The sequence below is a fragment of the Sciurus carolinensis genome, chromosome 1 (assembly GCF_902686445.1).
Source record: "Sciurus carolinensis chromosome 1, mSciCar1.2, whole genome shotgun sequence".
NCBI classification, from domain to species: domain Eukaryota; kingdom Metazoa; phylum Chordata; class Mammalia; order Rodentia; family Sciuridae; genus Sciurus; species Sciurus carolinensis.
This window is the reverse complement of record NC_062213.1, coordinates 44,111,757-44,183,845: the sequence shown is the minus strand read 5'-3', so window position 1 is coordinate 44,183,845 and position 72,089 is coordinate 44,111,757. Positions and strand designations below refer to the sequence as shown.

The 72,089-nt window shown below is 40.7% G+C and overlaps 1 protein-coding gene, 1 long non-coding RNA gene and 1 other non-coding gene across 5 annotated transcripts; 1 reads left to right on the top strand and 2 right to left on the bottom strand.

Moving 5' to 3' along the window:
- Positions 1 to 28,294: 28,294 nt before the first annotated feature.
- Positions 28,295 to 45,561, bottom strand: LOC124986943 (uncharacterized). The gene is made up of 3 exons (XR_007109120.1): positions 44,406 to 45,561; positions 30,188 to 30,295; positions 28,295 to 28,742 (listed from the first exon to the last, which is right to left on the bottom strand). It is a non-coding gene; the product is annotated as an uncharacterized LOC124986943 (long non-coding RNA).
- Pdp1 (pyruvate dehydrogenase phosphatase catalytic subunit 1) lies at positions 44,882 to 53,372 on the top strand. Of its 3 annotated transcripts, XM_047555765.1 has the most exons (4): positions 44,893 to 45,039; positions 45,476 to 45,612; positions 45,853 to 45,887; positions 49,347 to 53,372. In XM_047555765.1, the coding sequence occupies exons 2-4, from the start codon at positions 45,536 to 45,538 to the stop codon at positions 51,002 to 51,004; spliced, it is 1,770 nt and encodes a 589-aa protein (XP_047411721.1). In that variant the 5' UTR covers positions 44,893 to 45,039; positions 45,476 to 45,535; the 3' UTR covers positions 51,005 to 53,372. The 3 variants fall into 3 exon arrangements, with proteins under 3 accessions (XP_047411740.1, XP_047411731.1, XP_047411721.1); XM_047555775.1 differs by lacking the exon at positions 45,476 to 45,612 and having other exon boundaries at positions 44,892 to 45,039; XM_047555784.1 differs by lacking the exons at positions 45,476 to 45,612; positions 45,853 to 45,887 and having other exon boundaries at positions 44,882 to 45,039.
- A 15,336-nt stretch (positions 53,373 to 68,708) lies between these two features.
- Positions 68,709 to 68,815, bottom strand: LOC124969040 (U6 spliceosomal RNA). Its single transcript, XR_007105914.1, has one exon. It is a non-coding gene; the product is annotated as a U6 spliceosomal RNA (small nuclear RNA).
- Positions 68,816 to 72,089: the final 3,274 nt, after the last annotated feature.

The following is a 72,089-nucleotide window of genomic DNA, read 5'->3' as shown; positions in this document are numbered from 1 at the left end:
GCAAGTCAAGTTCCTTGGATCTGTCCCTCTCAGGAAATTATGTTTTCTCATGAAATTGCAGATTTTTATAGCTGCAAGAATCTTTGACATCATCCCAACTGCAAGATGACACATTTATAGATAAAAGTACTGGGTTTGGGGCTTTGCTGTAGCAGCAGACAAAGGCTAATGTTGGTAATTCTAATGATAAAGAAGCTTTCTGATTTGTGGCCCAGATTTTACTGAGAATCCTGACAACAAATGTCAGGGAGGGATCACAAAGAGGACGGATTCCTCCCCTGGGATGCCATTCTCACCAGCTAACAAAGAAGTCAGTGCCTTCAAAGGCCACTCAAAGCCTTCCCTCCCAATCACTCTGACCTCCAAGGACCCTTCTGCCCCTGGACTCCTAGCACGTTCAGTTGGAACCACTTTTTAATGTTGTAATATTCTGTATTTCAGTTTCCTGGGCACTCCTTCTCTGTCTCCTGAATTGAACTCTGGGCTCTTTGAGAACAGAAAACACATTAATATTTGTTGCATAATTCTCACAGTGTACAACACAGCTCTTGACACAGGATAACTGCTCAGTAAATACTTGTGGATTGATTATCATGGGGAGAGGAAAACTCCACACAGCACTACTTTGTGATGGCGCTGTCCTCACATCCTCATAAAGGACAAAATTGTAATAATGGTGTACAGAAAATGATCTGCATTCAATGTCAAACGATCTGAGGAGAAGCCTGTCAACAACTTACTCCATTAGCATTTTATTCTCCAAGTAGTCACATAATATTCTTTGTTATGTTAAAAATAATAGCATTTTAAAATTTAGATGAAAAATCATTTATTGAATGTCTCCAATATGTAAAGCAAAGTTTTAGATAATTTGAAGATACAACAAATATACAAAATAACTCCTACCCTTAAAGAATTTTCCAGAAGAAACAAACACATACATAAGTTGGTCTTATTAAAGGCAGATTGAGACAAGGTCTGTGAGAGGAGTTGACTAAACTACATTAGAATCATAGAAGAATCATGAAAATGCAGAACTCAGGGTTGAAGAAAGGTCTTTAAAAGTGATCCAGTCAAATTCCCCAAAGGTTACTCAAATCTGCCCTACAATGTAATCAATAACCATCTAGTTCATGTTCAAACAACTCTAGTGAGAAAAACTCATTGTCTCTAAAGACTTCTAGTCCAGTGGGTTCTTTTCTGCTATCATTGGGTACATGTGAGATCACATGTCTGATCACTGGGCAAGTCCACTGCTCTGCCCAGTGTAGTACTGGACACTTTTCTTGATGCTCTGTTGCATGTTAATATGCAGGTGTATTTGTATGAAAGTCTACAGTTCTATATAGGTACTATTAGAATATGTACAAGACAATTAAAAGACAATGAGATAAAGATAAAATATATACTACTTTTGAAATGATCTTACAGTTTATTTTACTAACATTATCCTCCCCCTTTGCTCTCATTACAATTATAATATTATTAATAATGTTCCAAATGTTTAGTTTTCAATATCTTTATGCTCATGATGGCTTCATAAGCTGTCATAATATGTGATATCTGATATGTGATATTATATTATATCCCAAAGTATACTATTCTCTTATAACTTATTGATTGTTAATGGTAGTAGGTATAAATTTATATTTCAAATTGTCTTTTGGATAATTTCAACTGTGTTTGGCCAACTTCTCAGCAAATTTGATTTTTACCTCATATTGTTGAGGTTAACAAAAAGCTCATCCTGGCTCTGGAGAAGTGCCAGCCCTGCCTTTTCCTTGGTATTCTCTTGTGCTTATATGTGCTTTTTATAATAATCATTTGAGGCCCCTTATCCACTTTGTTGGAACTAGTTTAGTAAATCAGTAAAATATCCTCACTGGTACATCTAACCTACTATATATTATTATAACTCTGAAAAGTCACCAAAGAGGCAGTCTGTCTTGCCAGCCCTGCAGGTGATGGAATTCTTCTCTTTCCTGAGGACACCTTATGTATGTTAGGGACTCATATCTATTTGCTTCCAGTACCCCCGTGGGTCCCCTATGTGCCCTGGCTCCTGGTTTTCCAAAGGTTCTGAGGATGAGAAAATTCTTCCTTCTGTTGAGTTACAACCAAGCCGTGGGATAGACAGCCAGTCTGCTTGCTCTCACTTGACCCCCAGGGCCTCAGGTTCTTTCTGCCTTACCTGATTTCCCCAGATAGTTTCTTGTGGGTCTGACACAGAGTGTCAGCCTAATGCCTGTAGCCCTCTCTGCTCCTTAGCCCTTTTTCTGCTAGACATACGTGCCTTATAGGATCTCTAGTCCTGTCAGTCCTGATGCCACTGATTCTGATATTTCAACCTGTCTAAGGAAAAAGTTCTAGATAGATAAACAGACAGCAGATGATAAATATAGTTCCTGTTCCCATGGAGAACATTTGAAACACGGAGAATAACAAAACAAACATTAAAAGCATCCATAATTCCACATCTCAGAACATTGATGCAATTTGATGTATGGTGTCTGCCTTTCCAGATTTTTTTCTGTGCAAATAAACTTACATAATTGTAGATTTCATCCTAGTATTTTTAAAAGTCATTAGGCCTTTCAAATGCAGCAAATGCATCTATCTAACTGACACCGGATAAAACAAGAAACTAAAAGTGGCTTGGTTAATGTGAAGAAGCTGAAATGACAAAGTGATACAGAATTTTCTAACCTAGACCTTCCTCTTATCCATGGAGTGTTTTTTGAGTCTGCATGCACCTGTGTTAAGTCTTAATGGAAATACTATCTTTGTTTTGAAAAGAATGTTGCAGGTCATATCATACCACTCCACTGGTAATTAGAATCCCCCCCATCCCCATCTTCTCCTGATAGGTATTTGGCTCTCTTGACACCTAATGAGAATGGGTGGAGCCCATTCCATGTTCCTCCACCCTTGCATTAGGTGGTCTGAACTAAAACTGAAAGGCACCACTTCACCTGAGGCCCCGTAAAGATAGGGAAAGTCAAATAGAGAAAGTAGAATTAAAAATGGATTTTGAAGCAAAATAAAAGTTGATTTTTACAAAGTAAGGCTGAAGACCTTGAAGATCTAGCTATATTGTGGGAAGCCAAGAAATGAGGTCTGATGAAGGGCCTGTGCCATTGGGTTTCAAGTAAATTGCAAGACATTAAATGGCATCTCAGTGAATGGTCTGCCAAGTTTTAATATTGTTTAGTCCTCCGAATTTTCGAGTATTGCCTGATTGTTTTCCTAATCACATCAGGCATGGCCCATAAATTCTCCTTTGTATGTCAATATGGCTTCAAAAACCAAAAGCTGAATTTTTTAAAAATGTAGTTCATTTAAGGTGAATAAAGAGTACATGAGTTTCATTGTTTCAAAGAATATAATTAGAAGTGGAGCCTTGGATAAGAGCACTCGTTTAGTATAAACCCAGACTAATATTCCTATCTAAGTTGGGGCTTGGATGGAGAAAGAAATCTGAGAACCTCAGAGAAACTTAGAGGCCATTTCATTCTATGTTTTCAGTTTACTTCTGTGGCCACCATTGACTCAGTGTTTCCTTTAAGAATACGGACTGGTTATGGGCATTGGCAGTGGACATTTCAGATCACAGCAGTTATAGCCACCAGGTAGATGTGTATTCTGTGGTAGTATAGTACAGAATCATAACCCAAGGATTGACTCATTTTGAAAAAGAAAGTGAGGATAGAAAGGAAAGATGGAGGAAAGGGAAAAGAAGGGAAGTGAGGGGAAACTAGGAAAGAGTTCAATATCAACATTTTGGTATGGAAGGAAAAAATAATAAAAAATGAACACTAAAAAAGGTCAAATACAAAACTAGTATTTGCTAAATGAATGACAAAGGAAAAATGACCACTATATATTTTAAAAGTTCCGAAAATGATTTAAAATGAACTCACTAAAAATGTAGGGACCCACTCTCCTTCAGGAACTAGGAGATTTTCTTGAAGATTTCCTTTCAAAGGAACCAGGCCCTAGTTCTTGAGAAAGACATTCCTGTGTTGAAAGGCTGGCAAGAAGCTTATTTTGCTTTTTAAAAGGTTTCCATACATCTCAGAAAAGGAAAGAAAGAAAGCAGTTTGCCCCAATTACCAGAGTTAGCGATGAACTGTACGTGGCAAATGGTTCTGTCAAGTCCTCTAACCGAGCACTTAGGAACACATATCTACTTGCCTGTAAAAGGGTGAGATTCCCTTCTGTCTTTGCAATCTCTGCAGCAGTTTGCCTGTGATGTGCATTGAATTCTGCTTGAATTCCTATTCAATAATAAACAGTTTCCTTTCCTTCCGCTCGTGAAGAGATTTTTCTGGGTTGTAGGAGGTTCGTTCCTAATTTTGTCTCACCAACACAAGACATCCTCCACCAGTAGAAGTGCTCCCATTGCCTGGCACCCACATTCTCTCCATAAAGGAGAGTTTTCAGGGAAGTCAAATTATCTCTAGAAGATTTCCTGGCAAATGTTATATGTTGAGTTGTGTCCCCAGCCCCCCAAAACAACAACAACAATCACAACAACAACAACTACACTGGAGTCCTAACCCCCAGCACCTCAGACTAGGAACTTATTTGAAGAGAGCCTACAGGGTGATCAAGTTAAATGAGGTCTTCAGGGTGGCTCCTACTCCAGTATGACTGATATTCTTATAAAAAGGGGAAATTTGGACACAGAGAAGAAAGATGACCCAAAGAGACACAAAGAAAAGGCAGACATCTGCAAGATAAGGAGAAAGACCTGGAACGTACTCTTCCTCCATAACCCTCAGAAGGGGCCAACCCTGATAACTGATACCTGAATTTGGGTTTCTAACCCCATCTAGAACTTTGACATGATAACTTTCTGTACTTTAAGCTACTCATCTTGGGGCACTTTATTGTGAGGTATGCCATCATTGAATCTTTTAATTATCCCTAAAGTGCTGGAGACACAGCAACCATCTTGGCCTTACGGGGTCCTTTACTAACTCTGTGAAGACCACCCTCAGGTTACTGCTCAATTACATGCAGGCCTAAACTTTATTAAAAGTTCATAAGAATACAAGCAACAATAGGTGTTGGAGAGGATGTGGGGAAAAAGGTACACTCATACATTGCTGGTGGGGCTGCAAATTAGTGCAGCCACTCTGGAAAGCAGTGTGGAGATTCCTTAGAATACTTGAAATGGACCTTCCATTTGACCCAGCTATCCCACTCCTTGGCCTATACCCAAAGGACTTAAAATCAGCATACTACAGAGATACAGCCACATCAATGTTCATAGCTGCTCAATTCACAATAGCCAGACTGTGGAACCAACCTAGATGCCCTTCAATTGATGAATGGATAAAGAAACTGTGGTATATATATACAATGGAATATTACTCAGCTATAAAGAATAATAAAATGATGGCATTTGCAGGCAAATGGATGAAATTGGAGAATATCATGTTAAGTGAGATAAGCCAATCTCAAAAACCCAAATGATCTCACTGATAAGCAGATGATGACACATAATGGGGGGTGGGAAGGGGGCAAGAATGGAGGAAGGAGGGACTGTATAGAGGGAAAAGAGAGGTGGGAGGGGTGAGGGGGAAGGAAAAAAATAACGGAATGAATCAAACATCATTACCCTATGTAAATGTATGATTATGCAAATGGTATGCTGTTACTCCATGTACAAACAGAAACAACATGTATCCCATTTGTTTACAATAAAAATAAATTTAAAAAAAAGAATTTCAAAAAAAAAAAAAAAAAAGAAAGTTCATAACTACCCCAAATAAATAGCACTTTGACAAAGAGTTTGGATATGTACTTAGAGATGGCAAGAAACTATTCTAAGATCTCTCTGTTCCCAAACAAGATAACTTGGTTGGATGGTCTTCAAATAAGTTAAAAAATTATAAAAATAAAGAACTATAAAACATTTGAATGCATTTGACAAATGAATGATAGTTGTCTGATTTATGAATTAATTTTGCAAGTGACTTATCTTAATAGGATTGACATTCTCAAAGGCATCATCTTTATTTCTTCACACTTATTGAGTATCTGCTTTAAGAGGGTCTCTGTACTAGATGTAAAGAAAAGGTTAAAGAAGAAGAGATCCCTGATGTAGGGGCATCTATAGTCTAGCTTTGGAAGAAGAAATAAATTTTGAACTGTAAACTACAGTAAATACCATCGTACTTGTGGAGAAGTCTTATGGGGACTGTTCTGAAAGCAATTAATTCTGCAGGGAAGAATCCAAAAAGTTTCAGGGAAGTCAAACTATTTCTTCTGAATCTGGAAAGACATGTAGATTTTCCCGAGGGGACTAGGTAAAAACAATGCAAAGCAAGAGCCCAACAAAGAGTTTGGTGGCTAGAACACAAGGTAAATGTAGGCGAGTGACCTGAAGTTAACCTGGAAAGTGGCTAAGAGCCAGGTTTTGTCACTGCTGATGACAGGTCACCATCGGAAGCCTGCAATCAGTGGAGGCACAAGTCCAAAGGTGTGTTTTTAAAATAATAATGCTCTAAAGGCTGGGGGCAAAATCCTAGAAACAAAGTAGAATGATGGTACTGGAGACTGGAGGATGGGCAGATTGGGGAGATGTTAGTCAAAGGACACAGAATTTCAGTTAGGAGGAATAAATTCAAGAGGTCTACCATACATTATGGGGGCTGTAGTTAATAACAACAATATACTGTATAGTTGAAAATTGCCAAGAGAGATTTTAGGTGTTCCCATCACAAAAAAATGTTAAGTATGTTGCAGGAATACATACATTAATGGGTTTGATTTAGCCATTCCACAATGTATACATATATCAAAACCTCATGTCATATTCCATGAATTTATACAATTTGTAGTTGTCAATTTAAAAATAAAATAGCAATACTGATGATAGCATGATCCTTGAATCAGGCTCCAGAATTGTCTTATTCATTTCCATACTCCTCAGGATGTCTTAAGTATCACTAGATAATCCCTCATTCAGAGGGAAGATTTTTTAAATGTTTATGAAAATGAATGAATATATAAAATAAGTTACATAATAGTTTGCTAGGGCTGCCATAACAAAATACTTCAGAGTGATGGCTTAAATAACAGACATTTATTGTTCATAGTTCTGGAGGCTGGAAGTCTAAAATCAAGGTGTTGGCAAGGTAGGGCCCATGCTGAGGTCTATTTTCTTGGCTCAAAGTGGCTGCCATCTTGCTGTGTGTTCATGTGATCTCTTCTGAATAAACAGGGAAGATTCCTGGTGTCCCTTATCAACAATCCTATCAAACTAGGGCCCCACTCTTATGACCTAATTTAACCTTAATTACCTAATGAAAGGCTTTATCTCCACATATATTTACATTGAGGTTTACGGTTTCAAAATGTGAATTGGGGGAGAATGAAGAAATAATTCAGTCCATAACACTATCATAATGCATAATATGAAAACAATTCAGATAGCATGGGATCTTTCAGAGCATGCTTTTCAAAATGGAAAGTACTACTAGGTGTTGGTGGTGCAGGCCTATAATCCTAACAATTCCAGAGCTGAGGCAGGAAGATTCCAAGTTCCAGGTCAGCCTCAGCAAGTTAGTGAGGCCCTAAGCAACTTAGGGAGACCCTGTCTCAAAATGAAAAACGAAAGGTCTGGGGATGTGAATCAGTGGTTAAGCACCCCTGGGTTCAATCCCTGGTTTAAAAAAAAAAAAAATAGAAAGATATGTACATAAACGACAAACACATGGATATAAAATGATCAAACAACTCCAAACAGGCGAGACTATTACAGACAACAGGAATTGGTCCTCAAGGACGCCACATTTCTTCCCAACGTGGGCCAGGACCGGGGTGAGGTGGGTGAGTAGTTTCCTCCTTTATAAGGAGGCAGTCACTGTCGGGGTCATGTGAATGCAGCGTGGGCACTGCCTGGAGCTGAGGTTGGGCACCTCTTAAGAGCTGCCCCAGGGCTGCCCTACTCCCCTTTTTTAGTCCCAACCTGTTTCCAGGTTTCCGCCACAAAGTCCAAAACCATGGTTCTCCTAGAAGCTGACTTCCAGGTAGATTTTGAGTACAAGTGGTTTAATTTGGAGATGAGGGGCCAATGGAGGGGAGTAGAAAGTGAAGGGGAAGGAAAGACTGCCAATGACATGTGGGTTCTTAAACCAGCTACCCGGGTGGAGACCTGCACCCCTGGGGAATCCAGGGGATGAAACCTACCCCACAGAATCATCCCCTCGAGGCACAAAGGAGCCAGAGTATTTATACACCATTTCCAAACAGTTTGTTGAGATGTAGACACTGAAACTTTAAGGTTCGAGGGATCCTGGGTATGGCATGGGGTGAGGGCAACCACATGGGCTGTTACAGAAACAGAGCTTAGATATTACTGGAAGCTTGTCTCCCTCCCCTGAAGGCTGGGCTGTCAGCCTGACCTAGGTTATTGAACAGAACTTCAGTTGCCCTTGGTTGTTGAGTGTGGTGCCAAAAGGGCAGGCATATTCAACCATACTCTGCTGGGAAGTAGTTAAATGAAAGCCAGAGAGAAAGAAGAATGGGAGTAATGTCAACAAGACTGAGGCTGGGGCGTTCCAGATAAGAGAGGGTTTGAAACGGAGGGAGGGTAGGAAATGAAGCCTGGAGCAAGTCCCGTACCAAAGCAGGGGGAGCACAGCCACAGTGGCTGTGTGCAGGGCTCTGCGCACTCCTGGTCCCTGGGCAGGGGCAGGGAGGGAGCATAATGAGGACAAGGATCCAAGGAGTGCCTGTGGGGCAGCGGAGGCTCTGGGAGTTCTTCCACCAGGCAACATTAGGGCCCTGAGGATTTGAGAAGATGAATGCCTACATCTCCAAAGTTACTGAAGCCCTGGCTTTTGCTCCAGCTTTCAGGTGAGCAAGCTCACTGTGCCCTTCCTAGTCCTTCTCAGGACCCTCCTGTGCCAGCAGGGAGATGGTAGGAGGCCTACAATGGAGAAGGGAGAGGGACGTGCAGAGCCAGCCAGCCCTCCTCTCTGAGACCTCCTGAATGCTGGCGTGGGGGCCTTGGGTGGTGGGCAGTCACAGACAAATCTGACCTTGTTGAATTTTCCTGGCTGGGGCGGTATTTTTCAGGAGGCCTCAGAATGTATTTGGGGAAGTACTTGCCCTCATCTAGGCCCTGAGTCTGAGTCTTAAGGATGCAGATACAGAATCTTAACAGCAAATGCATTCCTGTTGCAGTTCCCAGAAAGAACATGGAAGTTTTTCTACTTTAAGTTGCACCAACTAAATCTATGACTGCTAAACTCATTTTCAGTCAATCAAATATCCTTTTCCACGTGTCTGGATGGAATGAATGGAACTGACCTGGATAATTGTTATCTTGATGCAGGTGAATGCGTGTGCACAAGTACATTTGTTTATTGGGTCCATCTCATGTGGAATTACTCCATGGACATCTTTTGAACAACTATTATGGTACAGACACCATGTGGGGTGCTTGACACACACTATCTTTTATTATTGCAAGACTTTCAAGGTAATTTGACAAGCTAAGTTGCTCTTGGTTCTACCTGACTTGACATTGGTATGCAGTTCATTATGGCAAACAACTAAAGGTGACTTTGGTGAATCCTGGTCTAGGAATCTGGAGACTCTGGGCTCAGGCACAACTTTGCTGCCACTCAGTAGTTGTGGTCCTAGGTCACACTCTCGTCCTCTCTCTGCTCCAGTTTCCTCCTTTGCACTATGAGGGCTTCAGGCCATCCCTTCTCTTGTTTTCTTGATGTCCTCATGTCCTGTGGCCAGCCCAGTCTCATTACTTAGCACATTTCAGGTGTGATCTTTACAAAGCAGCTACAAAGGTGGACAAAATGGGCTGATTAGATTAATGGATTTTACTTTACTTATGAAACCATCAACAAATATGTATTACACAAATTCTAAGTGGTATGCTCAAGGAGATACATCCTTTGAGAAATATGACAAAGTGAAAGTTTGAATTTAGAATGTGCATAAGATCTTCAAGAGCTGGCTTCCATTATCCAGGCTCCATACTTGATCCTGTCTCCTTATGTGAACTCTGGGAACCTACTCTGTCACAAGATCCCTTTATTTTCTGTATCTTCACTCTTTCCATTTTCATTGACTCCTTTAATTCAATATAGAAATGTGATTAAGACCTCTCCATCTACACACACACAGTCACTTCGATTTTGTATATTTCTCCAGCTATTGCCATATTGAATCTTTTTCTTTCTTCCTTTCAACCTGCCCAAGATTTATGGAATACTCTGCAATCACCCTACCCACTTCCTCTTCTCTCTTTCACCCCTTTTCTCTACCACTCATTTTTTAATTTGCATTTGTTCATAATCTCTTTTTTCTATATGTCAGGCATTGAACTAGGTGCTATGGATACAAAGATGAGGAGCATTCCGTTCTGAAAGTGCACATAATCTGGGGTGGGGGAAGAAACTGAATATTGTATAGCACAGGGGTTAAGAGCACAGGTATAGGAGTCCAATTGCCTGGCTGTGAATCCTAGTTCTACTACTTATTAATTGTGGCGTTGGGCAAGTTATGTTACCTCTCCTCTCTGAACTACAGTTTTCTCATGGTATGATGGGGTTCCACACAGTGCCTACCACCGCGTTTGTTACAAGGGTTATAGGAGGTCATGCATATTAAGCATTTGCTACAGTGCTTGGCTGATAGTGGTGAACACAGAGGGACAAAAGCCCAGTATGGAGGTGCACGAGGATTCTTTTCAACACATGAGCATGGTTCTTGACCTAGACCAGAGAAGAAAATGATGTCGTGGTATTCTAGAACAGAAGAAAGGCCTAAAATGAATCTTAAAGAGTAACTAGGAGTTCCCTGGAAGAGAGCAAAGAGAGAGGAAGGCAAGGCTAACGTTGTTCTATTAGAGGTTGCCGCCAATGAACAGGCACAGAGAGGAGCGAGCCAACAGCACCTTCCAGAGCCAACCATGCAGTGTGAGGTGGAAACGCACCTGCTGAAACCAGAAAAGCAGGATCCTCAGCAGTAAGTGTGTGCACCTACCAAAGAGCTGACCTTATGTCCCAGAGCAGCGGGACTTCATGCAGGAAGTCACAGACCCAGACTGGCTTCTGGAGAACATCTCTCTGGAAGCAGGTAGAGGAAACCAGTGAGTTCAGGTTTGGTGACTGGGGATGGCTAATCTTGTGTCATATTTCCTGGGTCATGGGTTGCTCAGATACTTAGACACCATTCCGGTATGTCCCTGAGAGTGCTTCTGGTCAAGATTAACATTCGAGTCGGTAGGTTAAGTAAAGCAGGCTGCCTTTCCCAATGTGGGTAGGCAGCCTCCAATCAGTTGAAGACTTGAATAAAACAGAGGGGCTAAGTAAGAAAGCATCCTCTCTCTGCCTGCCAGTCTTTAAGTTGGGATATAAGTCTTCTCCTGCCTTTAGACTCACCTCAGGTTGGGATTTATACCCTTGGCTCTCCTGGTTCTCAGGTCTTTGGCTATGTTGGGTCTGTATTAGGACTTCTTAGACTTCATAATCATGTAAACTGCTTTCTCTTTTGCTTTCTCTCTCTTTTGTGCTCTCTCTCTGTCTGTCTCTGTACACATACATACTGTGGGTTCTGTTTTTCTGGAAACCCCTAATATACGGGGACAACTCTATAATTCCCATTAGTCTCTGCTTCCAGCTTTCCCTATTTTCCACTTGCCCTTAATATTCCTAGTCAAGTTATCTTTCCATCATGTATCTGAGCAGGCCAGACCCTCCCTTCCTACTTTTCCTAGTTACCAGTTCCCTATGTTCCCTAATTCCTACCTTAGAGCCCAAGGTTCTTCTAAATCTGGCCTCAGCCTGTGGTCTAGCCTTCTTTTCTCTCTTTTCCTCTCATCAACCACATTCTAAACTCACCTGATCTTTTATAACTTTGTGGTTTTGCCGTCCCCATTTTTTGGCATGTCCCTTCCCCCTTTTTCCCCTGGTTGGCTGCCTGCTAGTTAGCCTTTAAAGTTCATCTTAGGCCTTGAGCAGTGGCACACACCTATAGTTCCATCAGTATGGGAGGCTGAGGCAGGAGGAGCACACGTTCAAAACCAGCCTCAGCAATCTGGGGAGGCCCTAAGCAACTCAGTGAGACCCTGTCTCTAAATAAAATATTTTAAAAAGCAGGAGATGTGGCTCAGTGGTTAAGCACCCAGGTTCAATTCCCTGTACCAAAAATAAATAAATAAATAAATATACAAATAAAGTCCAGCTGAGGTGTCACTTCCTCAGTAAATCCATCCAAGAGTCCCTAAAGTTATATAACCTGAGCTCCACTTCATTCTACATTATGGCAAGAATGTCTTATTGTTGTGACCCAAGTAATGTTTCTTTCCACCAGTAGACAGAGGGCCCCTCACACAAACTATTGCAGTTTTGGCTTTGGATCCCAAGGGCCTAGCATGGGATAGAGACTCAAGTCCTAATTTCCAAAATACTGAGCATGGACAGATACATGAAAGCTTAGACAGAAGGCTGAGAGAGACAAAGCAATGAGGAGAGAAGGTGCTTGCTTTTTAAATGTCCCATTGAATAAGCATCATGGTCCTCTTTCTGAGGAACACTACATACTGCACTCCACTAACAACCAATAATCAAATACAAACTTGTTTTCATAATTTTTTTTTGTTGTTGTTGTTCTGTTTTGTTTTACTCTGGTCCATTCATCAAATTTCTATTTAGGCTTGAAGCATCTTGGCTGGTATCAGAGACTGCTGTCCTCTCACTAATTTTGCACTGGGGAGGTTTCAGGAAATGATTCTGGTGCTTTTGGGACATTTGTTCATAACATTGTTTAATGTTAAGTTAACATTTTAAGGATGATAGAATTTCTGAAAAACGTTCTTTGATCTTTTGAATTATAATTAAATGCATGTTCAGAGTTTTAAAATTCATGCTCTATAACTTGTTCAAGAGTGTGGAAAGACTTTATAGAGGAGTTATGCTTTTTAATGGAAATTGGCAAAATATGATGTAGAGATTAAAGAGTAGGCAAGTTTATTTTGGCAGCTGACGATCCTAGGCCTAGTGAGTTTCTCATCCTAACTCCCGCTAAGCAAGAGGAGAAAAGGCCTGCGTGTAGAATATTTAGAATGAAACTCCAGCAGAGCAGCAAAGGTTAGTTTCATTATGTTAAAAGCAACACTAAGACCAAAAAAAAAAAAAAAAAAAAAAAAATGCTTTTAATATTCCTACTACATAAAAGTACTTGGTCTCAATGTTGTGCTGCTGAGCAGTTGGTGAAATGAGTATTTCTATTGTGGTCAAAAGCCTGCAGATTTCTCTTCTGACTCACATGGAATTCTGAAATCTTGGTATGCGGAAGGGCACGTAGGAGCCTGCCTTCCTCATTTCAGTTAACCCACTCAACGCCAAGTCAGGCTGTACTGGGATGAGTGTTGTGCAACAGCCCAATTCAAAGTGTGTTTTCCAAGACCCTCTGATATTGGTAAAGAGTAATCTTTCATCTCTAAATTTAAAAAAAATGCAGAAACTGTTTTGTATGTAAACAATAGCAACAGCTGCAAGACACGCACTCCTCCACGTTCTCTATTTTGTGGGGCTGATAGGAAGATCAGTACCCGACCTTGGGAAGCAATTACAATTTCTGAGTTCATTGTCTTCATCCGTGAAATGGAAATAACATCTGCCCAAATGGTTTATGCAGAAATTAAATGAGTGAGTATAGGTGACTAGAACAACAGACACATACCCATTGTTCAGTAAATGGTAGCTGTTGCTGGAGATGTGGATGTTGTTAGTGTTAAAATAATGTAAGGGGAAGAAAGTTGACCAAGAAATCAGAAAGTCTCAGTTTGCAAAAGTAACTCATGAACCTATGCTGTTATCTTACTTTTTTTGTTTGTTTGTTTGTTTTTTGTTTTTGGTACTAGGGATTGAACCCAGAAGCGCTTAAACACTGAGCCACATCCCCAACCCTTTTTAAATATTTTATTTAGAGACAGGGTCTCGCTGAGTTGCCTAGGGCCTCCTTATATTGCTGAGACTGGCTTTGAACTTGTGATCCTCCTGCCTTAGCCTCCCCAGCCACTGGGATTACAGTTGTATGCCACACTGTGCTCAACTACTTACCTATCTTGAAGCCATAATTTTTTCATCTTATCATGAGAGGTTCGGCTTACATAACTTTCTAACTTTAATATCTATGTTCCCGTTAATAAACTGGTCAATATGGCAAAGTCTCTCAACTGCATTCCCTCAACAACTTTCCTGAAATCTTCTTCACCCACAAGCAAATCCTATGTCTGTGTCCTGCAAAGAGATCTTGAGCTTCACGTTCCAAGTGGGTGCAGAATAGCTCTGCAGAAATGTGCAGAGAAAAGACATTTGGGGGCAACAATTTCCAAATCCAAGGACAAGATATCTAGAAATATCTTTTGGTACTAGTGGGTACACAGAGAAATTTCAGACTGGTCTCCCAGAGATACTGTTTCCTTTTGAGAGAGAACGATTGATGGTTTCAATCCCGTAGCCCTTGACACAATTTAACCATTTCAACTTGGAAAAAGAAACATTTTTCACCTGGGGAAATAAAATTCTCCAGACTAGCTTCAGTTAAGGACAGGCAGCCACTACAGCCTAATTACCCCTTGCATCTATATAGCTTGCAGCCTCTCCAAAACTCTGTCAGACATGATGTCATTTCATCCCCATATAGGATGGGTAGCTGGGAAATATCACCACAGCTTAAAGAAGGAAGTCTATCTTCAGAGAGGTTGTGTAACTTGCCTGGGTCACACAGCTTCTCAGGTTCTGTGCTACTCGAGATGCCAGGCTTAAGGGCGATGTGGTGTACCCCACACCTCCCAACACTGAGTCTGAGCAGCTGCAGCTCTGCCTTATCCAGTAGCCTCCTTGGAAACCGGCAAAACATTCAGCATCTCCATCTGACAAAACTAAGCCAAAAGTTTTAAAAGGAGGGGATATGAGGGCAACTTCAGGGCTGTTGGGTAAAAGCAAGGGTTAAGGAGAGGGGAGGCCACCCTCATTCTCTGTCAAGAGGTTCCATTGTGATTCTTATCAATAAACACTTTTAAAGGGGCTGTTACTCTATCGACATTCCAATATGCAGGGAAGTCATTTATAAAGGGTTGCATTCAACTCAGTCTTTTAGAATAGTTTATGGAGAAATTTATTGGCTTATAAAGGAAAAACACAGTATGGAAGCATTTTATTGATTGAATCAAATGCTGCAAGAATAGATTCAGGTTCATGAATCAGGAGAAATATCCTTCTTGGCATGCTTATAATTTTGCTTAGTCAGTTCTGCAGATAGAAGATAATGGCATACAATCTTCTCTCTCCAATATTCCTTGCTTGGATTTGGAAAGAAAGGTTCCTCTTGTGGCTTTTCCCTCACACACTCCTGGACGTACCCTGTTCACCTAGGGCTTTGTACTGGGAGGGATCTGACTGAGGGGTCTTGGGATGTCGAGTAATGTCACCTATCACTTAACTCTGACAAACACGCAAGCAACGCTAGTCTTGAGCCTTCGAGATGCTGCACTAGGTGATGCAGAGGGCTTCCTGCTGGGATGCCAGAGATGTCCTTTCCTTCTCCCAGGAAGTAGTCAATGAGAGTGCTCAAAACCACCCTGTTTCCAGAAGGCTATTATGGTTTAGATATGATACGTCCCCCAAAAGATCATGGGTGATAAAATACAAGAAAGCTTAGAAACGATTGGGTTATGGGAGCCTTAACCTAATCCGTGCATTAATCCACTTATGTGGATTAACCGGGTGATCACTGTGGGAAGGTAAGGTGTGATTGAAGAGATAGGTCCCTGGGGGCGTGCCTTTGAGGTTTATATTTTGTCCCTAGTGTGGGTCTCTCTCTGCTTCCTGGTGCCATGTCCTGAGCTGCTTTTCTCCACCACACCCTTCTGCCAAGATATCCTGCCTTACTGTGGGCGCAGGGCTCTGGAATCTGCTGTTTATGGACTGAGGCCTCTGATACCATGAACCAAAATGAACTTTTCCTCCTCTAATGTGGGGGAAAAGGTACACTCATACGTTGCTGGTGGGACTGAAAATTGGTGCAACCACTCTGGAAAGCTGTATGTAGACTCCTCAGAAAACTTGGAATGAAACTGTCTTTTGATCCAGTTATCCCACTCTTCAGCATACACCCAAAGGACTCAAAAGCAGTATACTATAGTGGATACATTAATGTTCACAGCAGCTCAAATCATGATAACTGAGCTATGGAACCAACCTAGGTGTCTTTCAATAGATGGATAAAGTAAATGTGGTAGGTATACACAATGGAATATTACTCAGACATAAAGAAGAATGAAATTATGGCATTTGCTGGTAAATGGATGGAACTGGAGACTATCGTGCTAAGTGAAATAAGCCAATCCCCCCAAAACCAAAAGCTGAATGTTCTCCCTGATATGCAGATGCTGACTCACAATGGGGGGGGGGGTTGGGAAGGAGTGGAGGTTCACCATATTGGACAAAGAGTATGGGGGGAGGAAGTAGGGATGGGAATGGGAAAGACAGTGGAATGGATGGGACATCACTTTCCTATGTTCATCTATGAACACACGACCAGTGTAACCACATCATGTACAACCACGAGAATGGGAAGTTATACTCCATGTATGAATGATACGTCAAAATACATTCTACTGTCACATATAACTAGAAAGAACAAATTAAAAGAATACCATGTTTAAAAAGAAATGAAAACTTTCCTCCTCTAATTGTTCTTGTCAGGTTTTCTGGTCCCAGTGACAAAAAAAAAAAAGTGTTATGCATAAGTCCCCACAAAACTGGTGGAGAACTGTATAGAGGGAAAAGAGGGATGGGAGGGGTGGGGGAAGGGGAAAAAATAACAGAATGAATCAACCAACATTACCCTATGTAAATTTATGATTACACAAATGGTATGCCTTGACTCCATGTACAGACAGAGAAACAACATGTATCCCATTTGTTTACAATAAAAATAAATAAATTAATTTTAAAAAAATCAGCATACTACAGAGATACAGCCACATCAATGTTCATAGCTGCTCAATTCACAATAACCAGACTGTGGAACCAACCTAGATGTCCTTCAATAGATGAATGGATAAAGAAACTGTGGTATATATACACAATGGAATATTATTCAGCCATAAAGAAGAATAATATTATGGCATTTGCAGGCAAATGGATGAAATTGGAGAATATCATGCTAAGTGAGATAAGCCAATCTCAAAAATCCAAAAGACAAATGATCTCACTGATAAGCCGATGATGACACATGACAGGGGGTGGGAGGGGGGCAAGAATGGAGGAAGGAGGGACTGTATAGAGGGAAAAGAGAGGTGGGAGGGGTGGGGGGGAAGGAAAAAATAACAATGAATCAAACATCATTATCCTATGTAAATGTATGATTACGCAAATGGTATGCTGTTACTCCATGTACAAACAGAAACAACATGTATCCCATTTGTTTACAATAAAAATAAATTTAAAAAAAGTAAAAAAAAAAAAAAAAACTGGTGGAGAAAGATGAATCCCACAGAGGCCCTCCTTTCTTTGTCGGTGTGCTGGAAGAGAGTGAGACATAACGTTTGAACAGTGCTACCGAGCCTTAGGAGGCCTGGTGGGAAGTGAGGTTTGGGAATGGCAGGCTTGCAGTGGTACCTATGTGTGAGGACCCTCCTGATGGCCCCAGAGGTTGACAGAAATGTGGCTCTAAAGCCTGGTGTATCTCTAACCCCATTTATCCAGCTTCCCAGAGATTGGGGTCACTTTGTTCTAGTTCTAGAAGAAAGGCCTCAGACTGGCTTTTCTTATCTTTTTTTTCCACTAGGATTACAGTCTATCAATCTTTCAATCTGTACAATGTCTGCTTAATCAAAATCCAAAGCCATCTGAATAAGAGACCCACCAACAGATAGCCATGCCCTCCCATAAGCCCCTGGACAGATGGAAAGGAAATAATGCTCTTCACTTGCCAAGGACCCACTCTGCCAAAAGCAGTTCTTCTGCATTTCATCTTCTCTACAACCCCACGAGGCAATGTTATTACTATCCCCACTTTACAGTTGAGGAATAACCTCAGATATGTAGGATAATTAAGTTTATGTCAGAAGAAAAAGGGGGAGCCATATATAAATCTCATTTCCTGCCTTTAAGCAATATTGCCTCCAGATGAGCTACAAGGAACAGAGCTTTGAACTGAAGAGAGATCTGGAACCTGGGATCAGCTCATTGTTGTGTTCAAGTACCATGTTTTATGGTTTCTTACTTACTGCCCACCCATCTACCCTGATCTATAAATGCAATCAGCACATCGTTTCCTTACGGACATCAGGAAACATACAGTTTTACCAAAACAGACTGACTTTTCTTTTTTTTTCCACTAGCATTTCAGTCCGTCATTCTATCAATCTGGTAAAACATGTAAGTTTTACCAAAACTTAGGAAGAAAGTTAGAAAGACTTGTGGATGTTTCACTGGGCTCAGTTTCAAAGTAGGACTGTGTGTACGTGCATGTGGGTGCATCTCTCTCTCTCTCACCCCCCACTGCACGCACACACACCGTGCCTCTTCCATGGTCTCACCTCTGTGACAAAGAAGAAGACAGCAGGACCTCTCAGCATGTCAACAGCTCCCGCGAATGCTGCCCAGAATAGCCTTGGCTGCCCATGCCTCATCACATTACAGAGCAGCGCTCAGTCCCTGTCCATCATCTGCCTAGCTGCTTCTGAGTCTCCAGTTCTCCTCTTTCTCTCCTGATCTCTCTCTTCATGTGGATTAGCTCCCTGTGGCTAGCTTGGTTTGTACTTCCCCAAACCACACTCCATTTCCTCTTTCCTGCTCTGCGCCAGTCCTTTTGGATGTCTGCTTTGGTTTCCTCCTCTGGTCTTCGCAGTCCCCGCTGTGCCTGCTATCTTCCAGGTTATTAGGAACCGGTGTCAAATAAGGACAGCTGAGACAAGAAGAGTAGCCACCAGCGCTTTCCTGAGATGGGCATAGAAATGCCAATGCTTAGCATCCAAGGCTTGCTCTGAGAGCCAGCTCTGCTATCTGGGCCACTTCCTCATTTCCTGAGTCTTGGTTCTCTTATTTGTTAGGATTAGGGTTTTTGTTTGGGTTTGGTTTTGTTTTTTGCAGTGCTGGGAATTGAACACAGGACCTTATGAATGCTGGGCAAACACTCTACCATGGAGCTACAGCCCCAGCTCTAGTCCTGTTATTTGTATGATAGGTACAATAATCCCTTCCTCAAAGTGATGGAGAAGTTAATGAGATAATGGTATAAAACACTTAGCCAGTGACAGCTATGGAAAACAGTTCTAGTTATTTTCACTATTATCATTATTATGTGACTTATTTCTCACACTCATGTGACAGAAATCTTCCTTCATATCCTCCCTCATCCCACTTACAATCTTTTTTTTAATAAAAGTATACTTCAATAACTTTTACAAATAGGGTTTGTTACCTCAACTTGTTAGAAACGAGACATTAACAAATGGGTCATGTAACTTTCCCAAGGTCATATCATTTGGAAGGAAAGCAACTGGGATTAATTAACTCACATCTGAGTCCTTTGGAAAACAGTTACAAAGTACTTCCTGTGCCATGAAATTTGCTGAAGTCAGCAGACTGTGATGAACTGACATGGGCCTGAAGATGGGCATAGCCGAACGAGAAACAGCAAGGTAAGCTACAGATAAACAGCAAGTAACTACTCAACAGTGGGATAAAGATATTCAGATAGTCACTTAGGGTCTTGGGGGACATCCCCAAGTGGCAGGAGTCCAGAACTCATGATTTTTCCACCCTGTTTATCTCATATTATGATAAACGTAATATAAGCTATGCCCTACCAGCTCCCTGGTGCTATGGGACACATTGGAGGAAACAGTGGTTCTGATTCAGGAGACAGAGGGGCAATCAAGGAGACCATGTAAGAGTAGATAACTTATTAGAATGAGTGTCCTAATAAGGAGGAAAAAGATATTCTAGGTGGTAGCACTAGCATGTGCAAAGGCACTGGGGCTGAAGCCAAAGGATTGATGGTGGGCAAGAGCATCAGTAAATGTGGGCCAGATCATGAGAAGTTTGAAATGTCCTGCTGAGGAGCTTGGACTTTATTCTGAAGTCAGAAGGAAGCCACCCAAGGGGTAGGTCAAGATTGAAGCTGTTTGGGTAGCAGCATGGATGTGGGGGCTGGATAGGAGAAAGGCAAGTTTTAGGAAAACTGAGAGGTTTATCATTAACCTCTGGATCCCTGCATGACCACACTACATTGACAGTTCTGCTCCTCTGCTGCCTCCCCTGGTGAAACAGGCTCGTCCCAGACGTCCAAACTGAAAGTGGGGGGCATGTCCCCCTGTGCCTTTCCCCCCTTTAATCCAGTGGGGTCCTAGTCCTCACTGTCCTCTTTATCTTCTTCCAAGAAATCCAAATAGTCACACTGTTTCAAATTCCTTGGCTCTCGCTGCTGCTTGTGTGTTTATGTATTATGTAAGTTGGAAGAGAACAATTATTCTGTTTTGCCTTTTCCCCATCTTCCAGCTATGGTGAGCTGGAAGAGAGGTACATAAACCTCTCTCTCTCTCTCTCACTCTTGTTCTCTCTCGCTCTCTAGCTCTCTCGTTCTCTCGCTCTCATTTTAATACTGGGGACTGAATCCAGGGGTGCTCTACCACTGTGCTACATCTCCAGCCCCTTTTATTTTTTCTTTGAGACAAGGTCTCACTAGATTGCTGAGACTGATCTTGAACTTGGGCTCTTCCTGCCTGGCATCCAGAGTGGCTGGGATTACAGGTGTATACCACAGTGCCCAGTCAAGTGTTCTCTTAAGGCCTCCTCCAAACTAGAAGAAATAAATAGAATCCAATACAGACGGTCTTGACTTTGGGCTTCCACTCAGTGAGTTCAGCCTGATCTAGGGCTCCCAGTTCCCCTCTTCTAACACATTTTATCAGCAACACTGAGTTCACTTATGTGCTGGCTGAAGATAGAATCTATGCTTTATACTTGAGTATGTTCTACCACCTGAATCAAGATGAATCAATTTTGGAATATTATTCAGCCATAAAGAAGAATAAATTTATGGCATTTGCAGGTAAATGAGTGGAGTTGGAGAATATTAGGCTAAGTGAAATAAGTCAACCCCCAAAAAACCAAAGGCCGAATGTTTTCTCTGATAATTGTGTGATGAAACATAAGGGGGCGAGGGGGAAGGGTGGTAAGAGTAGAATGGAGGAATTTTGGATTGTGTAGAGGGAAATGAGGCGGGGAGGGGTGGGGGAAGGAAAGATAGTGGAATGAGACAAACATCATTACCCTATGTACTTGTATGATTACAAGAGCGGTGTGAATCTACATCATGTGCAATCATAGAAACAAAAAGTTGTACACCGTTTGTGTACAATGGATCAAAATGCAGTCTGTTATGTTATGGGGTGCAACTTAAGAACAGACTGATCACCACTGAGAAGTCCAAATTTGAGAGTCTTTATTAAGCCGGCCAGCTGACTGTCTCACACAATACCCCCAAAAATGGCTATTGGGAGAACAGCCCGACCACAGGGTTGTAGGGGTTCTTATACCAAAAATTACATTAATCATAAGTGTCTGTTGCTACGATTCGAAATTACAAACTAACATCATGAGATCATCAACAAAGGGAGAAGTGGGTCAAAATGATCCTTACCTAGGTACAAACTAAAGAATGGTTACTAACATCCACACAATCACTGTTCACATGGTACATTATTTATAAGCAATTGGAATCAAAAGAGAGCAATTTTTCTTTATATAAGAATTATCATTCTGTATTGTTAAACTTGTCACACTAAATAACTGATGATGGGCACAGAGGCGGGGTGTTCCCATAGGAGAAACTTATTTCCTACATAACTTGGAGTCTCAGAGCAAAATGAAGTCTGTCTAGTTATTTCCCTTAGAGTCTGGCCTATAACATTCTCATGGAGTCAAATCTGTCAGCCCATCACATAAAAATTACATAACTTTTTTTTAAAAAAATGAATCAATTGACTTCGATCTTATTGATTTGCACTTTTATTTATAATTCTGGAACAACAACGCAAATATTTCCAGCTCACGGTAGGGGTTGCAGGGAGACTGGTCATATAAGGAAACAGAATCTTTTGTTATGGTAAATAAAATATTGAGGTGATAAGGACAAGAAAGAGAAAATAGAATCTATGTGGAAGGTTAAGACACAATGAAACCAAACTACAATGAGAGTTTTGCGTGGAGCCAAGTTAAAAAGCAGGAATCATCCATAGGAAACTCTAATCCCTTCTCCTCAAGTCATAACAGCCAGAAACTAAAATGGGGTCAAGATAACGGTTATTAGCAAAACATTTCTCTGTAAAACTTCGGTTCCCTCCGTTTCCTCCACTTCACTCTGGGAGGCTTAGGAGATGTCTGCTGTACACCTCAGAATGAGTCCTCTCTCCTAACTTGACCTTCTGGGGCTGGGAGTTCTTCCTATTATCCCATCAAATGCCTGCCCAGACCCATTTCTTCTCCCAGGTCCCCTCTGGTTCAGAAGTAGGCTCAGCCCATGTCCCCGCTCAGTTCCTCGGCCCCTTCTGAGCTCTAAGATGAAGCCCAAAAGGAGTGACCCTTTCACTCTCTAAATTCCCAAATCTTCCCTGGAAACTCTATGTTGCTGTCCCTTCCACAGAGAAATGGAGTCTTACCCCTCAACTCCTTGCATGTGAGCTTGGCCATGTGATTTACTTTGATCAATGACACATTAACAAATGGGACCCAATTGCATTGGCAGTTGCCCTCTTTAGCCACTTGTGGAACCCAGTGGCTGGTGAAAAGCCTGAGGCAGCCTGCTGGGAGCTGCAGACCTCTGCTCCACAGGTGTGAGCGGGGTCATCCATGATCACCAGCTTCTGACTGTCCCACACGAGCGAGCCCAGTGGGACCAACAGAAGACCCATCTTGCTGAGCTCAGTGCAAATTGCTGATGCCCAGAATCCTAAACTGCTCAGTGTCTGTGGTTTCAAGTCACTCGATTTTGGGTTGATTTGTTATATAGTAATAGATAACTGATACGTTGTGGGAAGGGCAGAAGAGGCAATACGAAATTGACGGAATCAGCACTTGAAGGGAGTGTGGGATTGATGGAATAAGCATCCATAAGATATAAGGTCCTGCTGGGCGTGGTGGCACAAGCCTGTAATCCCAGCAGCTCGGGAGACAGAGGCAGGAGGATCACAAGTTCAACTCAGCAAAAGTGAGGTGCTAAGCAACTCCGTGAGACCCTGTCCCTAAATAAAATGCAAAATAGGGCTGGGGATGTGGCTCAGTGGTTGAGTGTCCCTGAGTTCAATCTGGGTACCACCCACCCCCCAAAAAACAGAAGATACAAGGTCCTCTTCCAATACTGAAACGCTCTGATTTGATGAGAAGATTCCAGTGATTACAAGTATAATACATATAATTTAAATTCTTAACTCGGGACCATGTCTTCTCCTCCCCTCTCTTTCACACTGTAAATCCCAGTGACACCCCATGTTTGAGCGTAAAGAACCGCTGCCACTTATCACATGCGCTTGTCTCATCATTCCTGGTCATGCCAGGCGCCGTTGCCATTGTCACGACCTCTCTCTTGAGCTGGGTGCTGTTCGTCAACCCTTACTTCTCATGGTTCCTCTCCCAGTCTTGAATAAGAGCTATATGCACTGAAGAAAAAGTTCAGGCCTATGTATGAATTAATTTTTAATAAGAAAGATATTGAAATCACTTGCAAAGTCACACACCATCATAAAAAAAAAATGCAGTTTCTCTCACACTAAAGGAAATTACCTCTCGGCATCCATCCAGTGCAATACAATTTTCAGTGACTAAGACAGAGGCCTTGAGAATAAGAGGCAATAATGGAAATTCAGACAAACCCATAACTCCCACTGCTGAAGGAATGGCAGAGAAAGACCAGAATAATAATGACCCAGTGTGACTTCCCAGTGCTTTTACCTAATGTTGGCAGCAAGTGACAGAAGAGGCTTTCCTAAGGACAACACAATACAGTTATAAACTGTTTATGTAATTTCTGAGAGTCGGGGGAAACAGCACTATTCCATTTAGGATCAGATTCCATTTCTCTGTGATTTTTGCTTCCTGTTCCCAAGTCAGAGATTTCCCAGGTGAGACAGGACCCTGTCCTGGGTTACACATTGGTGTCCACCTGAGGTTACATGCTGGAAAATGCAGGAGGAGGGGGCAGAGGCGTCTTGTCCACGTGTCATCGTAGGACCCGGAGTCCTTTTTTGACTCTCCCCTTCCCTGGTGTTGACACAGTTTTCTCTTTGAAGCAGAGGGACGTCAGGAAAAGTGTGAACAGATCCTTATCTCCACTTAGGCCCCACCTCCTCTGCTTGCAAGTCCCCAGAGCACCTCAAAGTCTCTCCTCCTTCAGATACTCAGAGCAGACCCAGCAGGAGAGGCGGCATAGTTTGAAGGTACAACTGGCTTTATTCATTACAGAGTGTCCTCTCTTCTTATCTGGCCTTTTTTTAGTCTGAAGGACAGAGACAGAAGGAGGAGTCTTGATTTCCCTTATTAATCTGCTCCAGCTGGCCGCCTGTTCCTCATCTGAAATCATTTGTGATGTAACAATTAGGTGTGTGTGTGTATGTGGTTTTTTTTTAAAATGTTAATTCGTGTTCTACAGTTTTATAGTTTTATGGGGTAACAGGATGGCAATTCAGCTTAGGAAATGTTTTGACCAACTATCGTTCAGATAAATAGAAATAAGGACAAAGAGGATGACTTTGCCAAGCAAGACAAAACAGCCCAGGATGCCAAGAATTTACATGAGTTATGAATTATGCTTGCCAAAGACCATACTGCTTATGTGTTTCATAATGACTGAAAGTCCCCCTCACCCAGTCTCTCCTGGGTTTGACTCCCCGAAGCTGACTAATGTGTGAAAGTGGAAGGTGAATACAAAGAACTTCAGACTCTGCTGAAGGGACCTCGGAGTTCATTTTGTTTCAGTAGCTCCCTTGCCTACCCTGTGTGTTTGGGAGTTGGAGAAACAAAGATAGAGATTATTATGAGTCTGTGTCTCCCCCAAAAGATATATTTAACCCTTAGTACCCTACATGTTATGGTTTGGGTCTGGAATGTCTCTCAGACGCCATGTGCTACAGGCTTGGTCAGCTTAACCACTGAACAACATCCCCAGCCTTTTTAATATTTTATTTAGAGTCAGGGTCTTCCTAAGCTGCTGAGGCTGGCTTTGAATTTGTGATCCTCCAGCCTCAGTCTCCCAAGCTGTTGGGATTACAGGCGTGCACCACCATGCCCAGTTCCAGGAGGTGGTATCTTTGAAAGGTGTATTGTGTTACCCCTAACCCCCTCATCTTTCCTGGCCATCAGGATGTGAGCAGTTTTCCTCTACCGCACACTTCCTGCTATGATGTTTGCCTTACCTCCCACCCAAAGTAAGTGACTATGAACTGAAACCTCGAAAAACATGAGCTGAAATAAACCTTTCCTCCTTTTTATTTCAGGTATTTTGTTACAGTGACAGAAAGCTGACTAATACACCATACCTGCAAATGTGACCTTATTTGAAAATTAGGTCTCTGCAAATGTAAAAAAAACTTAAGATGAGGTCATTAGGGTGGGCTTAATCCAATGTGACTGGTGTCCTTAACAGAAACACCGAGACAGACACACATGAAGAAAGAACACCATGTAAAGACAGAGGCAAAGACTGAAGTCCTACAGCTACAAGCCAAGGAGTGCCAAGGACTGCTGGCAACCACCAAAAGTCAGCCAGAGGCAAGGAAGGATGCTTCCCTACGGGTGTCAGAGAGAATGTGACCATTTGGCACTTTGGTTTGGGATTTTTGGCCTCCAGAACCGTGAGACAATAAATTCCTGCTTTAAGTCAACCCAGTTTGTGGCATGTTATTATGACGGTATCGGGCCATGGTCACAGAGCTGGTGACAGCAGAGAAGACAGGAGACCGTGAGGCTACATGTAAGTTGTTCCTATTTTCTAATGTCTTGTTTTTGATCCAGATTTCTATAATTGCCTTCAAGTAGACTTTTGTTAGTTTCTTCTACCATTGTGAAAAATGGGAGACCTTTGGGTGTGGGGAGCCATCCTCATCCAGCAGAATCAGTCCCCTGTCTGGTTCCCCTGAGAGAATGGCTCCCCTAACTCCGCCCTATCCTGCCCATCACAGAAGAAGCTCCTCCGGGTCTTGGCCTCCTTTACCTGTGTGTTATAAATAGAAGAGAGTTGGGCTACTCCATGCTGTTAGAGGTCAGAGCTGGTATGGCCGGACCCATCACGCCCCCTCTCATTTAAAAAGGGTGTTGGCTCTTGTGTGTTTATTGAGTAGATAAGTTTTTTGGGTAATTGATTGATAAACAGCCAACATCCTCCTCTGGCAGTTGACCCTTTTCTCCTCCACGTGGGTCCTGGCAGAGAACCTCCCCCTGCCGCACTTCGGGTAAGTTTTAAGAATGATTCCATGAGCACAGGTCCTCCCTTCGTCTTGACCGAGCAAACGCCTGCCACCTGGCTTGTCCCTCGGTCCTCCTCTCCATTCACATCCACTTTCCTCTTGAACCATCTGAACGTTGCATTTCACATCTAAAATATTTCAGCTTCATCTCCTAAGGATGAAGGCATTCATGTACCCTTTATAACAAACAGATACAAGAAATTTAATACTAATACAAAAGTATTACCTAAAAAAATGACTATCTTCAAATTTTTCAATTGACCCCCGAATCCCCTTTGCAGACATTTTCTTCCTTCCTCCATCCCTCCGCCTCAAATTTCCATTCCTTCATTTTTGAATCCAGCATCTAGTCATACAACCATATTTGTTTTTTTTTATTATCATGTGTTTTTTGTGGGGAGGGGTACCAGTGATTGAACTCAGGGGTACTCAACCACTGAGCCACACCCCCAGCCCTATTTTGTATTTTGAGACAGGGTCTCACTGAGTTGCTTAGCACATTGATTTTGCTGACTTTGAACTTGTGATCCTCCTGCCTCAGCCTCCCAAGCTGCTGGAATTACATGTGTGTGCCACTATGCCTGGCATTATTATGTATTTATTGTGTTTTACTTTCACAACAATGGCATTTTTGAAGAGTCCAAGCTTTACATTACAATCTGAATTTGTCTGCTTGTATCCTTATAATCAGATTGAAGTTAGACATTCTTTGGCAATAAGTTCACCTAGTCTATGCTGTGCATTTCCCATTGCATCTCACCAGGAAAAGTGCCAGCCAATCATCACCATTATTGATGATGTTAGACATCAGTTATAGTGACATCTGCCAGATTTTCCCATTGTGAACATACCTTTTTCCTATCATAATTAATGAATAATCTGTGGGTGATATTTAATAGTTGTTCCAAACTGCTTAATACAATATATCCATAGTTAAAAACAAGCTGGGTGAGGGGGCACACACCTATAATCCCAGTGATGTCGGAGGTTGAGGCAGGAGGATTCCAAGTTCAAAGCCAGCCTCAGAAACTTAGTGAGGCCCTAAGAACTTAGCAAGACACTGTTTCCTCACAAAAAAATTAAAAATAAAATTTTAAAAAGGGGACTGGGCATGTGACTTAGTTGTTAAGTGACCCTGGGTCAATCCCTGGTAAAAAAAAAAAAAAAAAAAAAAAATTCCAGTTAATAAGTTGATTTGATTCGTCATTCTACAGCTGAAATGCTATATTTAACATGCTGTGCTTTACTTAACACTTCTTTTTAAAACAAGAGGTAAAGTTGGGGTTAAGGTTAAAACCAACCCTCCTCCTTTACAAGCCACCAGCCTACAGAAATCTGAAGGTTGTTTTCATGGCTTTATTAGCATATGCAATATTATCCGGGTTTTCGTCTCATCCAAGCTTGCTAAACGTCATTAAAATTGGCATTGAAACTTAAGAAAGTATAGTGAGAGCCAAGTGTATTAGGGCAAAACCCTAGGTAGGTTAAGCACAAAGCGACATTAGACAAATCAAAAGTTTGCTTCACAGCAAGGCAAAGTGGGAGTACCACAGATAACATAGAGCTTATTCTATTACAGCGGTATTTTCCTTGCTGACTACCACAAAGAACAAGAACTTGAGAAAGCAAGACAAAAATAGACCTCCACAGCCACAACAATCAGTTCTCAAAGGTCAAAAATACTCTTTAATGGAAAGTCAGTGTTTGGTAATCAGTGTAACAAAACTACAAACACACACCAAAGTCTCAGAGAATTTCCTTTTTCTTTATTTTTGAGGTACCGGGAATTGAATCCAGGGGGCTTCGACCACTGAGTTACATCCCAGTCCCTTTTCGTTTTTGAGGCAGGGTCTCGCAAAGTTGCCAAGGCTAGCCTCAAGCTTGCACTCGTCTTCCTTCTGCCCAGCCTCCTGAGTAGCTGGGAGTGCAGTCTTGTGCCGTCAAACCTGGATAATCTCAGCAACTACTAAACACAGTGCTCAGGGCCAACCCTCAGGGCGTCCCTTACCACAAAGGGCAAGGTCACTGTGGGACTCCAAAGGAATTCATTCTGAATAATTTTCTCCACCAGGCAACACGTTCCATGAGAACAGGGTCTTACCCTGTTTTATCTACTGTCCTGGGCAATGTCTGGCACAGGTCAGGTGTCCAGTGATTATTGATTCAATGAATTAATAACTCAAAGCAGTGTTCTTCCAGGTTACGCCAATTCGACTTTTCCAGACTTTAAAAAAATTTAAATTTGTTCTAGTTAGTTATACATGACAGAATGCATTTTGACATATCATACATAAATGGAGTATAACTTCTCTTTCTTTTGGTTGTACATGTTATAAAATAACACTGGTTGTGTAATCAGATATGTACATAGTATATAATGTAAGACTCATTCTACTTTCTTTCCTCCGCTCATACCCTCTCCCCTCCCTTCACTCCCCTCTGCCTAACCCAAAGTGCCTCAATTTTTCCCTAGCCACCCCCACCATTGTGATTAGCATCCACATATCAAAGAAAACATTCAGCCTTTGGTTCTTTGGGACTGGCTTATTTCACTTGGTATGATAGTCTCCAGTTCCATCTATTTATCTGCAAATGCCATAATTTCATGATCCCTTAATGCTGAAAAATATTCCATTGTGTATGAATAGCACATTTTCTTTATCCATTCATCTGTTGAAGGGCATCTAGGCTGGTTCCATAGTTTGGCTATTGTGAATTGAGCTACTATAAACATTGATGTGGCTGTGTCACTGTAGTATGATGATTTTAAGTTCCTTGTGTGTAAGCTGAGGAGTGGATTAGCTGGGTCAAATGGTGGTTCCATTTCAACTCTTCTGAGGAATCTCCATACTGCTTTCCATAATGGTTGCACCAATTTGCAGTCCCAACAGCAATGTATGATAGTACCTTTTTCCCAACGTCCTATCCAATAGAATTTCTAAACAAAAAAACAAAAAAATGTAACCTCCGGACTCCTCCACCTCTTTTTAATTTAGTTACAAAATAGCTTCTTGGGAGTGTATGAAAGGAATAAAAGGGGCCTTCTTAGTTTTTCTCTCTACCCAGCAACTCAGCTGGTCACTTCAGGGCAGACAGCCTTCAACACATTCCTCTGCGTGCCAGATCAGGTTATGATTGTACCCCTGGGGACCACTTTTCTCATTTTTTGCTTTTTGCAAATAAGAAAGTAGGTAAAGACTCCCTCATTCATCATCACCGGTGAGTTCACCCACTTCCAAAATTTCCATTGCTGACTTGCTAAAGGTCATGGGGAGATGGAGGTCTGAGGATTATTGAGAGAATGTATAATTTGTATAAATATTTAACATTATTTCTCTACATGACTTGGCTAGAAATAGTATACTAGGTTTTGATTAATTTGCTTATATATATGAGCTAATCAAAATAAATGATCTGCCCTGTAAACATTAGCTTTAGTTTCAAGGAATCTTGAAGAACCAGCAGTCCACACAAATCCAAACCTTCCAGACTCAAAGATGGGAGACAGTAAACAACAGAAAAGAGAGGGGACAGGAGAAAGGCACTCCTTTCAAAAGGAAACAATAACAGAAATAAAAAGTATAAGAATAGTAGTTTGTGTTTACTGCATGTGCCCTACAAAGTAAGAACCATTGTCACTATTGTAGAGAGCAGGAATCTGAGGCTTACCAAGGCTGGGACCACACAGTTGTAAGAGGAGGAAGAGGTGGGACAAGGATTCAAATGGAGTAGTCTGACCTCAGAGTCCTCCTGCTTGGTCCTCCACCATGATTGCATCTAAGTGCACAGTAGAGATGAAACCTGTTATTTACAATTGTTATCTGGCAAGTTTTCAAGGAAATCTTTGCTCTTTTCTGAAAGTACTTATGCTGGGAGAACTCAAGACAGATTAAGTTCCAATAAGGTCACCGCCCCTGAGGTCAGGTAGAGGGATCCCTATAATTTTCTTACACATCCCTTTGATACTACTCAATCTTTTAATAGTCTTTGTGTAGGACTGCAAATTGGTGTACAACTCTGGAAAGCAGTATGGAGATTCTTCAGAAAACTTGGAATGGAACCACCATTTGACCCAGTTATCCCACTCCTCAGTTTATACCAAAGGACTTAAAATCAGCATACTACAGTGACGCAGCCACATCAATGTTTATAGCAGCTTAATTTACAATAGCTAAACTATGGAACCAGCCTAGGTGTCCTTCAACAGATAAAGAAAGAAAATGTGCTGTATATACACAATGGACTCAGCCATAAAGAGAAATGAAATTATGGCATTGCCAGTAAATGGATGAAACTGGAGACTATCATGCTAAGTAAAATAAGGCAATTCCAAAAAAAACAAAAAACCAAAGGCCAAATGTTTTCTCTGATATGCAGATGCTAACTCACAATGGGGGGCTGGCAGGGTTAACGGAGAATAGAAGTACTTTGGATTAGACAAAGGGGAATGAAGGGAGGGAAGGGAGGGGGAATGGGAATAGGGAAGAGAAGAATAAATCGGACATTACTTTCCTATGTGCATATATGATTACACAACTGGTATGATTCTACATCATGTATGACCAGAAGAATGACAAGTTATACTCCGTATGTGTACGACAGGTCAAAATACATTCTACTGTCATGTATAACTAATAAGAACAAGTAAAAAATAAATTTAGAGGCATAAAACTGGCAAAAAAAAAAGTCTTTGTGGTTCTCTCCTTGAAACCTTCTTCAGAGATGACACATACCTTACAATTATGAATATAGTTCAATTCTAGAGAGGGATCCACATGCGAATGGATGAGAAGCTTTGCTACTGTAGGTGAGTTGAATGAGGACACTGGACAGAGCCAGCCTTCAGTGTGGCCCAGTTAAAGATTCTATTACTGCCGATTTGCTAAGACACACAGATCCAATAGCTCACTCTTCCTCCCTTCCCCTTGCAAAAACTTGTTCTAAATACAAAGGTTCTTTTTATGTTTTAACCTAACACATAGAAATATGTGGAAGGTTTATATTCATCAAGCCTAACTTTATTTAAACTGTATAAAATTTTATGGGGGAATGTTCTCCCCAAACCAGTTTCCACTCTGGTAACAGTGCTTCCCATATACAGTTCACACTCCCTACCACTGTGGGTACAGACTTTCTCTCTTGCTTCTCACCTTCCCCAACTCTCTCCCAGATGTGTACAAGAAAAACATTCAAAATCAGTTGTAAAAAGGAATCATATATTTTTTCCTTTCTTGCAAATTAATTTCCCCTTAATAGAGATGTGGTTGAGCAGCCGGCAGGAGCTCCTTTCTGCAGGCGTGTGTCTTTTTCAACCCCAGCTCACAAGTAGTCATTCATAACAAGACTCTTAATCTTTTGAACTTGAAGGACCATAGAATGAATGAATTCACAAAAATGTGGACTGACAAGAGGCTGCCAATTTTCATTCTGCAATTAAGAAAACACTATAATACACATTATTATTATGACTTCATAAAGTAACATAATTTCAGGTTAATTTTTAAATCAAAAAGTTAGCTTATGGGATTTAGTCTATTTTTTTAATCATTGCCTCCTTTTCCCCCCTTCATTCTGCCAAAATCAGTGAAAATTCTATTATCATCTTGGGACCCACATTTGGGGACCACTGTCTAAGTGAAAGTCTTTCCTGACATCTGTCCCCTCCACTACCTTGCAGAAATAATCCCTTTCTCTTTGTTTCTCAAGCATTTTGTGAATACTACTGTTATTTCACACAGTGTCGTCATTATTCTGGTTAATGTTCATCTAGCAGCTATAACACAAGTTTTTAAAGGCACAGAGACTGAATATTACTTTTCTCTGTTTGCATATCATAAAAAGCTTAATGTACTTATCAAATTAATTTGCATATAAGTCAGTCAAATGTAAGGACAAGGTTCTCTCCCTAGACAGAACTGATCACCTTATTTCAAAACTGGCATACCACAGCAAGGCCTGGAAGGAAGTCCTAGAGGCATAAAGAAAATTATAACATTCAAAAGCCACAGGCAAACAGCAGTGGCCTGTGAATTTAAACTGAAGTTGTAATAATTAGTAAACACCACTGTTCAAAAAAAATTCTCAGCCAAGAAACTGATTTGGGGTTGGGTTTAAACATTGATGGTGACATCGATTTATACTTATTTCAAATGAAAATACAATAAAAATCATAAAAAGGTCGGGTGATAGCCAGGAGCAAATGAGATCCTGTGTTCTTTTATCCAGGTTCTTTATTGGTGAGTCATGATTTGTGGTCTGAAAAACAAACAGAGTCCAGCAGTTTCCTGAAACCAAGAAACATCATTCTCTAATCTATTTCCCTGATGAAAACTGGCTACAGTTCAGCAGTGCAGTAAAAATATGTTCCATAAAAAAATATCTTTATGGGTTTTCTCATTACATTGACAATTTCCTCTTAGGAAGTGTGGAATCATCAAAAACTTTTATCCTTTATACACATACATTTTCCATAAACTTAAATAGTACAAGGAAGTAAAATTATAATCAATTGTTTCTTGTACTACAACATTCAAAGAAATGTGAACATATATAGTATATATATATATATATATAGCTATATATAGTATATAGCTGTTATTTTGACTCCTTAGAGCTATGCAAAAGTTAAATTGCTTAGTGTTGACTTAAAGTTCAAAAAATTAAAAAGACTTGCCTTGAGTTGTCATTAAATAAAATCGTGAGGTTGCCAGAGGCTGTATGGATGAAATTGCGGTGGCACTGGAAACCGTAAGCAGGATCAGAGGAAGAAAACTAGAATCACAGAACATTACACTTGCTGACATTCATTTCCCTAGTCTTCGAGAGGAAAGAAACTGAAACATCTCTGGGCGCCAAAACCGAGCCAGTTTAAATCCAATGCCTTTGTCAAGGCAGCATCACATGGGTGTAGTTACATTATTTATTCGTGGTGGCAGCCTCCAAGAAGGCCCCCAGTGGTCCCTGCGGCTGGAGTTCACACCCTTGTGGAATTTCCTCCCACATTTTACCAGGGTTGGTATGTGTGACTAATAGAACACAGAAGTGATTGTGTGCCACTTTCAAGATTGTATGTGCACATGACTGCTTCTGTCTGGGTCTCTCTCTGGGTCACTCACGCTGGGGAAAGCCAGCTGCCATGTTGTCAGCAAAACTACAGAGGGGCCCAGGTGGCAGGGAGTGCAGATGTCCTGCCAACAGCCACGTGAGTGAGCTGGAAGCATATTCTCCAACCCCAGTCGAGCCTTCGGACGACTGCAGTCTTGGTTGACACCTTGACAGCAACCTCATGCGATCCTGAGATACAGTCATTAATTTGCTCCCAAATTCCTAATTCTCAGAAACTGAAATACATTTTTGTTGTTCTAAGTTAATTTGGGAGGTGGTCAATTTGTTATCCTACAGTAGATTATACCTATTGTGCTTTATTTATTTGTTTTTGGTACTAGGGATTAAACCCATAGGTACTTTACCACTGAGTCACATGCCCAGCCCTTTTTATTTTTTATTCTGAGACATGGTCTTGCTAAGTTGTCTATGACCCACTGAGTTGCTGAGGCTGGTCTCAAATTTGTAAACCTCCTGCCTCAGTCTCCTGAGTCACTGGGATTACAGGTGTGTGCCACTGTGCCCAGGTACCTATTATGATTTTGGTGTTAGATCAATTAACTGAGCCTTTGATCCTTTCTATGTAAAGTCGAGATTAATACCAATAGAAATATATGTATACTTATTCTCCCCTTTGTTCCAAAGTGAATTTATGGCTACTTTCAAGTTTGTGTAAAATTCCAGACAGTATAAATTAAAAAAGAAGGGAGGACAGGAATACAAGGATGGAGGTATAAAACAGAAACAGGAAAAGACATTAAAAATATATTACAAACATTCTTTAACTGGGACATAATTTCAGCTCTGAAAGCTAAAGTAGCCCCTCCTAACTCCTCCTCTACCCCTTCACACACACACACACACACACACACACACACAAAAAAAAAAAAAAAAAACCCACAGGTATTTATTCAGTTCAGAGTCCAAAAATTAAAAAAAGAAAATCCAGTTACTTCAGAAACATATTATTGTTCTTAGTGCAAACATGGATGGGAAGTTTCCTTGGGCGCTACCCTAAAGCAGACACAGCATGGTGTGCATGCTAATGCTTCATACTCGGGTAATTTAATGAAAGGTGATGATACATCTGCGCAGTCTCATCTGCAGGCCCCCGATGGCTGTCATGCAACAGTGCCTATTGTATGTAGCTCTGCTGCTCAGGATGAGGCTTTGCCAGTACTACAGCTCATTCTCTAAAACGTGTTGCCCTTCACAGACTAATACTCTTGACTTTCCATGTTCATAGATATTAAAAACAGTCCATTTTCCACCAACTTAATGTAAACAGATTTGGGAATCATGGTATTCTGAATGTTTTTCTATGTTACTCCCATCTAAATGTCCATACTCATGGCCACCCATGAACAGAGGTGGCCTCTATAATACCCTCTTCTCCTTTTCACCCTTATTTATCTCACCACCATGTCCTGACTTTTTACTCATGCCTCTTTCCAGCTGTTCCCTTGTTTTAGTCAGCTTTTTTGCTGCTGTGACTAGAAGACCTGACAAGAACAGTGTTAGGGGAGGAAAAGTTTATTTAGGGGCTCCCAGTTTCAGAGGTCTCAATCCATAGATGGCAGGCTCCATTCCTCAGGGCTCAAGGTGAGGCAGAACATCATGGCAGAAGGAAGCAGCTCACATGATCAGATGAGAGAGAGAGAGAGAGAGAGAGAGAGAGAGAGAGAGAGAGAGAGAGAGAGAGAGAGACTCCACTCTCCAGATACCAAATACATACCCCCATAGCCACGCTCCCAATGAACCACTGCTTCCAGCCACACCCCACCAGTTACCACTCAGTTAATCCCATCAGGGATTAATTCACTGATTAGGTTAAGGCTATGACCCAATCATTTCTTTTCCAAAACTTCTTGCATTGTCTCACAGGTGAGCTCTCGGGAGATACCACATCTACACCATAACATCCCTCCTTTACATTCTTGCTGCCATTGCCTAGATCTATATTTTAACTCTTTATTCCCATATTTAGGCAATAGCCTCCAGCCATCATGGAGCCATGATCTATGTCATTGTCAGAGCACTTTTCTTTCATCACAAATCAATCATGTAATTAGCATCCTGATTACAAAAATAAGGAATCCAATATCCCTGAAATTAAAGACCTTCAAGTATCAAGATTCAGCCATATGCCCCAATTCTAGCATCTGAGCTAGAATTCTCTATTCAGATTTGTTCCTGCTCCTCTCTGGGCCTTTCTGCACTGTAGTTCACACTCAGAATGCTTCACTATCACCTCCTTTCTGGATCCCAATCCTATTCTCTAATAATAGCTCAGATCCTAGCTCAGAAAATTAAGTCTCAGCATAGGAGAGACTCCAACGGTCCCACTGTCCTACCCTCAACCTTATCCATAAATCCTCCATTCATCCAGTCAACGTTTACTGGGCACTTCCTCAGCCAAGCTAAAAATGAGTATGAGAGGTTCAGCACAGAAGAGGTCATAATTGATAGAGAGGTTGGCAAGGAAATGATCACAATGTAAGTACAATGGTCAATACACGAACAAAGGGCTTTGTGAGCACATTCTTTGTCATTTGTTGTCTAGATTCTACGTGAATGGCTATACTAACAGGACACCCATTATCTCAAGGAGTAGCTAATTTCATTTCCTGAAAACATAACCCCACGAAGTTACCATAATGAGCTTAAAACTAACTCCCACACATTTATTCTAGTTTTTTCAAACTTCAGACTTTCCAAAGATAAATCTTCCTTTTTGTATGACTGTCATCAAAGTATTTGAAGACCCTGTCATGAATATCCCTAAATTTCTCATATATTTTTTATTTTAGACTTTTCACCCTGCTGGCAGCACTCCTTTGGCTACACTGCAGATTTTTTATTATGGGCACCGTGGCTCATGACCTGTAATCCCAGCTGCTTATGACGCTGAGGCAGGAGGATCTCAAGTTCAAAGCCAACCTCAGCAATTTAGCAAGACCCTGTCTCAAAATAAAACATTAAAAAGGCTGGGGATGTGGTTCAGTGGTTAAGTGCTCCTGGATTCAATTCCTGGTACAAAAAACAAAACAAACAAACAAACAAACAAACAAAAAACAACAACAACAACAAACACAAACAGATTTTTATGTTATTCAAAAATTGGCAGGGATTCAGCAAGACAGAATAGAAGTAGACTATCACCTTCTTGGTCTTACCTTAACGCAACTTAAATCCACATCTACCTTTTGGGGAGGGAAGTGGGAGCCCCTCATTACATTGTTAATAACAGAAAATCCAAAATTCTGGAGAATTCTTTTTTTTCTTTCATATACCCAAGTGATCTCTCATTAAAAACAAAATTTGAATGTCTCAGACTGGGGCTCACTTCCTTGTATTGTTAATAAAAAATTTTTTTTTTCTTATCATATATAAGCTCTCTGCCTAAATAGTTTTCTTAAGGGTAAAGGTATTTTCGTTATTCTTATTTTCCTTTACAAATGAATGAATGAATGAACATCGAAAGGAGAAAAGTACTTTGTATGTAGAATAGTCCCTAAAAAAGATGCCTACATCATCCCCAGGACCTGTGAATATCTGGGTTACATGACAATGGAGGAATTAAGGATGCACATGGAATTAAGAATGCTAACCAGCTGATTTTACAAGAGATCATACTGGGTTATCACAGTGAGCCCTAAGTAATCACAAGGGTTTGCTAAAAAGGCAGGCAGAAGAAGTCAGAGTCCAGGGTGATGTGAAGACTCTACCAGCTGTAGAATAGAGAAAGGATCCAGGAGAGGAGTGATGGCAAAAGCTGTAGGGGGTGGGGGTTGTGGGGGAGGGAGAGCCTCCCTAGCACCTCGGACACGTCCCTTCAGCCCAGAGACCCAGGTCAGACTTCTGATCTGCAGAACTGAAAGCTAATGTGTGTGTTGTCTCAAGCCTGATTTGTAGTAATTTGTTACAGCAGCAATAGGGAACTAATTAAAGAACTAATAACATTTAGTGTTATTTGCCAGCCATCACTTGGCATTTCCACTTACATTATCCCTAATCCTTACAAGGAGGAGGAGGAGAAGATAGGATCTGAACTCAGGTCTCTGTGATGCCAACTCCTACTCATTTCACAAAACCATGATGCCTTATAAGAAGGGATAAAATCATAATTCAAATATTGTACCTGAGTAACTCTCCAAATCATTCCAATTGGAGTCTCATAACCCATTATTTCTAGAAGAAACTGGACACATAATAGCTATTATTAACTTTCCTCTTTAATTCATTGTCTTCCTTTTCTCTCCTTGAACTTTTCTCTCCAGTTCATACTGCTTAAAAATAAAAGTACTCCTTCTGAGGCAGGAGGATCAGAAGTTAGGGGCCAGCCTGGGCAATTTAGCAAAACTCTGTGTCAAAATAAAATAAAAAGAGCTAGGATATAGCTCAGTGGTACAGTGCTTGCATAGCAAGTGTGAGGCCCTAGGTTTAATTCCCAGTGCCACAAAATTAATGATTTAAATTAACTGAACACTAACATTGCTTTTGGTAGATCAAATTATTATTAAATCAACTATAATTTTATCAGTAGGATGCTTTTATGGTTTAGACGTGTGGTATCTCCCAAAAGTTCACCTATGAGACAATGCAAGGTATGGAGGAGATTTGACTGTGTTATATCCTTAACCTAATCAGTGAATTAAACCTTGATGGGATTAACTGGGTGGTAACTGGAAGCAGGTGGAGTGTGGCTGGAGGAAGTGGTTCACTGCGGGTGTGGCTTTGGGGTATATATTTGTATCTGGTGAGTGGAGTTTCTTTCTCTGTTTCCTGATCATCATGTGAGCTGCTTCCTTCTGCCACACACTTCTGCCATGATGTTCAGAGCCCCGAGGAGTGGTGCTGGACTTCCATGGACTGAGATCTCTGAAATTGTGAGCCCTCAAATAAACTTTTCCTCCCCTAAAATTGTTCTGGCCAGATCTTTTAGTCACAGCAGCAAAAAAGTTGACAAAAACAGATGCAGATGGAATACATTAGGCATTCATCTACAAATATTTATAACATGTAGTATACAAGAAAAATGAACTTTTACAAGTCACAACTAGTTCTCCTGGAAAACCATAACAACACCCGACAGTGCTCTGACAAGAGTGGTCAGGGATACACTTAGCCACGTACTACAAAATGTACTGCTGGTTACAGACACAATAAGCATTGTGGAAATCCTGCAATTTTACAGAGATAGTTTGCTTCAAACCCATAAGGAAATGTGAAACTGTCTATAGTTCTCACAAAGCTATAATTAACTGAATCCTAATTCTGACATAACCCCTTTTAAAAGAAAACCTAATAGAACAAAATAAAAGTTGACATATTCATTCATTCACGGCATATTCTAAAAACATTCAGCTGTTAGAGTATGCCACTTTTTCTTCATTTAAAATGAGTTCATTTACTCATTATTGAGCACCAATTGTGTGTAGTGGTCACATGCACTTTACTTCCCTGCAGTAAAGGTTCTAGGGTCTTAAGATGGCTCCACCACTTCCTACTTATATGATCCTGGGGCAAATTACCCTCGTTAAGATTCAGTCTCCCCTCCTGTGAAATTCATAGGATTAAACCCTACCTTTACTGAGACAACACACTTAGAACAGGGAGTGCTATAAAGGAAGCATCCACAACTGGATGGTTCTCACTACATGCTAGCCTATGGGTCTATATTGGTAAATAAGAGAGACATGGCCCAAGTAGCTTATGCTTTAGTAGTTAGAAAGATAGTCTTTAAGAAGTTTGCAAATCATAGTTTTTTTTTTGTTTTTGTTTTTTTTGCGGGGCGGGGGTACCAGGGATTTGAACTCAGGGGCATTCAACCACTGAGCCATATCCCCAGTACATCAGGGTCTCACTGAGTTGCTTAGCATCTCGCTCTTGCTGAGGCTGGCTTTGAACTTGTGATCCTCCTGCCTCAGCCTCCCAGCCACTGGGATTACAGGCATGCACCACCATGTCCAGCACAGTTACTATTTTTGAAGTCATCACTTAAGGACTCCTGATGAAGTTTGCAGACTGGCAGGTCTGCTTCACAGGCATCCATGACCTAGCACCTATTGTAAATACATCCCCATATTTCAGTTCCCTTAAAGCCCTTCCTTCACCTTAAACCCTCTGTATTCTGGGGAATCCATCTACAAAATTATACTGAATGAAAAATCTTGCCAGATTGTCTAATGACCAGACAATAACACCAATTTCCCCTTTACCCCTCCCCTCTCGCTCATGCATGTTATCCTTAATATCTTAAAATACTTCACTGCCGGGCATGGTGGCATATGCCTGTAATCCCAGTGATTTGGGAGAATGAGGAAGGAGGATTGAAAGTTTGACGCCGACCTCAGCAACTTAGTGAGACACTACCATAAAATAAAAAATTAAAAAAAAAAAAAAAGAACTGGGGATGTAGCTCAGTGGTAGAGCACCCTGGGTTTAATCTCCAGCACCCAAAACAAAACAAAAAAACCTAACAGGAATCTTGTGAGGTATCCACGAGTCCCTGATTTGCAATTTCATAACTTTATGATGGTGTGACAGTGATACACATAGAGTAGAAATTGTACTTCAAGTTTTGAATTTTGATCTTTTCCTGGGTTGGAGATATGTTGTATGATACTCTCTTGAAGCTGAGAAGTGGTGGTGAGCCACAGGTCCTAGTCAGCCACATGATCATTAGAGGAAACAACTGACACTCTGCAGTGTGTGGTGTTGGGAGGCTCCGATATTCAGTAGGTTAGATGTATTCAAAACATTTTTGAATTCTGATGGGTTTATTGAGGGCATGCTGCCTTTATAAATAAATGTAAATCTGTATGTGCCACTGTCAGGCCCAGGGACACACAGTACTCTTGCTAAAACCCCTGAACCTCTATAATTAAGCAACCTCAGTTGCCTACTTTTCACATTCAGTGAATGCAGAGACATTCTGCCTGCTCACCAGGAGACTTCTGTCCCTACTTGTTTTTTTGGGGGGGCGGGGGATGTGTGGAGATGTTGTACTGGGGATTGAACCCAAGTACATTTTACCACGGAGTTACATCCCTTGTCCTTTTTATTTTTTGAGACAGGCTTTCACTAAATTGCTCAGGCTGGCCTTGAATTTGCAATCCTCCTGCCTCAGTGTCCCAAATTGCTGGGATTACAGGTGTGCATCACCCCCCCCCCAGCTTGTCCCTAATTTTACAAGAAAATGAAGCTTTACATGTTTATTTTTCCCACTAATCACTAACTCTTGAAATCTGAGGAAAATCAGGTTCTTTTCAAATACAAAATAAGACAAGTGTGAAAGCTCCTAGAACAGAATCTGGTCTGAAGGAGATGAGCCACAATACAAGTTGTTTCCTGAGTGCAGGTGATTTGTCAATATCACTGCATAGCTATAAGTAAGTTAATTACAAAAAAGCAACTCAACATTGATATGGTAAGAAGGCAGGTATCCACTGTTCAGGTACTGGGTAATTATTTGCTAATTTCCTAATAAAGACCTGTAAGGGAAATAGGAGATAACCAGTCTCTCCTCCTGGTAGCTGATTTTGGCCGAGTCCACAAGTCAGCAACTACTAGGCTGACGGCATCTCAGACCCACATGCAGGTCTATTTTAAGTTTCTGGGCTGGCACCACTGAGGATACTGGACCATCTCCATGCTGTCAAAGCTAACTTCCAATACCCCCAAGGGTCATTTCATCTGCCCACAAGAACTCAGGCCAATCTGGTCAAGCATTTGCTCATTTCTAAGTTTACTATAGGTCAATAAAACAACTAAATCTTAGGGGTCGCATTCAAAAACTTTAATATTTTTAATATCAGAGAGCATTTGTGTAGACATAACAGGTATTTTTGCATAGTGCTTTTCTTTGTTCCATGCTATTTTTGAAGCCCCTTCCTCTCTCCTTGCCAGTCCCTTTCTCTACAAAAATCTTGGGTTGTTTCTGTGCCACTTTTCAACACCTTCAAACAGCTGTTCTAGTGGCTAAAACAATATGTAAGGTCAAAGCACCAAATGCAAGAGCCTAGGCCCTGGCCCTGGCAAGATGGCCACGTGATAACAAACAGTACTTTTGAAGTAAGCCCATTGGGTGGCCAATTGAAGCTCCATCTAGAAACAGGACAAGGTTAGGCCAGAGATGAATCAAGGCTGGGATATTAAAGAACCTCCTTTAGTGTACCAGCAGTTGATACCTCTGTAGAAGGACTGGCACTTTATAATATACCTGCCACTGAATCATAGAACTTTGCAACTTGAAAATAGAACTTACACCTCTAAATGAGAGTGTTTCAAAGCTATCATTTTGGGAGGTTCTATTCTGACTCCAGAAATACCTTGGCATTCAATCCTGGTGATAAATTCTTTGACTATATTTAGTGGGGGCAAATATCAGGGTTTTTTTCTGGTACTAGGAATTGAACCCATGTGACCTGTACATGCTACGCAAGTGGCTCTACCACTGAACTACATTCCACCCCTTTTAAAATTTTATTTGGTCTTGCTAAATTTCCCAAGGTGACCTTGAACTTCAATCCTTTTGACTCAGCCTCCCCAGTACCTGGGATTACAGGCATGTGCCACTATGCCCCACCAAATGCCACTTTTTTAAGTGTGGGTATTATCTTCAGAAATAGCCAGGGCATGCAGAACTAGTAATAAGATGGGGAAATCAATACTATTCTCGTAAAAAACCAAAGAGCTGTCTACAGTAAAACAAGTTAGGAGTTGCCTGTGCAGATATGAAAACTATTTGAACAGGGAATTTAAAAAGTGCTCTGAATAATGGCAATGTCAGTATGGAATAAGGGGATATGCTACCAAGGTCACAACTTTGAGGAGTTCATTTGCTATGGACATATCAATTCTGGAGACTCATTAATCTATACATAACCATTAGGAAAAAGTTTACAGACAGTCTAGAATTCTAATATAAACATTTCTGGGTCCTCAGGCAGAAACTCTTAATTCACTCTTAGATTCAGTGATCTGATCTCCATACTTACAAAACAGGGACTGACGGTACTGGCACTTGTCATATAAATTAACCTGATATACTAAAGTTCTAAGACTCGATTTATTAATAACAATACCATCTCACCATAGAATATATTGCATTTGAGGATCTGGGTCTCCTGCTCTCCTGGTTTATCTACAACACTGACCTGATACATCTTTAATAATAACAGCTAATGCACTTACCACCTTTCTTAGCAAGTTATACACAGCAACTCAATACAGCCCTGTGAGTTACAACTACTTTACTCTTAAGTTTTCCACGATAGAACTGAGGCACAGTAGAGGTTGCCCAAGATCATAAACTGCAAAGGGGGATTGGAACTCAGGCAGTCTCTCCAGCTATGTTTATAATCACAATGCTACACCATACTATGATACCTTCATGAGACCAGCGAAAAGCAGATACACAAATGAGATACTTAACACAAAATGAAAGAAAATGAAGGGTACTTGTAAAATTATAGGAAGCTCATTTGAAATGCAAAAAAGGAGAGGAAGTGAGGCAGATGGACCTATGTAAACTGGGATGAAGGTCAGAAGATCAGCCACAGAGTTCCCTGTGGATGATCAAAAAGACTCTCCTCTAATTTATTTAGAGAATACCAGAGGAGGTTTGAAAGATCCAGGTGTTAAGAAGAACTAGTTTGGGGCCAGGCCTGATAGCACAGGCCTGTATTCCCTGCAAGTGGGGAGGATGAAGCAGGATTACAAGTTCAAAGTCAGCTTCAGCAATTTAGTGAGGCCCTGAACAACTTGGGGGACCCTGTCTCAAAATAAAAAATAAAATGGGCTGTGGCTCAGTAGTTGAGAGCCCCTGGGTTTAATTCTTCATAACAAAAAACAAAAACAAAACAAAACAAACAAACAAACAAAAAAAAATACCCATCTAGTTAGGGTATATTTTTTTCCCTTTATTACATAAAAATCTGGCAATTCAGGATTAAAAAAATCCACAGTATTAACATGATAGTTTTTATAGCCATTTTAAATCGCTTAGTGAACTTTATTGGCTTGTCAGCAGATATACGTAATAAATCAAGGTGGACTCGTTGTCTAACGATAGTCAGGATAAGTGCAATGATCTGCCTGATACCATCTCCAAGGAAGCTTTTAGAAGCCATTATCCCATAAAGATGGGATCTATGTGGATGGAGCTAAGTGAGGAAACTTTTGGAAGCTACTGTCCCATAAAGAGTGGATATGGGTGAAAGCACGTCAATGAAGGGCCCTCAATGTCTTCTGTTTGGCCATATTCAAAGACAACGCCATCCTAATCCTAACTTCTCACAGATGCTGAAACTGAGTCTTATGTTAGGAAAATGGCTCTCATTACTGGCAATGAATCAAAGGGGTTTTCTGACTCTTAAGTTCAGTTCTCTTCACATTGTTGCAGGCTGCAATCTACCCACCCCCCCCTTTTTTTTCTTGTAACCAGTCAGGGTGAACGAAGCAATACTGATTTCAGAGTACTTCTGCGAAGGTGAACACACACCTATTCGAGAAGGGAAATAATTCTTTCGTCAAAATTCCTCCTGTTGCTTTTTGGACCAGCTTCCTCTCCCTGGGACCTGACGGATGTCCAGGAAAACGACAGAAAACATTATCTGGTCCTAAAATCTGCAACTCTATTCTGAATGATAGCAACAGCTGCACTAGAGATTCTATGCCATGCCTTACATCCCAGTCTGGGGTAAACTTCAAGGAGTTTATAGTCTCCAGCTGGACCGGGAGCTGCTCCAGCAGTCTATCCTGGGAAACCTGCACATACCGGCGATTCGAGGCGCAGGGGAGGCTTGGAGATCAGGCCGGCCTTATGCACCACGCGGTCCCCGCCGGGGTACTTGGCATTCGCGGAAGCCCTCCGGGCGGGACAGCAGCCCGTGCCCCGGGCCCCACGCGCCCAAATGATGCTGGGGCCCGCCCAGAAGACGACTCCTTCCTGGGCCAGCCTCCAACAATCACCTCCACCCAGCCCAGCGTACAGCTGCCGGGAGCACAACTCAGTCCCGCCTTCCACCAGCTATAGGGCGAGATCACGTGAGCTGGCCCAGGCAACCAATGGGCGACCCGCGCCGAATGGAAGGGATTGTCTGACCCCCGTGACGTCACAAAACTAGCGGGGAACGCGCTCCTCTTCCGCCCCCGCCCTCCCGGCCACTGCCCGCTCTCCGCCTCCCCCGCCCACTCTCCACCGCGCAGCCAATAGGGAGGCGGGATGCGCTCTGGCCGGAACGTGCGGGCGGGGCGGGGTGGTGGCCGGGCAGGGCCGGGGCGCGGAGTGGGCCAGCCCGGGGCGAGGTGCCGCGCTCCAGGGAGCTGAGCGGGACTGCGTGAGAGAGCACTGAGTGGTGCCGTCGCCGCCTCCTCGTCGGCAAAAAACTGCTAGTCCTCTGCTGTGCCCGGTTCGTATTCTCTGCTCCCCGCCCCGAGCCGCTCCGTCCGAGATCCTCCTCCACGTCCAAACTTGTGAGGGGGGCGTCGGAGCTGGGGTGCACGGCGTTCGTGTGAAGTGACGGCCGCGGGCGTGCGGAGGGCGGGCCGGTGGCTGTCGGGGCGGGGGCGGGCGGAGACCCAGAGCGCCAGGTGCGAGCGGGGGCGTTGGGGCTGCAGGGCAGGCGTGGCGGCGCGGCTAGCTGCTGCGGGAGCCGGCCGGCCGCACTGCCCTCCACTCCTCAGGGTTTTACGCACCGGCTGTCAGCGCCAGGGCGCGGTGGGGACCCGCCCGCGAGTGAGCTCTGGGGAGGCTGTGGCGGGCGGGGCGTCTTTGCGTGAGGGTCTCCCCTGACACACCCCGTGGACCGGTCTCAGGGTGGCCCCTAGTAGTCTCTGCTAAAACAGGCGCCGCGTGGGCAGCTGGCGGAGGATGCCGCGCGTCGGTGGGCTCCGCGCCGGAACTGCATGGAGGGGCCAGGACGAGCCTCTGCTCGCGCCTGGGCCCCCACCGCCTTGGGCTGTGACTCTGCCTCTTGGGCAGGGTGGGTTTGTTTGTTTGGTTTCCTCCTTCTCTCCACCCCTTTCTCCCTCCTCTATCCACTTTCCCCCTCCCAGCCCATTCACCGGGCTGAAGCGAGACCTCGCCCCTCCTCCGCTCCCGCCTCCTTGCCGCCGCCTCCTCTAATGAGCATCTCTGCCTTGCTTTCAATGGGCCGGTGCTGCTGTCGCTGCTGCTGCCCGCGCGGGTTGTGGATGTTGTCGGCTCCGTGTTGTGATGACAGGAGAATGTGTGTGTGTCCCGGGCCCAGACGAATTGGTAGGTATTTCCTTAACTACCTGCGTTGGGTACCCAGGAAGGATGGTGATTGATTTTGTGTGTGGATGATTTTAGGTGGGTTGGCATGGAATTAAGGCGTCAGAGAGGGAAAAGGGACAAAGACATCCTGGACCAGGATAGCTTTAATGTCTCACTAAGTGCGATTTGCAGGTAGGGACAAAGGAAGCTGATCAAACAAGTGCTGGCAAGGTGCGTTTGTGTCTTCTGAAGGAAGCTGGTTTCTTCATTCATGTGAAGATACAGGAGCTGTGGAATGGCTAGGCATTTCCAGAAAAACGCTGATAAATCGCAAAGAGTCTTTATGCAGTGTATTTAATGCAATCAGATTACATAAACGGGGGTTCCGACACATTAATGACTAGCTTAGCATTTCTTTTACCATTTGCCTTTGAAGGTTTGCAAGGCTAAAGAGCTCCGGAGAAGGTGCATAGCTTTTTCTAATTAATTTGGTTTGTGGGTTTACTGATGTAATTTCATGGCACAGGCTTTCCAAACACATAGGTAAGAATGGATGGATCTCTTTCCTGTTTGTGGCAGTGCATCTTGTCTTATTAGTCATCGGCAAAATCGGCCAAATGTTCGTTGGACTAAGATGCAGGATGTATCGTGGCTGAGTCTGGATTATGGGGTGGGAACTTTTCAGCGAATTTGTGCTTAGGAAAAACTTGGAAATTTGACACTGCTCCCTTTTACCAACAACTGAACCTTCTTGTACTTGGTTAATTTAGCAAGTTTATCAGCAAAAGTTTTGATTTTACAGGGGGTTTTGTTGTTGAGTTACAGGACATTTATAAGGATATTCAGGGGTTTTCAGTGCTCACTGTTTTTCAAAGCATTGGAAAGTACATTGACTTCTAAAGGTATCTGGTCTGATGGAGAGAATATATCACTTTTATGAATATGATAGAATACTGAATCACAGAGAAGGGTTTTCATAAATTACACCTTCCCTCAAAATTTGTCTTTTAAAGTGATGTTAGGAGCTGGGGGATCGGGATTCAATCTCAGCCCATATACTAAGTCCCCAAATAAAGTTGAAAAAATTCTCTGCTTTTTTGTCTTTAGTTTTGAATACTTTGAAGCAAAAAAAAGTAATTGAGTAGATTGCTTGAATTTAAATATTATTCAAAGCACCTGCTGCATGAATCATGAGCTCTTTACCACAAGATTTCATTCATTTTTAGTCAACTGTAAAAGCAGAAAAACTGCCAAAACAAAGGAATTTAAGGAGAGTTCAGGTCTCCTGGACTTGTTAATTCTTGATTAGTGTGCCATAAAATCCTGTTAGGTATTTATTAACCTCCCACTCCCATCTTAAGTTTGAAAGTAAGGATTGATATAGACTTGTAAATTACGAGGAAAATTATTTTCATTAAGATTTCATGTGTTTCATATTTGTTATAATAGAAAATATTCATAAACAGCATAAAATGATTTCATGTTTTTTGCATGCAAATCTAAAAAGAAATATAGTTTACATCTGGAAGCCAATGTCATGTGGCCCAACATTTGCGCACCTCTCCTTACACTTAACCTTTGGATGACTTTCAGGTATTCATTTGGAGTGCTTTTATTTAAGAGGTTAGGCCTGATAGATTCTTCTTGTTTTGGAATTTTTACTTTTCATTGCTGCATTTCAGAATGCTTTTTTCTCATTTCCAAAATTGTAGCCATCACTTTCTTTTGCCTGATCTTGTCTTCATTTTTGTAAACAAATTCCTTTTTAGATAGTGCAATTAAAATAATGGTACTTTCTACCATTTGCAAAAGTGGTTCTGTATGGCTGGCTTATGCAGTGCTTACTACAAAAGCAAATGAGAATCAGTGATTATTCAGTTTTTAGTTTTCTCTGCTTCTCCACTTATCATTTCTCCAATTACTCTTCAAAAAAAAGGTGCCAAAATATTTAATATGTAACTAACACTCTGTATGATAGCTATAAAAGTTTTTCCTTAATGGGTTCAGCCTTTGATAGAAAGGTTTAATATTAAGACTTAAGTAATTTTATTTTCCTTATTCCTTTTCATTTACCACATTTGCTTCTGTATTTAAAGTATTTCTAGAGTCTGTTTCTTTATAGTCCAAGTGAATACTCTGAAGCAATATCTTAATTCAGGGAAAAAAATATGTTGAGGAAGAAGAGAGGTAGTATCTGGAATAATGGTACACATTCATTAAAATTTCCAGATAAATGCCAGCAAATTATTTTCAGGGTCATATGATTTTTTTAAAAGATTCACAATTATAATGCCATACCTTTGTAATCTAAACCTTCAACTAGCATTTCACTGTTCTTTATTGCTTTTTTTAGGGAAAATAGATACCTTTTTTTAAAACATGTAAAATAAAACATCTTTCTAGGATTCTACTTGGGTTCCATAGTAGATGAAAACAGTGTTTAGGTAGCTTTCTTTTATGACTGCTACTAAACAGGGAACAGTGTTAGCAAATAAATTCTAAAACTTATATCACTTAAAATTACTACAAAAGTTTTAGAGTTACTAGAATACTTAAATTTTTTTTAATCACAAAGAGCACAGAAAAATTCAGCAATGAATGAATAAAACCTGCATTAGTTTTAAAGGTTTACATCAGAATCAAAAAGGTCTGAATCCTAGAAGAGGTCTTAGCATCTACTCCTAGTGTTCACTTAAAATTTAGGAGAGTGAGACCCACAGAGGTGAGCTGAGTTTTCCAGGGTTATTTGACAAATTGGCGGCAGACCCATGTCCCTTAACTTGCTAAATTGGCACAGTGGTCTAGAGAAATAGGCATTGCAAGACTGTCTACTGAGGAACAGGAGGAAAATATAGGAATTTCTATTTTTATTTCATTATGTAGAAAATTTTCTACATATGTTATAATGAACATTATACTAATATAGTGATATATGCATATAATTTACAAATAATGTATAAAATACACATATGTTGGGGAAGCATCTTAACACTTTTTTGGTGATAACCAAGTATAATCAATGCTAACAATTGACCACAAGTCTAGAAACAGATTTTCCCAAATGGGAGAGTGCCTGAACAAAATGGGAGATCCAAGGCCTTTTTAAAAAAGAATAGAGAGGGAGAAGGGTGATTGGCCAGGTAGATTGCTGCGGCATGTTATGTAACCCTCATCTCCTCAGCTTTCCCCAGCCAAATCTTGTACATTCTGCACAGTTTGTACTGCATAAAGAAATACATAGAAGAAAAGTGAATTCAAGTACAGTTCAGTCCTAGCTCCATGAATGATCAGCAGTTTTAATTACCATAAGATACCCTGTAGAAATAGTACATGATATGTGAATAAAATATACTAACTCCTTGCACAGGGCTTAGCTTGTAGACTCACTTATTAAATATTTTCTATGAAAGCAAAGCTAGATTAAGTAATCTGAAATGTAACTCTTTTCTTTATGTACATCTGTCTTAATTTGCTGTCTAGGAATCCCAGTCAGAAGTTCCAGCCTGCCGCTGTTCTCTGATGCCATGCCAGCACCAACTCAACTGTTTTTCCCTCTCATCCGTAATTGTGAGCTGAGCAGAATCTATGGCACTGCATGTTACTGTCACCATAAACATCTCTGCTGTTCATCACCCTACATTCCTCAGAATCGCTTGAGATACACACCCCATCCAGCATATGCTACCTTTTGTAGGCCCAAGGAGAACTGGTGGCAATATACCCAAGGAAGGAGATATGCTTCCACACCACAGAAATTTTACCTTACACCTCCACAAGTCAACAGCATCCTTAAGGCCAATGAGTACAGTTTCAAAGTGCCAGAATTTGATGGCAAGAATGTCAGTTCCATCCTTGGATTTGACAGCAATCAACTGCCTGCAAATGCACCCATCGAGGACCGGAGAAGTGCAGCAACCTGCTTGCAGACCAGAGGGATGCTTTTGGGGGTTTTCGACGGCCATGCAGGTTGTGCTTGTTCACAGGCAGTCAGTGAAAGACTCTTTTATTATATTGCTGTCTCCTTATTACCCCATGAGACTTTGCTAGAGATTGAAAATGCAGTAGAGAGTGGTCGGGCACTGCTACCCATCCTCCAGTGGCACAAGCATCCCAATGATTACTTCAGTAAGGAGGCATCCAAATTATACTTCAACAGCTTGAGGACTTACTGGCAAGAGCTTATAGACCTCAACACTGGCGAGTCAACTGATATTGATGTTAAGGAAGCTTTAATTAATGCTTTCAAGAGACTCGATAATGACATCTCTTTGGAGGCTCAAGTTGGTGATCCTAATTCTTTCCTCAATTACTTGGTGCTTCGGGTGGCATTTTCTGGGGCCACTGCTTGTGTGGCCCACGTAGATGGTGTTGACCTTCATGTGGCCAATACTGGGGATAGCAGAGCCATGCTGGGTGTGCAGGAAGAGGATGGCTCATGGTCAGCAGTCACACTTTCTAATGATCACAATGCTCAGAATGAAAGAGAAATAGAACGGCTGAAGTTAGAACACCCAAAGAATGAGGCCAAGAGTGTGGTGAAACAAGATCGGCTGCTTGGCTTACTGATGCCTTTTAGGGCTTTTGGAGATGTAAAGTTCAAATGGAGCATTGACCTTCAAAAGAGAGTGATAGAATCTGGCCCAGATCAGTTGAATGACAATGAATATACCAAGTTTATCCCTCCTAATTATCACACACCACCTTATCTCACTGCTGAGCCAGAGGTAACTTATCACCGATTAAGGCCACAGGATAAGTTTCTGGTGTTGGCTACTGATGGGTTGTGGGAGACTATGCACAGGCAGGATGTGGTTAGGATTGTGGGTGAGTACTTAACTGGTATGCATCACCAACAGCCGATAGCTGTAGGTGGCTACAAGGTGACTCTGGGACAGATGCATGGCCTTTTAACTGAAAGGAGAGCCAAGATGTCTTCTGTGTTTGAGGATCAGAATGCAGCAACCCATCTCATTCGCCATGCTGTGGGCAACAATGAGTTTGGGACTGTTGATCATGAGCGCCTCTCCAAAATGCTTAGTCTTCCAGAAGAGCTTGCACGGATGTACAGAGATGACATTACAATCATTGTAGTTCAGTTCAATTCTCATGTTGTCGGGGCATATCAAAACCAGGAGTAGTCAGTGGATCTGGCAATTCTGAAATAAATATAAAGGGCAGATAGATTTAAAAAAACACACACTTACATAATGAACATTTACAGTGGGTCATTCTAAACATTTACCCATTTGATATTCTAGGTAGTCCAGTGTTCCAGATTGACTTTGCAGCAGGGTGACAGGATCATGAGCATCTGGTCTGTCTAGCTCAGACCTCAGCACCTGTGCCTGAGGCAAGTCAGTTTTTTAAAGTAGGTGTATTGAGATACTGACTTCTTTTACCAACCTGAGAAAGCTGGGATCATCTGGCAGATACGATCTTGCATAGATCCAAAGCAAGGATCTTGCTGGGTGTATTCTGTTAGTAAAAAGGAAGAAATGTTTCTGTTCACACCTGCAGATCCTTTTCTTCACTAAGATTCTAATGTACATGAGAACGTTTATTTATTGCATGATTTTCTAGGTATATAATCTAAGCATTATTTACATAAATTTATTTTAGCCTGAAGTAGTTTTCAGATCCAATACTCTAAGCCATAAATGACCATGAACCAAGCAATCCAAATCTGTAAATTTTTGTGATTATGTGACAGGAATGCTCGTTAAGTGGAAAAACACACTATACTCCCTTCCCCACCCCTGATTTCCTTAATGTAATTGAAATTTTTTCTGTTTTGCCACACACTGGAAGATAATAAAGGTTTTCAGGTTTATGTACTATTACATTGATGTTAAAGAAGAAAAGATTTTTTTTTAGTTTGTATTAATGAAAAGTTTTATTTAGTTTGAAATAAAGATATCTAGAATAAAGAGAAGAGACTGATATGTTCAATTATTATCATCTGCAGCCACCAGCACGTCACTCTTATATAATCCCCGAAGGTTTGGCATGCTTTAAGTGTGTGGTGGGTAGACTGCTGTTGGGAAATCATACTTCTCATTTAGTAGTGATAAATAAATTTGGAATTTTAGGGATGACATATAAAATAAGTTTAATTACCAATTTGGGTAGTAAGTTTTAATATAACCATCCAGTATTGAGAAAGGGGAGAAAATTTTTGGTTTTCCCCACTTAGATATAGGTCAGTTAAAATATTTGGTTTAAAATTACTGAAGGCTTTAAACATTCTGTAGCTTAAGATAGTGTTAAGATATATATACATGAGAAATTTTAAAAGATAACTATCGTGCATGCCTGATGTCATAGAACACTTAGTAGCATCAAGTGTTGTTTGCAGCAGTCTCCATGATTATATTCATCCCCTTTTAATACTGTATCAAAGTGAATTCAAATAAATATATTCAAATTGACTTTTGGGGAGCTTATTTGATATGCATCAAATGACATTTTGTTCCTGTGTTTAATGGTGATCTGTGTGCAGCTGTGCATATATTTCCATCACTTAACACTGTTAAAAAAAAAGAGGCTATGGCTATGTTTGAAATTCACATATATTTTAATACAAAACATGATCAGTTTTCTGTTGTATAATTAGTTGGGTATTTGGGAACCCTTTTAGAATTCTGTAGGACATGAACTTGATGTTCAAGGACTCTCCCTGGCCTGTGGATAATAAATCAATGTAATATTGGCTGCAAAATTTGTTACAATTCAAAATAGACTCAGGAAGATTGCACCTCAGAACATTATATAATGTTTGTTTTCTGAGGTTTTTGTTTTGTTTTGTTTTTAAATCAGCTTGAACATTTTTTTCTTAGGCACTAGTTTGGAGGGGAAAAGGCTATACTATTATTTCTAAAATCTTTGACAGAGACAACAACTTCTAATGAAGTATACGGACCGTGATAGCAAAATCCATTTGTAGCTGTTGGAATTCCTCTTGAATACCACCGCTGAAGAATTCTATGCTATTATAAACTGAATAATGTCTCAAGTCTATACGGTACAGGTAAAATAAATTTGGTTTCCTGTGGTCATGATCAAGATAATAATTCTTATTACATAAGAAGTTTGGTCTATAGTCTGAAAGCTGGTCTACTTTGGAAGTGAAAATACAGTGTAGAGTTGACATCATGGAAATGAAAATAAATGAGTATTAAAAATCTGAATGTGCTGTTGTAATTGGTTGTCGCTGTGATATGTCTAGAATTAAAGTCAGTAATGTAAACTTCCATGGTATGTAGCCTTTCTTAATTTTAACTTTCTAACATGTTTTCAGTTTCTGTAATTCTATTCAATCAGTGGTTCATATATGTGTAATATACCCTTAACTAGTTAAAAAAAATATTGGTATGGTACACAACACTTGTTAGGAGCATTGTCTTATGGAAGTGTATCTGTGTGAAGATATGAAACAGTTTATATCTAATATGAAAATTGTCAGAGAAATGCCCACCATGAATTAAAGATTCATATCTGCTTTCTGAATGGCCTTTGTTGGTTTTTAATCGTGTTAAGACTCATTAGATGCTTTCTGTGGGTGATAGGTTATGTTAACTTTAGGATCCAGTAAGTAAATTTTTTTTTTAGTTGACATATAATTTACATGGGATGATTTAAAATTTATCCTGTGAGATTTGGTACCACCATCCCAGTTTATTGCGGGAATTTCCTCATGTTCCTTTCAGGTTAACCCCTCCCAGTGTAAGTATTGTTCTGACTTCCACAACCATAGATTGTGTTACCTGTTCTAGGAGTTAATATAAGTGAAATAATGTAAGTTAATATAAGTGAAATCATACGTATTTTTTGTATGACTTTTGCTCAATTTTTGGAGATTCTTTTATGTTGAGTGTTTTTTTTACTAAGTAACATTCCATTGTTCAAATTTATCACAGTTCATTCATGTTGATGGACACTGTTAGTCCTCACCTCACCAACCCTTTTAAGCTGATTTTTAGGAATGCTATTTTGTTAAGGTATAACTTTAACTTTCAAAATTGCAGGTGAACTTTTTGTTCTTTTTTTTTTTCTCCCAGGTACTGGGGATTGAACCCATGGGGACTCTACCATTGATTATATCCCCAGTTCTTTTAATTTTTATTTTCAATGGTCATGTTAAATTGCTAAGGATTTCACCAACTTGCTGAGGCTGGCCTCAAACTTGCCACCTTCCAGCCTCAGCCTCCCAAGTCACTGGGATCACAGATGTGCACTGCCCAGCTGCTGAACTTCATGTTCCTTAATGGTAGGACTGGATTTTTGTTTACAGTGCTGTGGATTAATCTCGGGTATACTCTATCACTGAGCTACAACCTTTTTTTTCTTTTGAGACAGGGTCTCACTCAGCTGGTCTTGGACTTGGAATCCTCCAGCCTTAGCCTCCTGAGTTTCTGGGATTACAGGTGTGTGTCACCTTGCCCTGTTTCTTTCTTTTTCTTTTTTGTTGCCCTCGCTTTGCTGGAAATTTTTCATGGTGCCTTAGGGAGTGGTCCTTTGCTATTGATCTCTCTGTACCTTTCCTACTGAGAATTTTGCATTTGTTAAATGATTGTGCTAGTTACTATCTAGTGAGAAAAAGGCAAATAATTATAACGATTTTAATGGTCTTAGTTTATCACTGTGGGGCCATTGCTATTAAAGATGAAGAAGGAAGTGGATAAAATGCTGTTATGAAGACAGGAGTTGCTTGACTGACTTATTTCTGCATTTTTTAAACAAGGTTAACACTACCTAGAATAAACTTACCTATTCATTAATCAATACCTGCCTGAATGTGGACTATTGTTAGTTTTGTCCTTGTGTATATAGCAGGAGGGTCTAGGTAGCATTGTTATCCTTAATTCATATGTTTATGTACTTAATTATGAATTTTTTCATAAATAACAATTGCTGTTCATTGTAGAATGTTGCAGATTTCCAAAAGCTGAGTTCTATTAAAATTGATGCAGTGGTCCCATTAACCACTTCCGGACAAGCTGAGTAGGGGAAGACATCTTAATGACATGGGAAATGATGTGTTATATAGTATGAAGGTCATTTCCTTTGTTTTTTTTCAGAATTTATTTTGAAAGCCACACTTAATCCTTTTAAATCCTATCTTTCCAGTTATTAATACAATTTATACCTTGGGTGAATTCTAATAATACACAGCATTGTTTGCTAAATAGATCTCAAATTATAAATCCTTGAAGTGAATGGTAAAATTTGTGTACCCCATGTACCACTAACAATGATTATCCAATGCACATTTTTTAAAGGATCACATGATTTAAGTTTGATTATTTAGCCAGTATTTAGGTTCTAAACCCATGCATGTAACTAGTTTTAAATTGCTGTACTCATTTTTAAACTTCTTTGGTAGAGACTTTCAGTTCTTTAAGGGCAGCTCCCACCACCACCCAACCTGTAAATTGTATTTCTCTCTCTCTTTGAGCCAGCACAATATTGAGTAAAAAATGTTCAGCATTCACAATTATTTTACGTTAGAGATACATAATCAATAAAAAAGCCTAAGGGAACTTTAGGACTGTATCATCCCATTCATCAGGAGTTAACATCTCAATCAGATGCAGGGAAGTAATTTATTCTAGTAACTATCATTTCATTTTAAAGTTGAGTGATTTCTAAAACTTGAACTAGTTTTAAGACTATTGCAAAGAACAAATATTTGAAATTAACCCCTTCCCAGCTCCCCAGAGGAGACAGCTTTTTAGTTTCTAGGGAGAGACCCGAAGGTTTAAAAGTGAATCAGTTGGGCCAAAAATGTCCATCGCAGTTACCCAATAAAGCTACTGGATGGTTCCTGTCCAACCCTTTACCTTCAGAAGCTCCTTACCAAGCACGAAGTGGTAGAAATGTTCCTTTAGGGGTCACCAAAAACCACTGCTGCTGTTTAGAAGTATCTGGCACACCTACTCTAGAAGGACTAGGCATTTCATCTTGTCCATCTTACTGCCCTCAGCCAAAGGTGGTGAGGAGTTTTCCATCTAAGACTCTGCCCTGCAGTCACGAGTTCTCTGCTTTTCTGAGCGATACCTGTCACTGACTGACTTTCTGCCTGTAGCACACACTCCACCAAACTGCCAATTTAATTTTACAGTTCGAGGAGGTTCGTGATCACAGTCCGCCTTCAGAAACAAACCCTAGGCACTCAGCAACAAACAAGCAGCCAAGAAGAATCAAGAACCAATGATTTTTATCTCATTTGCAGTGATTAATCAAGTTGTCTCCTTGAAGGTTGTGGACTGTTTGATTGGCTGACGGTGTTGATGAAGAGGCCAGCCTTCTAGCTGAACGCTGAGAAGAACGGGAAACGTGACAAGAGACCTAAGGGAGAAAAAAGGAAAACCGAGAAGGAAGAGAATGGTGTCTGCAATCACCGTAGTGATTAGAGGCAGTCATGGGGGCAGGGAGCATCTGATCCTCTGATGCTTTGGACCAGCGACAGGGATGAAAGCAAAGTAGAAGAAAGACAGCTGCATGATGAGCAGTGTGATGTGCAGGATTTTAAAACACATTTTCAAGCCTTTATGAACTCCTGCATTTTATGCTGGGGTAGCAGCAGTTGGAATGCAAGACAGCTTTCATTATCATGGCCACTTTGTCTCGGTCCATTAGATAAGAAGGAAAAAGGAAAGTCTTTGAAGCTGACCATATGGAAGGGGATCTGTGCTGCCCAGATGGAAGTTTTTCTTTTTTTTTCCTCAAAAGAATTTTGCTTAGGAATTATTTTTTCTTGCTCCAAACTTGGGAATAGGTTAAACAGTCTAATTTAGCCTGATGAGAACAGAGACAGGATAATTAAGGCCTTGATGTCAGGAGAAACAACTGTAATACTGAACAGATCAGAGAAAGCCTTACCAGAGCAAGGCTTTACCAACTGCACAGTCAGATCCCTGTGGCTGCTGCTGCTTAAAGGTGCTAAGGTGGTACCAGGTATTTCCAGCAAGTGCACTGACCTTGCAGCTAAATAATGCTCAAAGCAACCACAGCTGTTTCTTGAGCACTTACTTTGTGCCAAGTCCTATGAGAATTGTACTATCCACATTTTCTCATTTAATTCTTGTGCCAGCTAGTCAGCCCTTTCTCTAGCAGTCTCTGCTCTCTTCTGGGTACCCAAAAGCCAATCCCCATAGTTTCACTTGCCAGTTCATTTGCCTCCCCATGTCATTTTGGTTCAACCAGTGGGGAACACCAGCAGCCAATCAGGGTGGAATGAGAGAGGGGATTGGATATTTTTTCCTCATTCCCTCCAAGGTGGGGACTGCACTCCCAGTCTCAGCTGTAGTGCCCTGGAGGCCACCCCTCTTCTAGGATTTTGGGTCTCACAGGGCTCAGGTTAACACTTTTTCTTCTTTCAGCCTTACAGACCACAGTGACTTTCTAGTCTTGCTAATCTCTAGGTGCCTCACCAACCTTTGTTCCCTTACCCTTGCCCAAACCTCTGTAAATAATCCATTTGAACCATCTAGGGTGAAAGCAGTTGTCTGCCAAGACCTGAGCAACATAATCCTTAAAGCAAGCTGAAGCATTCTGTCACCTATTTGCCTCGCACAAAGAGGATGGGTGACTCACTCAGCATCACACACCAAACAACCCCATATCGCCATGATTTAAAACCTGTGCATTTCATCAATACACCCCACTTCCAGAACCAGAACAATCCCTTCGGAATCCAGAAGGTCTGAGGAAATGCCATTATGCAAGTGGCCCCTTAAGAAGCAGAGGCAAAGATTGAGTGACCCAGGGTTAATGTAGCACTTACAGAATTGAGTTCCCCCACAGGTGGATGGGGTATGCCAAGTGCAGAGTATAAATAATTGTGGCTTAATAGGTTAGAACTAGAAGTGTCATCATTTAGCAGTGTCTTGCAGTAGACAGTTCATTCAATGAAATGTTTTTGTGAGTATCTCTTAGAGCCCCGGCACTGAAGATAGGTGTTGGGGTAAAGGTGGCTAAGAGGTAAGGTCTGGCTTCTAGACACTCACAGTTTGTGGGGTGGGTAGGAATCATCCTTGCTTAAAAAATAATCACCTTTTGGTAATTAAGAATGATTCAGAAATGGAAATAAGTACAAATTCAAAAAGTAATCCAGAAATGAAAATAACTCTTTCCTGATGTGCTATAGGATTAAGGCAGGTCCTGGAGAGTTTGAGCAACTGTCATTAGGGGCCATTCTTGAGCAGAGATCTGAAAGGTAAAAAAGACTTTGCCAGATAGAAAAGGAACTAGAAATGACATCCCTAGAAGAAGACAGAGCTTCTTTCAAGGCTCAGAAACATGAAAACATACCGTGTGTCTGAAGATCTCCAGTGCACCTGGTATGACTGGAATGTGCACCGGAGAGTGGAAAAGTAGACACAGCCTCGAGTACACAGGAGGGACTGTAGCACCCTTGCAGCCAGCATACCTTTACAGACAGAACTGCCTAAGAGGGCAAAGAGGACCAAGACAAGTGAGGGGTGCAAACGTTGGTGGGGTGCAAGGGTAGGAGGAAGAAGTATTAAACAAGGTCAGCCAGAGCCATGCCTGGCTGAGGTCTGGCTTCTAGCCACTCACAGGTAGGAGTATAGACGAATTCTAAATCAAGGATTGGTGGTTAAGCAAGAGAATATCTGTGTCGTTTACATCTTGCCATTTGTCATTCACGTGTCCATAGTCACACTTGATAAGCTGGTATCTAGTTCAAACAATCATATTTACATTCCCCTCAGTTCCTCGGTTACTATCCTACAACTACTGAATTCTACTCAGGTATTGGACAGCTTGAAACAACTAGACCTGGTAATCTAACCAGCCAGCCATCAAAGTCATAGGCTATGATACCTGGATTGAATTGTCAGACATCAGTTGGTTCAGTTCAACATAATAAGCTTTATTGGACTTTTTCATTGTTTTAGGTACTAGGTATTGCGCTCCCTCTGGCCGCAGAGAGAGACATGACAAATGTCTGAAGCTTTGGAAGTTTATTATGCACAGTCCCTCTCCTACACTTCTCTTACTCCCAGCTTCCGCGCACTCCCAGCTTCTCTTCTCTCGGCTTCTTCTTACTCCCAGCTTCCGCGCACTCCCAGCTTCCAGCTCAGCTTCAGCCTCCGCCGCTCCTACTCTCCCACCCACCAGGCTTATATACACTTCAACCAATCAGGGGAGAGTACACGAGGTAAACGCGGACAGCTGCAAGCATAGGATAGGTACACGAGGGGGGCATGCTCTAATCACATCGTTAACTAGCCAATCATTGGAATTCGCTGGTTGTTTACTGTATAGCTGGCCGCTTTTGGCTCAGTGTCAGGCGCCATCTTGACCATGCCCAAGGCTGGGGGTCCCGGAAACCCCGACAACTAGGGATATATGGTAACCAGTCTCCAGGTTCCCTGATTCCTGGTGTTCACACCTTGTATAATTCACTCTCAGGACCGGTTTGTGTGACCAATAGGATGTAACAGGCAGCTTCTCTCTGGGTCTCTCTCTCTTTTTCTTAGTTTTTCCACTCTGGAAGGAGCCATGTTTCCAGCAGCCATATAGTGGAATATGGACAGAAGCCTCTTTCCAACATTCCCAGTGAGCTGGGAAGCAGTTCTTACAATCCCCGTGAAGTTCTCAAAGGTCGCAGTCCTAGCTACTATCATGACTGCAACCTCATGAGAGACCTTGAACCAGAAAAGTTACTCCCAATTTCAAACCATGAGAAACTGAGAAATAACTGTAGTTTTTGATTCTAAGATTTGGGGTAATTTATTTTACCCTTGAGAATCTTATGGTTTGGTCACATAAACATTGATCATTTGACTATTTCCTGGGATGTCTCCAATTTGAATATTATTTGGTAAACAAGGTGTGTAATGACTGAAGAAGTCACTTGTTTAAAGATCACCTGAGTTAAAAAAAAAAGGAAGTAGACCTATGTGCACTCTTACGAAGAGACTTGTAGGACATATTGAGTGAAAAACATCAAATCTCATAATATGACCTTATTTCTATTTTCTTTTTTAAAAAGTATCTGCCTCCTCTAGTTTTCCAGAGTAGTCAATGAAAGAGAATTCCACCAGGGCTGGAGCAGCTGACAGGCCAATCCATAATCCCCAAGTCACTTTCACATGGGGTAATTTTCACTGACTTAACATTGCCAATCCTTGAAATTCTCAGCAGGTTTATTTATACCTTGAACTTCAACATTTACAAATTAAAGCACCTGTTTAACACTGTTCAAAATCATCTTTAGGCAAAAAAGAGCATTTTAGGAATTATAGGAATTAATAGTATGGTTAATAAATAAATGACATAATGTAACCATACCAAACATTACAACATTATTTTTTCCTGACCCCCACATGTTGATTTCTATCACCATAGAAATTAAGAAATGAAATCATATTTTTAAGGTTTATGCAGGTTGGATTAGTAATTTGTTCTCATCATTAAGAAGTATCACATTGTTTGTACAATTTTCTTCTCCACTCACCTTTGGATAACATTTAGATTGTTTCCAGTTGTTGACTATTGTGAATATGGCTACTATAAATATCTTTACTTAAGCCTTTTCATGGGCATACGTTTTCATTTCTCTTTTGCTGGATCACAGGGTAGATGTATGTTGAACTTCAAAGGAACTACAAAACATTTTTCCTCCACGTATGAGCCGTTTTACAGTCTCACCATAAATGTAGGAGAGTTCCTATTGCTTTACATCTTCATTAACATGTTGGTATTAGTGTGTTAATTTTAGCCTCTCTACTACAGTATCTTGTGACAACTAATGATGTCGAGCACCTTTTCTTTGTGTCATTTTAATGTTTGAAGTATGATCTAAACCCTCATGAACTTGACTGTGAAAGTTGCTGTCTTTGTGGAGGTGACTTCCAGTTATTTCTTCCATATGCAGATGATAACTCACAGGTTTCCTTAAACTATCCTGTCAATGTGAGTCAGACTTCTCCTCTCTTGCTCAGCCTCGTCCTTCACATTCAAGGCTCCTTAAGTCCCTTTTTATGCTTTCTGTTATGAGTCTTGTGCCTATAATTGGGGCAGGTAGGTGGGCATGGGAGGGTGGAGTGTAAGCGCATCATCCACTGCCTGGTTATTGGAATGTGTACCATCTCCCTGGTAATAAGAGAAATCAAAACATGCTGCAGTTTCCACTGTACCTGAGTGGACTTCAGTTTCCTTGTTTTTCCTTCTTTATTTCCCTAATGACTAGATTACCTCTCATTACCACTCCCAACTTAATTTGCTTGATTACATTATATGTATGAAAATTTCATTAGTTTTTCTCTACTCTTTTTGAAAGGCAAATTAAAATTAGTGTTAGGAAGATTCTTCTTACAAGTAAAACGTCACTTAGGATGAATTGTATCCCCCCAAAATGGACATGTATCTGATTACAACGAATCTATGAACAGGAAAAAAAAATGGCTTTGGGAGCCATTTGGATCTAGTTTTAATAACTCTATTAATGAGACTTCTTTTATTTCCTGTGGTGGAAATATCTGGTAAGATTGAGGATACTAATTCAACTTTCTATAGTCAATAAATAATACCTACAAGATCAGAAGCACCCTGAAGTCAAGTGCAGATTATTTTTTCCTTGGCACTTAGACCAGTGCCTGGTAACACCCTAAAAGTGCTGTAGAAAATGCCTGCTGAATTCAGTCTTATTCACTTTTTTTCCTATGGGATTCTCTTCCTACCCTACATTAAAAAAAAAAAAAAAACATAATTCAGCAATTATCTAACTTTCTATAGTTTTGATATCAAGTGTCTGTTTTCCCCCCAGGCAAAGTAAATAATGACACAAATTTAAATTGTGAACATTTCCAAACAAATGAGATTTTTAGGTCAAAAGGCATAAGAATCTATTTATTGCTAAAAGTAAAGTGAAGATTTGGATATGTATATTATTTCTATGTAGAATGTGATTATTATAAGCCATTTTTAAAAATGAATACATTTAAGATGACTTGGAATATGTATATATAAAGTGCTTGTCAACAGTAAAAGACTTTGGGAGCCATTTTTGCTATTATCCTTCCAGATCTTTTGCTATGCATTTATGCATTTAAAATAAAATCAGTGGTACTGTGCAGATTGATTTGCAACCTGTTTTCCACTCAATATGTGACAAATATCTTTTTAAAATAATCACATAGTAATCTATTTTGTGGAGACATGCCAAAATATATTTAAACTAAATTTTTTTCTATTTTTTAATATTTTAGTTAACAAGCTAATATTTAGTTGCGTTTCTTTTCTACTGAATTAATTTACATATTTAAAACAATAGATTTTTATTTTTTTCCTCCTCTTTATTCCACCTTTGACTTAGTGATACAGAATTTTCATTTTTTTGTGGGAATTTGTACAATATAATTCTGCAATACTACTGCTTTACAGAGTCTTTAAAGTAGACTGATGAGTATTTTACAAATGAAAGCTTCCGTTCTGAGACCCAGCTGCTGACCTTTGCCAGTTCTCTTCCTACTTCTCTGCCTCTGTCGGTGCTGAGACTCCCTCTCCACTCCTCTCTGCCTTCTCTCTTGAGCCCACCTCCTCTCTTATCTCTGGTCAGGAGACCGACCTGGCTGTCACATAATGTGCCTCACAATGGTGCTGGGCTGTCATCCATCACTGCCCACACTTGGCTACTAGTTCAGCCAAGAAATGGTCAACCCCCAGAGTGAGATGGACCACAAAATCCCTGGGAGGTAAGTAACCATGACCAACAGATTCTTTGTAGTGTCCAAGTTATTTCTCTTCTCTGGCTCCCAACCTGAGTGAACCTGTGCTTTCCCTCTGTTCTAAAATACCACATACAAATTCTAGAGATCCAATTTCAGAATGGTACTGTGAAGAACTTCTTAGACCTGTTCCCCAACAAAAACAAAAACAAAAAAAACAAGACAAAAAATAGTAACTGGTGAAAATTATTTTTTTAAATGAACACTTAAAGTCTCTGAAGATTGCCAGAGGACATGGAGCAAATGAAGAAATGGTAAAAAAAAAAAAAATCTAAATCTTGGGTAGTGAGAGTCTATGACACTTAAGGTATGACCTGCTCCTTGCCTCTCCCTACCCCAAATCCAGTGTGATGAAAGATCCACTTCAGATTGTTGAAGCCAAGAATATGGGGATATGAGGCTTTTTGCCTATCACTGTATTTCCAACTCTCTCTCCCAGGGTGCAGGCTGCCAGCATTTCTCATTCCCCTCAGTTTCTTCCCAAAGAAACTGACCTTGTTGGAAACAGTATGAGGAAATTCATGTCTAAGGGTGCTCTTGAAAACATTGCAGATTATGGTAATGAGCAAGACTGAGAGTTCCAGGAAAGCAACATGCTAAATCACAGGCCAGAACCTGGGAAAGAAACAGCAAAGAAGATGCCCTCTTGGGTTTAGAACAAACCTTAAAGATTAGCCTCAAAAATTTCTCATGCAGAGGATTCCAGATTTAATTGGATCTGACTATAGAGTAATTTATGCTCCAGGACATTGAGCAATAAACATGCAATTAGTGGAGCTTAATAGCTGGGTGTGATACCAACAAAGGTGGAGAGCTTAACAGGAGACCAGGGAAAGAGAGAAGAGAGCCCTACTAAGATCACTTTCATTTCAGGGTGACCTTGCAAATGCCGAAGACCATGTCCTCTTAAGAGCAACTTCAAGACTTCACCTGTGGGGCCAGCAGCTGACCTTTCCCAGTTCTCCTGCTTCTCTGCCTCTTTTGGTGCTGAAACACCCCTTAAATAATCTAGCCAAGTCACTGAATAAACAAGCAAACAACATCAAGCAGCCCCAGAGAAGGGTAGGAAAGAAACAGTATCAAAATATACTGTCTAGTTTTCAACAAAAATCACAAGATGCAAAGAGGGTGAACTCAGAAAAGCAGAAAGGCAACTGAAACTTCTTGTGGCAAGGTCCAAATATCAGATGTAAGAAAGTCTTAAAAGTAGTTCTCATAAATATGTTTGAAGAACATGAGCCATGCTTAAAAAAATAAAGGAAGGTAGAGAGAGACTATCAGCAGAGAGACAGAAATTATACACATATGCATGTATGTATGTATGTATGTGAATGTATAAACATTAAGAACCAAATGTTCTAGAGTTTAAATGTATAGTGATCAAACTGAAAAATTCAATAGAGAGCTTGAACAATAAATTTGAACTTAAAGAGGAAAAATAAACTTGAAGATAAATAATAGAAATTATACAGTCTGAAGAACGGACAGAGAAAAGATTGAAGATTCCCTCTTGGGCTCCATTAATCTGAAAATGAACAGATGTGGGACACCATTAAATGTACCAACATGTGCATAATTGGAGAACCAGAATTAGAGAGAAAAAGAGAAACAGAAAAGACATAGTTGAAAAAAATAATGACTGAAAAGTCCCCAAATTTGGTGAAAAATATTCATCTTGAGGAAAGAAACGTATTGGAGGAGTCACATAATTTCAAATCTTACTACAAAGCTATAAAAATTGAAAGTGTGTGATTCAGGTCAGGCATGTAGATGGATCAGTGGAATCTAATGAGAGTCCTGAAATGAACTCTCACATTTATGGTCCATTGGTTTAGAGTAAGCATGCCAAGACAGTTCAAAGGGAAAAAGAACAGCATTTTCAACAAATATTGTCAGTATGGCTGGATAACCACATGCAATACATTGAAGTTGGTTGCCTTTCTCATATTGTACACAAAAATTGGTTCAATATGGATCATTGATCAAGATGTAAGAGTTAAAACTGTAAAGTCCATGGAAGTCAGCCATTGTGAATTTTCATTTTTTGCACCTTCTTAGGTATGACCCATAAGCACAAATGATGAAAAAATAAATTGGATTTCATCAGTATTAACTTTTGGACTTTAATGAACATCATCAGATGATCCACAGAGTGGAAGAAAATACTTGTAAATAAAATATCTGACAAGGGACCTGTATCTAGAATATATACAAACCCCTATAACTCAGTAATAAAAGACAACTAACCCTCTTTTAACATGGGCAAAAGTTTTGAATACACTTTTCTCCAAAATAAATAAATAAATAAATAAATAGTGTGGACAAGAAACATATGAAGAGATATGCAACATTCTTGCATCAGAGAAAAGCAAATAAAAATCAAAATGAGATGTAACTTTACATCCATCAAACTCACTAGGCTATAACAAAAAAGACAAATTATGTTGGCAAGATTGGGAGAAAACCAAAACTCTCATATATTCCCCCTGGGAATATAAACTGGTGCAGTCACATTGGAAAACTATCTGGCAATTCCAAAGATGTAGTTACCATATGACCCAGTAATTATATTTGTAAGTATATACTCAGAAGAAATAAAAACACATGAACACAAGAACAAATGTTGTATACAAATGTTCATTAACAGCATTATTCATAATAGTAAAAAATAGGACGAACCAATGTTCACCAGCTGATGAATGGATAAATCAAATATGGTATATTCATTTAATGGAATACTTTTGTCAAAAGGTACTGATACATGCTACAACGTGGATAAACCTTGAAAGCATGCTAAGTAAAAGCTGTAAACCAAAAGCCACATGTTGTGTGATTCCCTTTATATGAAATGTCCAGAATAGACAAATCAATAGAGATAGAAAGTAGATAATGGTTACCTGGGTCTGGGAAGAGGGCTGGAAGGAACTGGGGCACCTACCAAAGAAGATGGGCTTCATCATATATACATATATGTGTATATATATATATATACATATATATATGTGTGTGTGTGTGTGTGTGTGTGTGTGTGTGTAATTTTGTGGAGGTAGAGGAAAATTATGAAAATATTCTAAAACTGGTGGTTGTACAATCCTGTGAAGAGATTTTTTAAAATTACATTATACGCTTTAGATGTTATCTCAATACATCTGTTTATATATATATATATATGCACATGTTATACATAAGATATGTATATAATATATATTCTTTTATATATAAACAAAATATATATAATATATATTTGTTCTTTTGTGTGTGTGTGTGTGTATATATATATATATATATATATATATATATATTCTTTTTTAAAAAGCACCAATCTCATAGAGAAAGGTCATACAGTGTACGCTGTCTGGAACTGAAAAGATACAGAACGTGCATCCCTGCCTTCAAAACTGCTTCCATTTCCTGAGAGCCCAGAGTAGATATTGAAACGTTTAGAAGATAGAACTTTCATTTCTTCCGCATGGATGCTTTCTTTCCCTGCAATATCTACCTCGTGAATTTTCACTTTCTGACAGGAACAACATACTAATTAGCTTCTGTCTCTTCCTCTCAGCACACTCAAAAACTCCCCTATCCCATGTAACCCTTTCTACAAATTCTTTGCTGTGTTAGAATAGTATCCTGAAGACAAATTACAAGATCCTGTGTTGTTGAATATTTTTGTGTGTTGAATTTGATATGAATGTCTGCATATTAAGTGCAACCTTTATAAGAGGCTGAGAACACATGCATACCTGGTTTATTTGCCATGTGGTCTGGATCTCTTTTGACTACTGCTTTAAAAATTATTTTGGAATTAAACCCTTATGGTAGAGCTTTACATTCTCTATGTTCTTGGAAAATTGCCGGGCGTTAAAACACTCGATTTCAAATGCATAATAAAAGTAGGATTATTCTGTCATAATATGAGGATTATGCAGAAGTTGACACATGATTGGTCTGGAGTGGCAAAGAAAGTAAGTTAAATAGTCAGAGAACAATTCTATTTTGCATGATTTAACCTCAAGGATGGGCAATTAGATGGCCTCTCTGTTTTGTTTGAATAATACATAGAGAGTTAACCACACAAAGAGGTATTTCAGTCTTTCTCAGATCTCTAAAAATCTGAAAGGATCTAAGTCATAATCATAGTTAATCTTTAATCTCTCAGCCTTCCTTGCTTCTGTAGCACCCTATTCATGCCAGGGGCCTCACGCTCTGCCCCGCTTCCCCCGGTTGCCCATGGTCCCTGGTTTTGGCCATGCCCTCTCTTGTGAGTTCAATCTAACACTTACCCCTCCCTTCCCTCTCACTTCTGCATCTAGAGTTGGCAGTGGAGGCAAGGGAGGAAGCCAATAGGACAACACCCAAATGATTCTTGTTCAATTGCTTGTCAGTCACATTAAACTTCTGAAGTTTGGGGATTTATCTTAGTGCTTGTGTGTGTGTGTGTGTGTGTGTGTGTGTGTGTGTGTTTAAACACTAGGGTTTGCAAAATATTTCTTTTTTAAGTATGCTATTGTTCTTTAGCACCTTGGGTTTTTCTCAACAGTGTCCTTTTAATCCATTCCATATTCATCAACCACATGTGAGTTTGATTGTCTTTGCATTGTGTTTTTTTACATTTACTTTTATTGTAAACAAATGGGATTCATGTTGTTTCTCTGTTTGTACATGGAGTAAAGGCATACCATTTGTGTAATCATACATTTACATAGGGTAATGGTGTTTGATTCATTGTTATTTTTTCCTTCCCCCCCACTCTTCCACCTCTCCTTTCCCTCTATACAGTCCCTCCTTCCTCCATTCTTGCCTCCTCCCACCCCCATTATGTGTCATCATCCGCTTATCAGTGAGATCATTCGTCCTTTGGTTTTTTGAGATTGGCTTATCTTACTTAACATGATATTCTCCAATTTCATCCATTTGCCTACAAATGCCATAATTTTATCATTTTTTATGGCTGAGTAATATTCCATTGTATACATATACCACAGTTTCCTTATCCATTCATCAATTGAGGGGCATCTAGGTTGGTGCCACAATCTGGCTATTGTGAACTGAGCAGCTGTGAACATTGATGTGGCTGTATCTCTGTAGTATGCTGATTTTAAGTCCTTTGGGTATAGGCCAAGGAGTGGGATAGCTGGGTCAAATGGTGGTTCCATTCCAAGCTTTCTGAGGAATCTCCACACTGCTTTCCAGAGTGGCTGCACTAATTTGCAACCCCACCAGCAATGTATGAGTGTACCTTTTCCCCCATATCCTCGCCAACACCTCTTGTTGCTTGTATTCTTGATAATCGTCATTCTAATTGGGGTGAGATGGAATCTTAGTGTAGTTGTGATTTGCATTTCTCTTATTACTAGAGATGTTGAACATTTTTTCATACATCTGTTGATTGCTTGTAGATCTTCTTCTGTGAAGCATCTCATCTGTTCATATTCGTAGCCCATTTGTTGATTGGGTTATTTGTATTCTTGGTGTAGAGTTTTTTGAGTTCTTTATATATTCTGGAAATTAGTGCTCTATCTGAAGTATGAGTGGCAAAGATGTTCTCCCACTCTGTAGGCTCTCTCTTCGCATTGCTGATAGTTTGCTTTGCTGAGAGAAAGCTATTTAGTTTGAATCTATCCCAGTTATTGATTCTTGCTTTTATTTCTTGTGCTATGGGAGTCCTGTTAAGGAAATCTGATCCTAAGCTGACATGATGAAGATTTGGACCTACTTTTTCTTCTATAAGATGCAGGATCTTTGGTCTGATTTCAAGGTCCTTGATCCATTGTGAGTTGATTTTTGTGCAGATAGAGATATGGGTTTAGTTTCATTCTGTTGCATATGGATTTCTAGTTTTCCCAGCAACATTTGTTGAAGAGTCTATCTTTTCTCCATTGCATATTTTTGGCCCCTTTGTCTAGTATGAGAAAATTGTATTTATTTGGGTTTGTGTCTGTGTCCTCTATTCTGTATCATTGATCTACCTTTCTATTTTGGTACCAATACCATGCCGTTTTTGTTACTATTACTTTGTAGTATAGTTGAAGGTCTGGTATTGCGATATCCCCTGCTTCACTCTTTCTGCTAAGGATTGCTTTAGAAAAATATGGAATGCTTCACGAATTTGCGTGTCATCCTTGCGCAGGGGCCATGCTAATCTTCTCTGTAGCGTTCCAATTTTGTTATATGTGCTGCTGAAGCGAGCACTGCATTGTGTGTTTTTTTTCTATCCCCTTCTTATTTTGGTGCTTGGGAGCTAACCCAGGGCCTCCTGTGTGCTAGGCAAGTGCTCTACCCTTGAGCCACATCCCCAGCTCTATCACATTTATAGCTATCACATCCCTTTCTGAAGAAGAGGCAGGCCCCTCACCTCCACTTCCAGCTCTTCAACCTGGCCACAGGCAGGAGAAGACAGACCCTCATGGGAGGTGAGGGGACAGCTGCTCCCTGCCTTGTTGTAGGCCTATTGGCTTTGAAAATGCCCCCTTCTTTATTTGTTGGTCTGAGACTGACACATAATAGGAACATGGCAAGGATGACCTTGGCTCTGAATTTGTAGCTCAGAGGCAAAATAGCAGCATCTACTGTGTTGAATCAACAGCTTTCATACAAGGGCTCAGAGGGTAACATCAGGCAAAGCTGCCTGCATCACACAAGTTGGGTGCGAAGTTCATGTTTGGTCGCTTCTGGAGACAGTTCAGACCAAGTTCATTGGGTCTGCCATCTCTGTCCTAAATCCACACTATTTTCCAGTTAGGATCTGCTTTGCCCATGTCCTGAACAGGAAGTCTTCCATTATCTTGGCTCTACTAACTTCCTTTGGTACCTGAGATGTTTACTTTCTGCAGAAAGAATCAACTTATTTCCTCTGGTGGCAAACTGAGCTTAACGTTCCTTAACTACCAAGAAGTTGAAATCTAGATTCATGAGAAGAGATGGCCAAGGTTAGGTAGTTGCTGCCAGATTCTGTCTCCTGCCTTCTTTTTTATTTGGTTGTGTCTAAAATCTAAAAGGAGGTAAAGGGCGCTTCCCACTGTCTATCCATAAAGGACAATGCATTGCTTCATTAGCACTGTGACAACCAGACACAAAAACATAGCCAGTCATTTGATGATATCAGAAAGTCCCAGGGTAGACTAGACCGTGAGGAGCAGTTTAGCACAGCATGCTATTTTAAAGTACTGTGCTCTCAAAAATAAATATAGCCACTAAAGGAAAACAGTATTAGGTTTAAATTGTGATATAAAAATATCTGTTATGTAAGGTTCTAACATTCATGCTCAGTTCTTTTCACTGAGGAGTCCTTTCCCTGGTTCTTTTTGACTTAAAAAGAAGCATTGGCCAAGAAAGGGGAAGGTATGCCCTCAAAAAGGAGAAGGAACTACAGCAATAGAGACCTCAGACTCACAGGTGGGGTACAAGTCAAATTCATTGCTATTTAAGGGTTCAACTCTTGACAGATTTCTCTTCCAGTCAGTGTCTTCTGCAGAACTTGGACAGTTGCGAAACACCCAATCACATGACTCTGGGTAATCGTTCAGCATTTATTAAGTGCCCACTATGTGCAAGGAGAGTTTAATTTTAAGATAAGTTTAAAACAAGTGACTAAAAACTTCAGCTCTCAGACAAATATAATTAAGTTGCACACCTTGCTGGATGTTATCTTATTTACCAATTGGAGTGTATTTACTCTGAGTGGACAAGGCTTAATAGATAACTGCTTGATCTTTTCTCCCTCATCTCCTGGCAGAGACTGGAAATAGGGAGGGAGGAAGAGGGTGCCAACCGGGAGCTGAGTCATGTATGAGGGTTAGGCCTGTCCTTCTGCTTATTGTCCTACACGGTCAATTCCCACACCCACTCCCTAGAGCTGCCCTAACATTTGTATTTTTGATAATAGGAAGGACAAAAGGACTTTTTTCCTAGGTGAGTCGACAATTTCGTAAATCCCCCACTTAAAATTTCAGCTTAAACCTATTGGCAGGAAATTAGTTATAAGGCTGCAACCTAGCTGCAAGAGAGTCTGGGGAAGGTAGCGTTGTAGCTAGTGCATCTGTACTCTTATTAAATTGGGGTTCTCTTACTAAGGAAGGAGGCAGAGATCAGGTGGCAGAGTGTAACTAGAATCCTAAAAGCACACTCAAAGAGCTCCCTTCGCTTGAGCTCCTTCATCTGAATCCTCCTCCTGCTGGTCATGACAACATTCTTCTGTACCCAGTCTCCCTTGGCTCTTCAGTGTCTCCTCCTGTTCCTTCTTCACCCACTTGAACCATGCTGCTCTTCCTGTTGCCCCTACCCTGCAGGCCACCCCTGATGTACGCATCAAACCCAAATCAGCTGCAGTTTGCACAGGCCAATCTTGAAGAATGATCACTGAATGATTCAGTTCACTTACTTAGTAATTCTTTAGTTTTCTTAGCTATTCTCTGGACAATGTTATTTTCTACTCTTAGTTATGAGATAATAGTTTAGTTTCACGATAAATTACGCTCTTTCATGAACCGCTTGTGAAACCCTAATTTTTAAACATCACTTTGGTTCTGCGTGAGAATGCACTTGGAATTCCTCAGGGTCAGTCTAACTGCACTTTTGGAATGCCCTTGTTGATCAGCTGTTCATTCAGTTCTCCCTCTACTGAATAGAAAAAAGAAATGGGAGTTTTGTTGCTAATAAAGGAGGATTCCACTTTGATCATTTCCAAAGCACAACAGTCAGTGACAAGATGTTTACCTGGCTAACTCATAAAGGAAAACTATCCATTTTGGAATCCCTAAGGGAAAAGCACTAATAATATTCTGGATAATGTCTTTCCCTCTATTTTCTAATCTCCCTCCTGATCCTTCTCACCATGCAGATCTAGCTATTTTCAAGTAGAATTTTTATTCTAAATCAGGGAACACAGTGTCCCAAACTTATACTTTGTCCTCTGTTAACCTGCTCTATTCACCAAAGGGCTCCTCCTTACGGTTTTGGGGTTGGGACTATGGAAACCCAGGTAGTTGACAACTGCCAGTAGGATGTCATTATACTGCCCCAATGTGGCTGATTCCACTCTGTTCTAAATGCTGCCTTATATTTTGTCTGAGAAACCAACCCACTAATGAAGAGCAGTTTCTGAGTGCATCCTAGGGTACTTGGGATGGCTTTGGGAGACCAGCAACGTTTTGTCCATACCTCAGGTTTTTGGGGCATAAATAGAGATAGGAATGGAAACTTGGAGCTCCAGTGTGTGACCCCTGCCTGCCGTATCTAAAGAACAGCTCCAGGAGGGAGAGGGCTGGTTAGCTTTAATGCTGGACGTGGTCTGCGTCTGCCAGACTGTAAGCAGCCGTTGCCAATTTAGGACCCATGAGCTAAATTTGGCCCTGAGACAAGCTATGTTTGGCTGATACAATGTTTTTTTGTTTGTTTTTAATTTTTAAAAAGCAATGTGAAAAAGGAAGACTTCACATACAGATCCAGACTCCTGGCTCCTGTGTAC

Excerpts from the sequence above, each read along its gene's own strand:
- Pdp1 (XM_047555765.1), top strand. The coding sequence starts at position 45,536 with ATGGAGGGGCCAGGACGAGCCTCTGCTCGCGCCTGGGCCCCCACCGCC. Across the intron at positions 45,613-45,852 it reads GACTCTGCCTCTTGGGCAGG|GAGAATGTGTGTGTGTCCCG; the intron begins GTGGGTTTGTTT and ends TTGTGATGACAG. Across the intron at positions 45,888-49,346 it reads TCCCGGGCCCAGACGAATTG|GAATCCCAGTCAGAAGTTCC; the intron begins GTAGGTATTTCC and ends TTTGCTGTCTAG.